Here is a 72,089-nt window from a genome sequence, read left to right as displayed (position 1 = left end):
TTGGAGAAAGGAACACTCGACCAATCAATCTTCCAGGAAACAGAAATTTTCTGTGGTTTTTACCTGTTTCTTGCACCTGCCTGAAGTAGCCAAAAATATTGAAAAAGTATAGAAGAGATTAGGACCGCCCATGTGAATGCTAAACGGAAGCCCCTTGCTGAACATGGAATATTTACATCCATCAAGGGGAGCTGTTCGTCTTTGGGGACACTCACTGGCTGAGGAAGCACCCTCTTTCACCGCGGTGTCTCCGTGCGCTCCGGTCAGGGCAGCAGGCTTGTTTGGGCGTGCCCTCGTGTCTTTGACCTATGTTAATCCAGCATATATGGGTTTTTTTCTTTTTCCATCTTTCCATCAATCAGATCAGTATAATCATGGTGACAATGTGCAAGAACCTCAGTTTACAAAATTACCTTTTTCATACTGTTGATTGGAAAAGATCTAGAAAACTGTGAAAGTTTTCCCAAGGTCCCTTTGATACGAGAGCAAATGAAATGAGGTAATTCATATTTATAACATGCGGTGATTCTAGGAGTCAGATTCTGATGTCTACTTTCTTGGTTAATCTGTATATACTTGCCAAGTGAGCTAACTAATTTTTTCAACTAGAAAAGCTTATAGAACTGGAAGTATGAAAACTGGGGGGAAGCTTGATTTTATTACAAAGAACCTCTAAAATCGGCCCAGTGTCACCAGGTTTAGAAAAGAGTGAGAAGTAAAATAAACTTAACTCATTTATTTCTGGCTGTGGTGTAGGCACAAAGGTAGCTGTGTTACATTGTTACCTTGTTTTACACTCACCACTCTGAGAGCTGCTATTTTTATATCATGTTAGAGGAGGTCACTTTGCTGGTGAGAGGTGAATTCATTCAGATGTCCCTGGCTCCAAAGCTGGTACACTTTTCCATGTACCATGCTCTGCTTTAAAATATACTAGTATATGATTCAGGCGAAAGAGACTAAGAAGTCTTCCTTGATGTCTTCCTTCCTTTCATACCTGACATTCCAACCCGTAGGCTATGTTGAAACATTTATATAGGGAGTCCAATCTCCTTTCCATTTCTATTAGGCTGCTGAAAGCTATCAGCATCTCTTTTCTGGATTACGCAGTATCCTCCTAACTGGTCTTCCTGTGTCTACCCTTGTCCTCATATTGTCTAGCTTGACACAGAGGCTTGAATAGATGTTTTAAAATGTCAGATCAAATCCCTCCCCTGATTAAAATTATCCAGCAGCTCCCACATCACTCAAAACAAAAGGCGATTAGAGTTCACCAAAAGTGGTCAAGTACAGAACTCCAGGTCTCCGTCCTTGCACAAAAGCAACTAATGAGCTGGCAAAACTTATCAGAATCAACTTTTGCAGAACTCTGAAATCTAGTTGTAAACACAAAAACTAAGCGAAGTGGGTGAAGTAAGAAGCTGCTGTAATGCAGTAAGAGAAAGCAATGACATTTTTTAAAACAAACTATTTTTAGAGCAACTTTAGATTTATAGCAAAATTGAGCAGAAAGTACAGAAAGTTCCCATATAACCCCTAACCCCCCACACACAGCTTCCTTCACTATCAATATTCTGCACCAGAGAAGTTGGTACATTTGCTACAATCAGTGAACCTACACTAACACGCCATTATCACCCAAGGCCCTTAATTTACATTAGGGTTCACTCTTGGTGTTGTATTCTATGAGTTTTGACATATATCCATCACTATGGTATCATACAGAGTAGTTTCACTACTGTAAAATCCTATATTTTGTCTACTCATGCCATCCTCCCCTGTAAGCCCTGGCAATCAATGGTCTTTGTAGAGTCTCCTTTGTTTCAAATCTCTTTCAGCATGTCCTATAGTTGGAATCATAGAATATGTAGTCTTTTCAGATTAGCTCCACTTACTTAGTAATTTGCATTTAAGTTTCCTCCATATTTGACATCTGTGTATCTTCTTTGGTGATTCCTCTATTTAAATCTTTTGCCCATTTTTTAATCAGGCCGTTCAATTTCTTACTGAATTTTAAGGGTTCTTTTTACACTTTGCATAACAGTCCTTTATCTCACATGACTTTTGCAAATATTTTCTTCCTGTTGTACCTTCTCTGGATACTGTCTTTTACTCTCTAGAGAGAGTATTTTACAGAGTCGAAAATTTTTAGACAGTGTCTCTTGCGGAGCAGAAAACCTTTTAATTTTAATGAAGTCCAGCTTACCAATTATATCTTTCGTGAATCGTGTCTTTGATGTTGAATCTACATAGTCATCACTAGACTCAAAGTCATCTAGTTTTTCTCTTATTTATCTTCTAGGAGTTTTATAGCTTTGCATTTTACACTTAGGTCTATAATCCATTTTGAGGTAACTTTTGTGAAGAGTATAAGGTCTGTATCTAGACTCTTTTTTTTTTTAATGTAGATGTCCCTTTGTTCTAGTACTATTTGTTAAAAAGACTGTCTTTTCTCTAACATATTGCCTTTGTTCCTTTGTCAAAAGTTAGTTCATTATATGTATCTATTGTTTCATCGATCTGTTTGTCTCTCTTTTCACCAATAACATTCTGCTTTGATTATGATAGCTCTATGGTAAGATAGTGCCAATTCTCTGACTTTGTTCTTCAACACTGAGTTTAATATTCTAGGTCTTTTGCTTCTCCATATAAACTTTAGAATAAATTTGTCAATATACACAAAAGAACTTGTTGGGATTTTTATTGTGATTGCTGAATATATAGATCATGTTGAAAAGAACGGACATCTTTGTAATGCTGAGTTTTCTTATACATAAACATGGCATATATGTGCCCTCAGTTTCTTCTTTGATTTCTATGATCAGTGTTTTATAAATAAATATATATGGAAAATATATATGTGTGTGAATATACATAAATATATGCATATTTTGTTAGATTTATACCTAAATATTTCATTTTGGGGAGTGCTTGTATAAAAGTTATTGTTTTTAATTTCAAATTTCAATTGCTCATTTCTGGCATATAGAAAAGTGATTGTCTTTTATATATAAATGTTGTATCCTGAAGCCTTGCTATCATCATTTCTTACTTGCAGGAGTGTTTTGGTTTTTTGGTTTTGAATATGTGATTCTGTCAACTGTTCTACATAGGGAATTATGTCAATGTATAGGATGCAGCAAAAGCAGTTCTAAGAGGAAAGTTTATAGTGAAAACACTGTCATTAAGAAAAAAGAAAGATCTTCAATAAATAACCTCACTTTACAACTCAAGATACAAGGAGAACAAAGTAAGCTCAAAGTTAGCAAAGGGAAAGAAACAACAGAGATCAAAACAGAAATAATGAAATAGACTTACAGTCAAGATGGAGGCATAAATAAATGCAGCTCACCTCCTTGTACAACCACAGCAAAATTACAGCTGAACTGCAGAACAGCTATCACGCAAAATCATCAGAAAATCAAGCTGTGTGGAAGTGCAACAACTATGGAATGAAAGAAACCACCTTCACCCAGATGGAGAGGAGGGATGGAGGGGCGGGGATGTGGAAAACACTGAACAGGCTGGTCCCAAACCCATGGGTGGTAGATATAAAATGAAGGGATATCATGGGAGTGAGGGATCCCAGCCCCACCTTGACCACCCAGCCCAGGGTTCCAGTGCCAGGAAGATGAGTCCCCAAACTTCTGGACATAAGAACCAATGGGGATTGTGTCCGTGTAAAAAAGTGTGGGAACCTTAGGTGTCTTCTCTTGGAGGGCCCTGCACACAGACTTAGACACACTCCTGGGCTCCAGCACCTGCACAGTACCTTGAAGGACACCAGAGGTATACAGGGAGGAACTGAAGTGTCTGGCATCAGGCCAAGAGCTTGAGGGAAGTTTCCTCCCAGACAGAACTGCAAAGAGCAGCCATTGTCCCTTTTCTGAGCCCTCCCCAACACAGAGCCACAGTGCAGTGGCACCATATCTGAGTCTCTATAACCCTGGCTCACATGGTTAGCCCCACCCTGACAATTACCTAAGGCTCCACCCCACCCACCTCATGGACACACCCAAGCTGGCAACAGTGGCTTTTCCATATGAATGGATGGGCTATGCACAGGTTTCAGACCTTCCTAAATATGCTCAAACAAGCAACAGCTGAGTCCAGCTCCTGTACCTCTTACTGAGTGGTGCCAGTCCCAGCACTAGCAGCAGACATCTGCAGATCGCTATATAACTTATGCCAAGGGGCCCCAGGCAGAACACAGGTGGTAGCTGACCTTGGCCTACACCGCTGGGAAACCCCAGAGCCTGTGCACCCAGCACACAGCTACAGACCACATTGGAGCACCACCACCCAACCACCTCCACAACCCACCAAAGGAGGTGATTGCGGGCCAATGGTCACAGCCAGTCCTACAAGCTGTCTGGCCTGGGTCAGTTTCTTCTATTGACCTGTTGACAGTAATCAATACTCAACTATAAAAGGAGGGAGTGTTCAGCCCACACAGAAGGCGTACCTTGAGTACCCAGCTTGGAGGATAAAGGAGCCTGTGCCACTGGACCTTATAGGACACCTACTAAATTAGTCCATGCTACCAAGACATGGAGTCAAAGTAGCTCTACCAAATACATAGAAACAAACACAGGGAGGCTGCCAAAATGGAGAGAAAAAGAAATATGGCCCATATAAAAGAACAGAAGAAAACTCCAGAAAAAGAACTAAACGAAATGGAAATAAGCAACCTGTCAGATGCCGAGTTCAAAACACTGGTTATAAGGATGCTCAAGAAGCTCAGTAGGTACTTCAACAGCATAAAAATGATCCAAAATACATGCAATCAGTGCAGCAAGAAGAAAAAAAAGAATCTGAAAAATAAAGGATAGTGTAAGGAGCCTCTGGGACAACTTCAGGCATTCCAACATTCACATCATAGGGTTCCAGAAAGAGAAGAGAGAGAAAAAAATTGGAAACCTATTTGAAAAAATAATAAAAGAAAACTTCCCTAATTTGATGAAGTTTACAGATAAAGAGAGAATCTTAAAAGCAGATAATTACCTACAAAGGAGATCCCAGAAGACTGTCAGCTGACTTTTCAAAAGAAACTTTGCAGGCTATAAGGGGTTGGCAACAAGTATTCAAAGTGATGAAAAGCAAGGACCTACAACCTAGATTACTCTATCCAGCAAAGCTATCATTTATAATTGAAGGGCATATAAAGTGCTTCCCATATAAGGTAAAGCTAAAGGAGCTCATCATTACCAAGCCATTATTATATGAAATGTTAAAGGGACTTATTTAAGAAAAAGAAGATCAAATCTATGAACATTAAAATGGCAATAAATACATAACTATCAACAATTGAACTTAAAAAGCAAACTAAGGAAACAATCAGAACAGAAACAGGATCATAGATATGCAGATAATTTGGATGGGGGCCAGTTGGGAGAAGGTTCTGGGGGAATGGGTGAAGAAGTGAGGGGATTAAGAAGTACAAATTGGTATTTACAGAATAGCCGTGGGGATGTTAAGAGAAAGTATATGAATGGAGTTGCCAAAGAACTTACAGGCATGACCCATGGACATGGACAAAGGAAGAGGGAGGAGAGCGTGCTTGGTGGAGGGGAAAAAGAGGGGGGAGAATTGGGACAACTGTAATGACATAATCAATAAAATTAAGAAAAGAATGAAATAGAAATTAGAAAAACAAAAAGAATAATGAAGCTAATAGCTGATTTTTTGAAAAGATAAACAAAGTTGACAAATCAGCTAGAAAGAAAAAGAGATGAGTCAAATAAATAAAATCATAAATGAAAGAAGAGACATTATACTTGATGCAACAGAAATACAAAGAATTATTAGACAACTATGAACAATTATACACCAACAAATTGAATGACATAAAAGAAGTGGATAAACGTCTAGAAGCATATAACCTACCAAGATTAAATCATGAAGAAAATAGAAAATATGAACAGACTGATAAGTAAGGAGATTGACTCAGTAATCAAAAATCTCCTAGCAAAGAAAAACACAGGACCAGGTGACTGCACCGATGAATTCTACCAAACATCTAAAGAATAATGTGACCAGTTCTTCTCAAACTCTTCCGAAAGAGAGGAGGGAACATTTTCTTATTCAGTCTATGATGCTAGCAATACCCTGATAACATCAGTTGATGCAGAAAAAGCATTTGACAAAACTGAACACCCTTGTATGATTTAAAACACACACCAACAAATGGTAAATAGAAAGGAACTTCCCAACGTGATAAGGAGCAGTTGGGAAAAACCCACAGCTGACATTATATTCAATGGTGAAATAAAGCTCTCCCCTTAAGATCAGAAATAAGACAAGGACGACAGCTTTCGCTACTCTATTCAACACTGTACTGGAAGTTATAGTCAACAAATTAGGTAAGAAAAAAAAAATGTAAGGCAAGGACTGGAATGAAGAGGGAATGGGTCGCAACTTCTTTGTGGGTTTTGGGGTGATGAACATGTTTGGAACTTGGTAGAGGTAATAACGGTGATAATAATAACAACATTAATAATAGTTCATTCATATTCAGACGCCAGCCCATGCCTGAAAGGAAGTTGAGGAATGTGAAAGGAATGCTGGTGGGAGGTTGCAATCCAGAAAAAAGAGGTTGCTAAACATGTGTTCTGGGATTCTAGGACACCAAAAAACAACTGAAGGTAAAAACCCTCAAATGACTTCAGCCAACATAGCAAGGGAGTGTAGCACCCGAATGACTCAATGAGATCAATGTCGATGTGACTGCTGGTAACTCCACATCCCCTGTCTGGAGGGTTGGGGTTGCCTACACACTCCCTATCCTTTGCAGACTCAGTTCAGAACTTGGGAAGGTCCCAGACAGCAGGTGGCAGACATGGGTGACTCAGCTGCACGCGGCTGGGAGAGGCACAGGAGCACACTTAATTATAGGCCTGGAATTACAAAGTAAAATGGAGAATTGAGGCAATTATCCAAGGAGTTTGGGATGAACAGAATCTTCACGCTGCCACTACCACCCCCGCCACTTTCTTTCCTCGTCTGCCTACTTTAGGCAATTATTCTACTTTCGCCTGAGCCTAGAGCAGTTTTCTAAAATGTGCTCTGCAGTGTTAATAGGTGTTATAAAGAAAAGGAGTTCGATAGAAATGCTCTATTTAATAAAGTTAAGCAGGCTTTGTTATTGCGGGATTTCTGTGAGTTGTACGTGCACTGACCATTTGAGAAAGAAATGCCCAAACGTATTTGCCTATGCAAGTTTTGTGTGTGTGCACGCACGCATGTGTGTGTGTGAAATGGCTTGCCCTGCCAGACTGATGCTTCAAGGTACTCATTTTGGGAAATGCTAATGTAGATATTTTTCTCCTCTTTGCTTTCTTAGTAGCCAGCATCAGAGGGCCTTGCTGAAAATAGGATGGTGCAAAGGGAAGTGCACCAGGCTTGGAATCCATGCATCTAGAACAAAAGCCTGGAGTTGGATTCTAGGCCTATCAGTGCCACTACATTATCTTGGCCACGTCACTTTATCTTTGTGCCTCCTAGTCTATACAGGGAAGCTTTGGCCTAGCTGCTCTCAAAGGTTCTTTCTTTTAAACAATCTGAAATTCCAAGTATTTTGAAGTGTGGATATGACATTTCCCTATTTCATGTAACATCTGAAAACATTCTATAGAATCATCGTTCTACATAAGTTATCTAAAACCATTTTTAAAAATATTTTCATCTCCTCTTGATTTCAGATGTGTCCTTGATCATGTGTTAAATTCCCTTATAAACTTCAGACTATGGATTTTTCTGATTTCTTCCATTGTTTTGATGTACCAGAACCACACAGTTTAATTATTGAGACATTTTAATTGGTTTTGCATATAATTTGACTACTTTAAAATGTTAACAACATCCAGGGAACTATTGGGAGTAGGAAATATAGTTCATTTGTATTACTTATGGCATAATTTGAATGTTAAAAAAAAATGTGTCTGCTATTGTCTTGTCAATACTCTGGAAGGATGAATCAGTTGGGTGACTGTAGAAAGCCACAGCTGCCCAGAAAGTTACATCTCAGTTACAGTGGGCAAACTAGTCAGAAATCTGTATCTTTACTACCCTTTTAGACTATGTAGCCAACTTTTTATTACTAGCCTGACTACCTGGAACCATGACCTGGCCTGCCCTGACTTTTGAAATTTAGTCTTGGTTCTTTCTTTCATGCTGTTTAACTGTTTGGGTTTCCTCATCATTGCTTTTAAATGCCTATGCCAATTTATAAGTCCTGCTTAATAATCTAGGATAATTATATGAATTGGCTACAAAAGTAAATATGCCCTTTTGCCAATAGATGTACCCATTTTTGAATAACCAGGTTGTGGCTAACCAAATGCAAAATCCAAATTAAAATATGGCAGTGATTATTTCAATAAACTGGAAGCATATTTAATCTTGCTACCCTCAGGAAAAAACAGATCTTAATTTTGTTCTTTGAAAGCTGCAGATACTCTCATGTTACAGATTTTGCATTGAACCTTTATTCCAAGCCTTTAATAAAGGGTATTTTCCTAAACTAAATGACTGATAATAGTAGGTAACATGGGGCTATTATTATTTCTATATATTTATTTATTTTCAAACAAACTGCATCATTTGTACTTAAAAGGTAACATTCCATGTTTGCTAGCTTACAAGATTCTTTGGATAATTGAAAAAAGTTTTGGTATGCATTATGAAAGCCAATCATATTTATTTATCTTACATTCTGTGTCTCAGAAAATGTAGAAACAAGAAATATACTGCACATTAAAGTATGTTTTTATCTCCAGATATTTATTTTAACTTCCACCTGGGAGAGATTCAGCTAGCCCTTTGTGGTGTCTGCATCAAAATATGCAAACTGAAAATTGGCTGTTAAGGTTGGAGGGAAATGGAGCTGAGCCAAAAAATAAAAAAACAAACAAAAATAAGTGCAGGAAGGAAATGCTTGATAAACCTGGCATGGTGTCTTTTAGGAGTGAGTGAAGCATTCACAAAGTATATTAAAAAGAAGAGGGATATGTAAAATAACACACTCAACATCCTACGATACAGACACAAGTCTCAGAAGTAATTAAAATAAAGATATCAAAGGGAAGGGCAAATACCCCTGCAAACTCAGAATGGTAAAATACACACAGCATGACCTCGGTTACCATTGAATCAAATAAGCTGTTAATTACAAAAGGATGAACACCCTCTGGAGATAACAGCAAACTCCAGGCAGTCAATAGGATGTGATAACATCCAATACAATCAAGAAACATTTGAGTTGAGCACAGGATTATACATGAGGATTGGAGGATTAGGAAACATGGCATTTCTGAGTCTAGTAAACAGAAAGCATAAGATGCCAGCTGAGGAAGGTATAGGATAGGAAAGACAGATGTGATAAATTAATCACTAGGACAGCAGGGAGATAATGGTGCAGTTCTGTCTCTGGCTGGCAGGGAATGAATGCACCAAGATGACCTCTCTTGCATCTCTAACCTTCCATTATGAATTGAGCACGTGCGTGACTATAATGTTAAGAAATTCTAAAAGTTCTGTATTTGCTGTTGATTCTTGGTTAGGTAGGGAAGTTGTTGCTTTGTATTTGAGAAAATTAAGGGACAAATTGTGTCCCTAAAATTCCTGGTATTACAATATTATCACTTACTGTTGAGATTATAGCTAAAGGTGTATTTTAAGACAGAGCAATGCATTTTGATGAACATAAGTACCTGAGGCTTATCCTATGTATTTGCTACTTATTGCTGTGTAACAAATTATACCAAAGCTTGGTTTAAACTAACACATATTTACCTCACAGTCTCTGTGGACCAGGAATCCAGATGCAGTTTAGCTGGGTGCCTCTGATTCAGGGCCTCTCACAAAAATCTACCGAGGATATTGGCTGAGGCTGCAGTCATCTTAAGGCTCAAACTGGGAAGGATCCATTTCCCAGCTCATTCCCATGACTGTTGAAGGCCCTGAGATCCATCCCCAAACTTAGTCTTGCGGCTGTTGGCAGGCCTAAGGTCCTCACTGGCTGTTGCAAGTGGCTATTACTTCTTTGCCGTGCAGGCTTATCTGTGGTGCTCTACATAACATGAAAGCTTGCTTCCAAGAGCTGAAAGAGAGAGAGGCCCAAGGTGGAAGGCACAGTTTTCTTGTTACCTAACCTCAGAAGTGACATCCCATCATCTCTGTTGCACTCTGTTCTCTAGAGGCAAGTCACTAATTCTAGCCACACTCAAGAATAGGTGATTACACAAAGGCATGAAGACCAAGAGGTAGGGATCATTAAGAATAATTTTAGAGATGCATTCCTACATTTTATTTATCAAAATCTGAGACTCAATAGGACAATATTGAAATACTCAAAAAGAGTTTTTTGCAGTCCATAACTAGCTCTCTTTTGCATTATAGTTAACTGTTTATGGACACTAAAGTATGTATGTATTGAATATGTATGACAAGTATGTAGGAAAGATCAGGAGCTTGCAAGGATCTACAACTTACTTCCTTTATTCCTCCACCAATATCTAGTAAGTACTCAAGATGACATCTCAACTCATACTTTCAAGATCTTGTTTAACCTTTTGGCAACTTAGGGCATTGCTAAACACTCCCTCCATAAGGAGACTCTCTTGGCTTCTCAGAGTAACACTATATTCTGGTTTTCCTACCTCTCTGACTGCCCCTGAATGTTCATCATACACTCTTCCATCTCTGCTTAGGTACTAAATTTTGCTATTTCCTGTGGTTTTCTTCTTAGCCTTTTTCTCTATTTACTTTATTTTCTGACAGTGGCCTTACCATACCTATGCTTTTTAAGTATATCTGAATATTGATGATTTTCAAAAATACATAGTACAGAACTCTCAACTGTGTATCACATGCATTTAGTAAACTTTATTTCCAGTTTTTTATTTTCATTTCATAAATTTTATTTTTTACCATCTTCAGCTTCTCAGGTAAAGGCATTTTCTTTCCACGTGGGTAAAGATCATAGACTCCTAATTGGTTTCTTCCTCCAGTGACAACTTCCAACTTGTCTTTGTGTTGCCAGAATGATATTTTAAATGATTTAAAAGACCTTCCCTGGCTCCTTATCACTGTGGTGATGAAATCCAAAAACCATATCTTATTTATTTCCTTCACCCAGTCTACCCAACATGTAATGAATGTTCATTATTTGGAAACACTTACAGGTTTCTGGAACTGCTTTCTCACACCACTGAACCTGTGCACATGCAGTTCCTCAGCCTTGTACATCTTTTAGGCCCTGTTCTAATTAGCTAATTCCTATTTATTCCTTCCCACCCACCATACAACTATAGAATTGCAAGGTCTGGAGACTTCTTGACATTGCCCTTCTTCGCACTCCACCCCCATCCCATCCCTAAACACACATACATACACATGTATTGTACAATTATACCGCACAGCCACAGGCCGACCCTAAATGTCCTTCTTTTGTCCCAAAGCATCCAACATACTTGTATCATTGCCATGAGCATTCTGTACTGTACTTATCTGTTTACTTATGCATCTCCTCTATAGACTGAGGGCAACAATCGCCAGGGTAGGATCTTACACATTTCTGTATCTCCAACATCTTATTCAGAGTCTGGTGTAAAATAGTCACATAATAATGTGTTAATGAATGAACAGAAAAATATGTGCACATGAATGAGTGAATGTTGAATTCTCACATTTTGGCCAAATACAATATATATTCAGTTTAATGTATTTAATTTTTATAAGAACCCCAATTGTTTCAAGGGACATGGAGAGTAAAGTTATTAAGAAACTTCGATCCAGCTGCCTCTGAGTCCCACCAGATGAGAAACAGTAGTTGGAGTCCTTGCAAATTCTTAGTTGAAATGGAGAGTCATATTTTTCTGTGCTGATTGCAAATCTATGTCTGCCAAGCACGTTCACCGGTTGACCTTCCGTGTCCCATGTGCTTGCCTGTAATTTTCTTGGTGCTTCCAGCCTCTTGGCTGCTATGTTGTGATTAGTTACATTCAGAAGCTTCCCACTTCTGTGAAGATGGGGAGTTTTCTCTGTCTGTACTCCACTCTTCTCTGCTTTGCGGGACAGTTAGGAAGGTGAGCCAAGACTGGAAAGGTTTGCCTTTGATGAAACAATCACCTTTGCAGACACTCTGTGGAAAAACGGACAAGGGCTATAATGAAAGACTAACTTCAGTCAACCAAATTCAAGTCCAGAGTTTTAATTGTGGTTGAGGTTTCAGAATCTCATCATATTAGGACTGGTTATAATCCTGTTGAGTGATTCACAGGGTGATAATAACACAGCACAGAAGTTGTTTTTGGCCTGTCTTAAGAATTTAAATTCCTTACAGATACCATCTTATTACCTCTCCAAACATGCCTGCATCTTAAAGGAAAGCATTGAACCTATGCTCACAGGTAGGTGCTTGAGTTTGTTTCACTGCCTCGGGGCAGGACCACACCTACATACTAGGAAAGTGACATCTATTCTAGACTAATTGTAGGCCCTCAATGCCTTTTATCCTTCCTGGAGTGGAGTCCCTCAGCTAATTTAAGTTTGTTTATTATTACTAATATCATTAGCCAAGTATGATGATTTAGGGTCCTAAATTCACCTATGCATATGTGTGTGTCTAAGTGATCGGAATAAGATGACCTAAATCTGCCTGGGTAGGCACATGTGTGTAACTAATGTGAACTTTGAAGCCAAAATATTTTTTATTTTTAATTTTCTGAGTTTATTCATAGAGCACGGAGTGTCCACCCTCTCTGAACCTCCCAGCACACAGACCATGTTACCCTTTCCCAGTTATCATCTTGAATGATTCTTTTTCTCTTTGGACAGAAGTGACTTGATAAGACTTCACAGACTAAATGTTTCAGCTCTAGCTTTAGGCAGAACTCCGACAAAGGCGGGTGGTGACTAAATCCTTTCCTTAACCTGGTAGGCCGCTTCTCCCTTCGTTCGTTTCCCCCTTTGTCCAACTTGTTCAGTCATTCTCAGGATATCTTTTTTCTCTCTCTGTTGTGTGACAGACCATCCTTGACATACAATGATAGACATGCTACTTTTTCTAAATGCATCAACATTTTAACAAAAATCACACATATGATGAAGGATCAAATCTTTTATAGTCATGTTTTAAGCATTAACCAGCAGAGAAGGGATGATTTTTTTTTTTCAGCTGAGAATTCTTGCCGCTCCTGTTTAGGATAATTACCCACAATAACAGAAATATGATCTTCCTCCTGCCTTCAACTTAAATTGACATTACATCTCAAACTCCCTGTATAATCTTCCCTTGGGCCCAACTTTCTCACCTTTATCAAAACCATCACCCCACCAAACATCAACCTGATTTCTTCACACCAATCTCTGACTTCTATTACAAGACACTAAACATAGTTTAAGAGTTCTGATCAATAGTATGAGTATGAATATGCTTTGTGATTCAGTGGTAAAACCTGGAATTGGTAAGGATGGAGAAAAACATGAATTTATATACTTTGCTGTCCTTGATGTGTAGTTTGAGATGTGAAAACTAGACCTGCTATCAGTTTTTTCCAACCATGAGAGAAACCATCCAAAGTTAAACTAAAGAGCAATGAAAAGAAATTGAGTCCTTGATGACATTGTTGATTCATGATTCAAACCACCCATGAGGTTACACCACTCATGTTCTTGCCAATGAATGAATGTCTACATCCTCTTTACATTTTCAATCAGGTTATATTTTACTTGCTTCTCATGTTACCCTGAATTATATACATAATAGGGATATGATGCGGGTTGTAAAAAGAATAATGTAAATTAAAGAGTTTCCCTGACATGCAAAAACTAAAGCAGTTCATCATCACCAAACCATTATTATATGAAATGTTAAAAGGACTTATTTAAAAAAGAAGATGAAAACTATGAACAATAAAATGGCAAAAAAAATACATCTCTATGAACAATTGAATCCAAAAAAAGCAAACTGAGAAAACAAGAAGAACAGAGATAGAATCATGGATACAAAGAGCATTTTAATGGTTGCCAGATAGGAGGGGGTTGTGCGGGAATGAGTGAAAGGTGAGGGGATTAAGATGTACAAATAGGTACTTAAAGAATAGCTATGGGGATGTAAAGTACAGTATAGGGAATGGAGTAGCCAAAGAACTTACACACATGACCCATGGACATGAACAATGGAGGAAGGGTTGCCTGGGGGAGTGAGGGGTTCCAGGTAGAATGGGGCAAAGGGGGGAAATCAGGAAAACTGTAATAGCATAATCAATAAAATATAATTTAAAAAAACTTATGTGAATAGAAGGCCTACACCAAAAAGAATAGAGCATTCTTTTCAGCACTTTTTTTTATTACTTTATCTTATGTACTCCAAATTGTTTAATATTAACAGGGTTTAAATTCAATTACAGGTTTACTATAAAAAGAGAAATCTTAATAAGCACAGAAAAGCATAAATGTTTACTAAACACTTATTAAGAGGATGTTATACAACTTACAACAACATTTAAAGAAGTACAGCATCTTGGAATAACAGACAATTTTTTTGGTAACATTCAAGTTGTTTCAATGATTTGTGTTTACAACACATGCCAAAGTCACTTTAAATAATGTTGAGAATAAATAAATACTCACGCTATATTTCTTTAGGTTAGTGCTAAGGATTTTTAAATACCTAGGCAATCTGTTTTTAACTACATTATGAAATCTTACTGCCTCAAAAGGTAATGATCTTCCTTCTTTTTTGAAATCAACAATTACCCATTCAATTGCCCCTTCTACTTAGGTAGAATTACCCATTCTACTACCCTTTAAAATTAAAAACTCAAAGTTCTCTGTTTTCTTCTTTCCCCCTAATTTCCCAGCAATTAAGAAAAGAACTAGAGCTTTTGTCATATGTCTTTCAAAAAATCTTGCAATGAAGAACAAAACAAAACAAAGCAAAAAGAGTGTCATGATCTTTTTTCCATTTGGTGATTTACCTGACCTGCCATCTTCATCCAAATACTTCATCCCACTAAATGTACCAATCCAAATAGAATAAACTTCTTCTTAACAAGCATGTTCACAACTGGACACTACTGTTCTGCTTTAAAATTGAGTAACTTACCCTAGCTGGTGTGGCCTTAGTTGGTTGGGCGTCCACCCACAAACTGAAAGGTTGCCGATTGGATTCCCAGTGAGAGCACATGCCTGGGTTGCAGGTTTGGTTCTCGGTCCGAGTGTATATGGCAGCCAATAGATGTTTCCTTCTCACATTAATGTTTCATTTCCTCTTTTTCTCCCTCCCGTCTTCTCTCTCTAAAATCCAAAAAATTTTAAAATATTTAAAAACATAAAAAAAATTTTTAAATTCTGTAGCTCTTTCCCCCAAATCTAATATTTCAAATTCCACTTAACAAAAACAAAACAAAATTTAAATATAAAAGTATTTACAACTAAATAAAAAGAAAATAATTTACAATCTTGCCTTATTGATACTACATATATTAATACATAAACATAAAACTATATTTATAGTTTACTTATAAAATAATGCTCTTAATATAGTGTTAATTATATATAATAAATGCTTATATTTTTGAAATAATGTCTTAATATGGCATATACATTTTATAAACATAAATTTGCTTATTAAGTATAGAATATTATACATATGTATTTATACTTTTTCCATTAATCTAACATTTACTCTTTTTCTAGAGTAAAGAATTTCAAGAAGCCCAAAATCGAGTAATTTAGGGTAGTAGAAAACATCATTTTCATCTTCATATCGAGACTGTTGAGTTGGAGACTATTTCAAAGAGGGTGAAAGGGTCACTTGGAAGTGCGGTCAAAATGGGTTGAAAAGTTTAGACTTTCTAAGAAAGAAGCCCAGTTAGGAGGCTATAACTGTAATCCAGATAAATGCTGATCGGGCCTCTTATGACATGAGGCAGTTTGGAAGGGGGAATAGAGATGGCGTAAAAGACATTTTCAAAAGAGAAATAACAAGTTTAGGAGACCATTTATCTTCTTTAGTGTATAGAAGAAAGGGATGCCTCAAAGAGGAATGGAAGGTACCATTGACTGTGTCAGTTTGGGGGAAAGAAGCTAAATTTAGGTCTGGAGCTACTGAATTTCATAATCTCTGTGAAATAAATAACATTGGCATTACAATTGTACAGATGAGGAACTTAGGCAGGAGGCAGTAAGTAATTTGTGCAAGTTCAGTCAGCTAGTAAGGGATAGAGCCAGAATTTGAATTCAGGCATCTTTTAAATCACACTTGTGAAATTTTAAGTCCCTTGATTAATACAGATCTGATCTTTTTCATTGGAAGCAACTATAGGTAATAAAAATAATTTTAATTAACATATTCTGTTTGTCGGCCCAGGACCAGTGTTTGAAAAGAAACTTCTACTTACTTAAAGACCCATGGTCGCCATTATCCCCGTTCCTGACTCAAGTAGTCCTCTTGTTACATAGCCAGATACCCAGGATCATTGACTGGTTCAAGGATGACACCAAATCCAGGTTAAATCACTGCATTTCCTCAAAAAACTTTTACCTTAAAACCCAGCCGTTTCTTGGGGTTGCCAAATAGGAATTTTCTAGTTCCAAGGAAGGAACTGTGTGAAATAACTTAGCAGAAATAATGGAAATTGGGGGAGTGGCTCCTGGCAGCATTTGAACTTGATTCCAGTGATCCTTGAGGTGCAGCTATTCTTCTTTCCCATGGTTTGGTTAAGTGAATTGAGTCTTTCTTCCACCTAAAATATTTTAAGTCAAGTTTCTCACTCAGTCAATCAAAAGAGTCATGGTTGATAAAACTGTACAGCTGTGAGAACTAAAACAAGTTACTTAAAATTCCTGAATCAGTTTGTTCTATTGTAAGTGAGGGAAGTAGATGTACACTTTTAGAGGATAAAATGATATATGTAAACTATTTGCCTACTTACTTAAACTCACTTTATTACCTTGAAAAGTACCAGTCACGTTCTTTGAGCTCATGTATGTCAGGGAACTATTATTCTTTTCTTTAGAATGGTTGATCACCTAGCATGAACACCTATCCTAGCAGGAACACTGTGGGTTCCTCATGGCAGGGCTTTCAGATCCCTGATTTACCCTTTTCCTCTTTCTGCTCCTGCACGTCCTACAGCCTTCTATAACTGGTGAGAAAGTCCAGGGCAAATGTCTGGTTGATTTCTGTATCCATGGCACATGACATAATATCTAGCTTGGAGGAATTCCTCAGGGACTCTTTTATAAAGATTAGAAGCAACAGTTGAATTCTTGAGAAATGGTCATAGAATGTGGTGGTCTAATACCCAGCATATTAAAAAACAAAACAAAACAAAACAAAACAAAACTCAGTAAGTACTCATTAGTGCTCCAAAATCTGCAGCAGAGGCTTTTAGTTATTTCTCTTTATTGGTGTATTATATTAACTTTGCAAGTTAATTTCAGCATTTTGATCTTTCTTCCTTCTTTCCCTCCTTCCTTCCTTCCTTCCTTCCTTCCTTCCTTCCTTCCTTCCTTCCTTCCTTCCTTCCTTCCTTCCTTCCTTCCTGTCTTCCTTCCTTCCTTCCTTCCTTTCTTTCTCTTTCCCTCTTTCTTCTTTTTGTTCTTCCTTTCCCTTCCTTTCTTTCTTTTTAAATTTTTTTCCACATCCAAGGACATTTTTTTTTTTTTTATTGCTCTTAGAGAGTAAGGAAGAGAGAAAGAGAGAGAGAGAGAAACATTGATTGGTTCCCTCCCATACATGCCTGGGTGGAAGATCGCAGACATTCAGACCAGGGATAGAACCTGCAACCTATATATGTGCCCTGACTGGATATTGAACCCACAACCTTTTGATTACTGGGTGATGCTCCAACCAACTGAGCCACATGATTTATTTATTTTGCCTTTATTTCCCCTTCTTTCCTTCCTTCCTTCCTTCTTTCCTTCCTTCCTTCCTTCCTTCCTTCCTTCCTTCCTTCCTTCCTTCCTTCCTTCTCCCATAGATTAGGAACACAGTCTGGATTCAGAGTCCCAGAGCTACATATCTCAGTCTTTGCTCTTGTGAGCCATTATTACCTCTTTGGACCCTCTCTGTTATTACTCAAGTCATCCAGGGAGGGTCATTATGACAAGAGGCCAGAATTAAGGTCTCAAATCAACATTATGCTCTGATGCTATTGACATTTAAGCTACTTGTCAGTTTTTGGCATAACAATGGCAAAAGCTATTTATATTTACCTGGTGGTTTGAATAATTTTTTTAAAAACTTCCAATGATAGGAAAATAATAACTCTAATATTTTCCAAGTTTAGACTTAATGACTTTATCTGTAAAGGCATGGAATCTAAGGAAGATCCTATACCATCTTTAGGTACAAGAACCAGTATTTATAATATATATGTGTATTCAGTGCTTACCTATAGTGAAGAATGCAAAGTAATTAGCAAGACAGTTTCTAACATTGGTTTCGTCCCCTTCAGCCAATGCTGCTAAGATCCTCATGGCTAATTTAATATCTTGCCTATGTGGTATCGGTGGATGATATTTTCATTATAGGTAAGCAATAGGATTCTAAGAAATTCATTACCTTTAATGCCTGCTATGGACAGTTGCCACACATCATTGCATTTCATACCACCCAAGGACTAGAAGAGAACAACTTAAATGAGCAGAACTTCGGTTGGACTGGTATCTGAGAATGACTACAAAAAATTTCCCTCTTTTGGAATGGGAGAGTACCTCATTTCTGAATGTCTTCACAGTATATATTATTCTCTTTTTAAATTGAAATATTTGCTGCCAAGTTTAACTTTAGCATAAGCCAGGCAATTAAGCTTTTGCTTTAGAGGAGAGTTTGTCTTATTCATTGGGATAATAGTAATCATCATGAAAAGGTTTTATTAAGTATTCAGGATCTGGAAAATATACAGGGGTTAGCAGGTTTATAGTTATGAGTATGAGAAACACAGAGTTTATTCTTGTATTATTACATATTAATAATTATTGTATTATTTATTATTAATATTGATCTACTTTTGCCCATCTTTATATATGTTACACAAAAAAGTAAGTGCTGTTTTCGGAGAACTCTGTGTGTTCTTTGTATGTTCTGACATCGGTCCTCTAAACATAGAGATTTAATTTGTCTCCTATTTTAAAAATGTGAATATGAGGTTCCAAGTAGTTAAGGGACATGCCCAAGGCCATACCAGTGAGGAAAGTCACTCATCTTTCCACTAAACCTTGTATCATGTTGTGCATTTGAATAGGCTTGGAAAAAGGCAAAGTTGCAAACTTGGTAAAGATAGACTTATTTCACTCCCTATTTTGGCCTTTCATTTATCCTTATACTCTTCTTGAAGCTCTCTTGACCCTTTTCTTCCATTACACCTCAAGGTATTTTTTATTCCCCTTCACAGATAACCTTTCTCTGCCCACACATACCTAATATGCTGATGGTCCTCAGAGTTATGTCCTAACCTTTCTCTTGTTTCACTGTAATCAATATTCCTGAAGGATATCTTCCTATAGCTTCTTCTGCTACCTGTGTGACCTCACCCAAATTTGATATTCCTCATTCAGACTTCTCTCCTGCTTGATATCTCTGCTTCAGTAACCTACAGCTAATACAGGTGTAACATATCCCTTAATTGAACTCATGATCTTTTATACATGCTTCTGTGGTGGAGGAAGAAACTTTACCTTTCAGTTTTCTTTGGCTGGTCCAATCATTAAATACACATGAGACATATTAACAAGAGAAAATAACCAAAATTAATTACATACATACGTATGGGAACTCTCTATGTATGAGAGTCAGAAAAACCACATACACGAGAGGTTAACAGGTAGAAAGGGAAAATGAGGTATATATGGCATTCTGAACTAAGGATGAGGTGAGGTGCTTTGGGGCTTCAGAGAGGGTCATTGCAGGATAAGAAGAAGAGCAGATGTTCAGTAACTAGCAGTTTGCCCTCCCCTGTAGGTAGGTCAACAAAGGTTATCTCTGATGTCTCTTATTATGGGCAAGGCCCCTCCCTTAAATTCTTCTAGGTAATTAAGGGGGTGGGGGCAAATATTTCTCTTGACCTAGCAGAGTCACAGTTGCCTTTGGCTCAAAATAATCCACATACCACAGGAGCATATCTTGAGATGATTCAGTCTAAACCCTTATACTCTTCTTTGAGCTTCCCACACCTTACTCAATGGCACCACCATCTACCCACTTGTCCAAGCCAAGAACCTTAAATACATCTTTTATTTCCTCACCCTGTATATATATAATTGTCCTCCATATCCAAAGATTTTAAGAAACAGAACTTTCTGCCCTTTTCTCTTTCAATTCTCACTGTCATTGCCATTTTGGTTCTGCCTGTCTCTCTCTAGAACTTTTACTATAGCCACCTATATATTTCCTTGCATTTTCCTAATTATCCTTTTTCTTAAGGTATGCTACTCTACTCCTCCCTGGGAAAGCATCTCCTAACTGTATCCAAGAAAATAAGGAGTATCATATTCAAACTGTTTTCCTCAATTCTGTACTTTATCACATCCTATGTCAACTTACAAAGCTTGTCTGATTTTATATCAACCACCTCCCAAAGCCTCATCAGGGTAGGAGGGTCCTGGCCAGAGAGGCCACAAGCCAAGTGCTCAAGCAGCAGTGACAACTTCAGTCCCCTGGGTCCTGGCAGCTGCTGCAGTGACCCAGCCAAGTTGCCCATAAAATGATTACAACATTTTTTAAGGAGCATGTTATCTAGACATTAATGTAATCCAAAAGGAAGACAATGAGAAACAAATACAGCTAAATCAATGGTAGCACAAAAATATCTCCAGGTGAAATAATAAATGAAAACTTTGGCTGTCTGTAAAAATGCGAACACCCATAACACTCTCTTGTGCTTCACTCCCAAAACTTGCCCCTGGGGTAGGGGGTGGGGTGGAATTCCATAGCAAAATAGCAAGGTAAGGTACACATAGAGCCTCAGCGTTTTCTTCTGCCTTTTGTTTTTCTTAGTGGAGCCTCTCCTTATCTTAATGTAGACTGGGTTTATAAACTTATGGGAATTCGAATTCACATATTTTCTTTTTCAGTTTTTGATACCTATATATTATCAGGAGCCTAAGCTAAAATGTTTAGTCAAAATAGCACACTTTCTTGAATTGCTGGCACTAGAAGAAATCTTTTAGATGGTCTTATTCAATTCATTATTGAAAAACATGAGGCTCCAAGTAGGGAAAAATTTGAGCTGTGGTCATATGACTAGTGGATATCAATCATATTAACAATACTTGTGTTGGCTTCACTCTACTTAAGTCAGTGCCCTTTCTGAGGTCTCATATAAATTTGGCATACAAAAAATAATAAATTGGCTTGCACAGGAATAACCATAATGCAGTGGATAAATCATAATGGACATTGAGTCAGACCAACCATATTGCTAGCTGTCTATTTCTTAGTTCAGTCAAGTTAGTTAAATTTGAAACTCAATTTTTCCATATGTAAAATGAGTATAAAATTAACTATCTCATGGAACTGGTATGAGGGGTACATGAAAGTATGTATGTAAAATGTTTACAATGTACATAGCATAGTTTTTCTTACTCAAAAAAGAAAAAAATAACCAATTATATAATATATTAACACATTCACTAGATTTGTCTGAACTCTAAAAGTAAAGAAATTAAACACATAGCTCTTGGATTTAAGGAGTATTCCAAGAAGTGAAGATTCAAGCACATGATTTACTATTTCCATCCTTTAGGTATTCACTGATCTAAAATGGAAAGTAGGGGAGCTAGCCTTCCTACTCCAAGGATGATCCTGAAATCAGAATAAAATGACTTACCCATGTAACCACAGTTAGTCAGAATGAGTTTAAGGTTTTTTAGTTAATAAAATACACACATTCTAAGATATAACTACACTATAAATAATATGACTAACAAAGTTACGTAAAGTGAGTGAGTGCCCAGTAATACAGAGAGACTTATGTTCATTAGGGGAAAGGAATGGTAGAGGTGGAGGAAGATACTAAGTTGGGCCAAGCCTCCTAGACAAGATACAATGAGCTGTGGGCTGAAGTTTATTGGAAAGGAGGGACCAGATTTAACAGTGAAAGGGCATTTACATGTAGGAGAAATTATTTCATAGATCAAGGTTAAGCAATTTGTTTCCTTGACAGTGGTTGAAATATTCTGTTTAAATGCACTAAAAATCTATTGTGTAACCAGAGGTTTGTCTTTTATCTTTCCAATCAGCATACTCAACAATTACACCCTTCGCTTCAAGGCACTCCCACCCTTAAGATTTCACCCGTAAATCAGGGAGTAGCTTTAAATACGTGCGTTGCCACCTTCTGTTGCAATAGGACATACCAACAGGATATAATCTGCACATGGGGTTTTTGTGGGAGCTGTAATCAAATCCAATTTAAATATGTACTTTCCCCCAATCTGCCTTTCATCAAAAGATGCAGCAGAGAAACTTTGATTTTTTGCAAAGTTGCCATGGGAAGAAACTAGTAATAGCAAACACAGAATGGTGCCTCTAGGTTGTAGATAAGGCCTGTTATTAGAACTCTCTATTCTCTCTCCCTGTGTGTGTGTGGTGTGTGTTAAATAAATAAAAATTTAAATGTGAGAAAATTCTTTTCTTAGATTGGCCACTCACGGGCATTTAAGAACTTGAGAACAGCTGACTTTTTCATTGCCTTTCTCACTTTAGAGCTAGAACGATGTGAAAGATTATCTAGTTCACTGGTTTTCCAGCCACATTCCCAAGAGCCCAAATGTTTCACAGAGGAAGTTAGCAGGTTGAACCCCACCACACACACACATATGATTCATATTGTAGGCCGACACGCTAACAGGAGGAATGCATCCTGGAAAGCACTTGTGACTGAAAAATGCAGTTATTTTAAGTCGTGTGACTTAAAAAAAGCACTTGTGACTTGAAAAAGTTTTTGTTTCTAGGCGATCACGATGAAAGGTTCCACTGTGCCCGTTCTAGGTGGTCAACTCCCAGACAGCTCATGTGAGGGACCGCTTATTTCCTGTCAAGAAAAACAGGAATCAGCATCCTTCTTGTCCCCTGACACACAGCTCTAGCTCTCGGTCAGGCTTCCCAAATTCTCACCTATACACCTATGTGCTGCTATGTTTCCCAAGAAGGATTTTTATGAATTCCAGCACCAGAGCTTCTCTCTGAAGCACTGAAAGGCACTTTTCTGATAATCACAAACTGTCAACCTAAAGCAGAAGTGACCCCGGTAACACAAGCAATTTTTCTGTGTAGGTAGGTAAACTTTGTGTTCCAAATGAGAGTGGTGAGTATTTGGGGTGCCTTGTGGGGCCATTCACTGGTGACTGTCCTTTTTACCTACATCATTGTCTAGTAACAGTCCCACTATGTGCTGTCATGACAACTTATAGTATCTTTTGTCTTCATTGATGAAGAAGTTCGTTTAAACAGGGATGCATTAATAAAGCACCTAAGCATACATGAACCAAGAACTGCTTATTTGAGGGCTTTTAATATTTGGTTTAGCAAAAAAGTTCTGCCCTAATGAAAACTCTAAAAACTATTGATTAATACTAATCATTTCTTATTATGGATAAAGAAACCAACGGCCAAGTTGCTAAAGTGAATTTTTCAAAGTCACACAGCTTTTAAATGATGGACTGGAACTAAGATTACTGGTATTTGGCTAGCATTCAGAGTTGCCCACCCCTCAAAGAGAAACTCAGAATTATAGGATATCAGATAAGTGATAAGGGGCACCAGAACCCAGTTAATCACCATTTTTCTAAAACACAGATAAGTGATAGAAGAATGCTGGAATCCCAGCTTGATTCTTGAATTCTGGTACTACGCAGCTATGGAGATGCAGCCTCTTTAGACTTCAGTATTCTCAGAAAGTGAGTTTGCACTTGGTAATTATTCTGTGTATTAGTGAAATTTAACTGCCCAGCCAGTTTAGTTGTTTTTGGTATTAGTAACCCATTAACCCTTGGAGAACCTCCTTTCCCTCATCTCCATCACCAGATGTGGGTAGGACTGACCCCTCTTCTAACGGGGTGGGGGGGGGCATGTGTCCTAGGCTTGGCCAATCAGCATCACCGTGGATGGTCCTCGCAGTCTACCTGACATAATCTCCACCAGAAAGAACTGGGGTGCGGATGTAGTTTCTCTCCATGAGGATGCTTTAGCTGGGAGAATATGGGTCATGGCTGTGAGGGACACATGTAAAGAAAATACACCTGAGAATGGAGCCACGTAAAGGATAAAAGAGTTACAAGACTGAGGGGCAGTCTTTTTGCCATTATCTGAGGCCCTGGATCCAGTATAATGAGCTAAGAGATTTCATCTTTTTATATAAGCTAGTTCAGATCTGATTTTGGCCACTCACAACCTAAAAAATCCTGAGACAAAATCCCTGGAACAGTTCAGCATTAAAATTGCACAGCTTTGTGAAGAAGGTTTGGGCAATAACAAAAGCACTCAGAAATATAGAGGAAATTATGAAATGAAATGCTTTTAACATAGATTTTTAAAAGTTCTCTGAACATTTCTCATTGGTTTTACTCTTTGAAGTTACCTACCAAGCTTCACTGCTTTGGAAATGAGTACCTACTTTTTAAGAGAGTATCCTACATACATCAGCTATATATTCTTTTGCCCTGAATCATTAGGGGAAGAAGAGGAGTGAACGGGGTGGGGGAAGGCCATGGCACCATATTTTTAGCAGCTTTATAAATGTGTGTATTAGATTTATTCAATTAATAGTTGTCTTAATAAGTTGGACACTTTAATCATTAACTTGAGGTTTCATTAATTTACAATACCATTCCCTCATTAAATATTCTTTAAGAAGATTTCAGTTGAGTAGGAATATTTAAAATGAGGTACTGTAAATATTTTCTCTATAATGAATTTATTCCTTTTCATGGAGTTAATTAAAATCTGTTGTGGATGAGAGATATGCAGTAAATGAATCCAGTAGTGTCCAGGCAAAGGGTAAGGAGTAACTGCTGTTAAATGAAATGAAGCCCATTCTGAAGGCAACTTGTTAAATGAGAATTTCTATACTTATACATACCAACAAAAAGTTCATTACACAAAAAAAATTATGCTTACCTGAGATTACTGTTTCCTTCCTTCTTTTCTTCTCTCCCTCCTTCCTTTCTTTCTCCTTTCTTCCTTCCACCCTCCCTTTAAGTAAAGAAAATTAGCTTCATTCCTATTCTGAAATAAACCAATGCTTTTGTTGAGAACCTGGACACTCTGAGATACGAAGTTGGCAGAAATTCTCTTGCTTAAGTTGGTGGCTTCCTTCCTAGAAAGGCTGTGGTGAAAATGATAAAGATAAAAGAAGACAGAGTGGTGAGAGCTAAACTTTGAAACCAGGGGAAACATCTTTTCAACTTTAATTCACAAACTGGGAATGAAAATGTCATTGCCTCACTCAGAGGGTTAATCACTTTCTAATTTGAACTGGCAAATTTTATAATGACACTGTGAAATTAGCAGCATTTTATTGTGTTAATTATCTGCAGGACACTACATCATTACTTCTAATAAATGTAAATGAGATTGTGTCTCCTAGGACAATACACAGACAAGGTGAATTTTTATTGGCGATTTACGGGATTCCAACACTGCCTTTACATTTTTCTTCCCTTATAAAATACTTTCAGTGTTGACTTACCATACCAATTTTCCTGTGTTTTATTTGATATAATATTTTAAAGGTTATTAAAATTCTCTTTAGCTCATTTGAACTTGTTTTCACTCAAAGCAATGGTGATTATTAAAAACTATGTCAAGAGTCAACCCAATCAACCAAGCCCACAGTCCAACTACAAGAATAATAAAAATTCAGTCATTCTTTTTAAAGACACTTAAAAATATGTTGCTTATTCACTTACTTGATTCAGCATGTACCTACAAACCATGGAATGAACTAATAAAATGTTGAAGTCAGTGGTAAAATGGGAATACAGGTATTTTTTTTCCTAAAGAGTTTTATACCTATAGAAGTTAACAAATATACAGTGAATTCCCAGTCAGAGCTCACAGATACTGTTGGAGACCTACTCTGAGTGAGTCACCACATTAGACTGTAGAGGGTGTGATGGAGAATAACAGGCAGTTCTCAGCCTAAAAAAGTACCAAGCTAGGAGAGAGAAGGAACACAAGTACAGAAATAAGTGATAAAGTATTAAAAACATGTGACATACATATAACACAAATAATGAGATATTAAGATTAAGAGGCAAGAGATGTCAGTCACATGCTAATAGGGGGTATCAGAGAAAAGGAGATGTCATTTAAGATGAGCCTTGAACAGAAAAATTAGATTTTAATAGCCTGAGAAAGAGAGGGGGCACAGTGATAATAAGTGATAATTATTTTAACAATAACAGTAGCTACCAATTGAACAACTACCAGATGCCAACACATTCTATACATTAACACTCATTATCCTAATAGCCTTGCAATGCAAATATAATTCCTGTATTATAGATGATGACATTGAAGACAAGGATATTAAATAATATTACTAAGATCATACAGACAACAAATGTAAGAGTCAAAATTTTAAGCCATTTCTGTTTAGTGTAAAATCTTGCACTACTTTCAATACAGGATGCTGCATCTAAAAGTAAAATTTGTCAATAGGTGTTTTCCCAATGAGTAACCAATAAGTGAGGTGCCATAGTTCTGAGAATAAATCAGAAACAAACCTCTCTCTCTTTCTCTCCCCTTCCTCCATCCCTTCCCCTCTCCTCTCCTCAGATTTCTCATGTATACAAAGAGGGAGAACAGTAGCTACCTATAGGTTTAAGGTAAGGATTTTATCAGGTTATTAATGTGAGCACTTAGCATCATATCTGGCATTCATTAAAAGACATAGTTATTATTGTTGTTGCTGCTGATTATAATTACAGTTTGTGGTGTTGTAAGTAAAGTCAATGTTCCTGTCTCTCACAGAATTTGTTTCCTTTCTCATTTCAGTTAGTTGCCTACCTTTCAGCTGTTTCATCTTTTTTGATCGTTTTATACATAAGGTGAGAATCAAAAAATAAGTGATGAATCAGAACTAGGCTGCCATACCCTGGTTAAATTTTAAAAACTTAAATGAAAGAAGCAATTTGAAACTAACAACTGAAATTTACCTTTAATATAATCAAAAATGCAAGAAATATGTAGTCAGGGACCACAATGTTCACTGCCATTCTAGATCACTGGCTATACAGAGAAAACAGAACATGGTCCCGCCACCAAAGAAATTCCTATTTAGTTGGTGAGATAAGGCAAGCATGCAAACAATGAGAGATAATAGAAACTGGATTATGCTTAATGGTTTAATTATAAAACATAAACTGTGAATATTATATGAAGACATGAGAGGGTGGCCTGCAAGGGAGAGGCCCTCCCCTTAATGGAGGTGGGACTTGAATTAATTATACCTTGTACAATGAAAATAAGATCAGATGAATGGCATGGAGTCCCATGTGGATTATGTTTGTCCAAGCTTTGTTATCACGGTAATCTAACTACATATCTCTGTTGCGAATATCAGAACACATTGCTTCTTACTTCAGAATTGAGCAATACTCAGCATTTAAGGAAGGAATTTTGACTCTAGCTAAATATAACTGGGATCATTATAGAAAGAGGAGTGTCGTGGTAATGAGACCCAATTCTATAGCTAGCAAAGTTGCTTTTTATAGGTGAAAGATACGTATAATGAAAATATTACTAATGTTAAATTGGATCTAGTAGAATAGTTTATACAAATCCTATTTCATTAAAATTAAGCAATGGGTAGGAGTGGGGAGGAGAAAACAAAAGAATACAAATTTTCTACTCATATTTAGAGAGGGATAGAGGGGTATAATTTGTTTCTTCATTTATTTCTTTTGTTCATTCATGATTTGAACAAGGACTTTGGAAAACAGAGATGTCAACTAAAGCATCATTTTTTAAAAGGACAACCAGTTGTAAGACTTAAAACAAAATGACTATTTTCCAGTTTACTCAGTGAAAATAACATAGAAAAGCAAATCATAAGATATAATAGTAGAAGTACAAATTAGCATGTTGATTGACAAAATAAGCATAAAACATATTATAAAGTCTGTATGGAAAGGTAATGACTCTCAGAAATCAAAACATAATAACAGACATATAACTGAGTTAATAGAGGTTAACTGACACAGATCAAAAGCGTTAAAAGTCTGTATTTAAGGAAAAGACTCTTAGATTGGGTCAAAATATCTGATTATATACAATCTATAAGAGTCATGCATAAAACAAAGTGATTCAGAAATATTAGGAGGATGGGTAGGCAAATGCAAACAAAAGGGAAGCAGGAGTGATTGTATTTATTTAAAGTAAAATAGAATACAAGGCAAAAGGCATTGATGAGAAGAGTCATATTATGTTGATCAATAGTAAAATCCACAATGAAAATATATGTCAAGGATCTGTATGCAGCTAATTACATATGATCATGAAATGTGAAACAATTGTTTTTAAATATTTTTAAAAGTTGACAGTTCAGCACCACAAATACATTACTACTTGCCTCAATAATTCCACAGGAGTAATATTTTTACATCATCCCAATGAAATATTTTTAAATAAAAATATCAGATTACAAAAGAATGTATTTAAGTTTTGGTAGAGACTGATTAATAACTCAGCACATTCATTTTCTTTCTTCCTGGGCACACAGATAACTGATATTTCCCAGGCCCCTTTGCACTGGAATGAAGCCAGGTGGATTGAGTTCTAGCCAATGGAATATGAATGGAAGTAATCCATGCCACCCCTGGGCCTCCCATAGACTTTTTGTTCTTCTGTGGGAACATAGACACCTAGGAATCTCTTTTATGAAGATTGTGGAGCCCCAAGATAGTAGTCTGGGTCCCTCATCATGCTGATCACAAACACCTGTTTCAGATATTGTGTAAGATAAACCTAAATTTTTATGATGTTTAAGCCATTATAGCTTTGGGGGCTGGGTTTTACAGCAGCCTATGTTACCTTAATTACTATAGAGAATGGCTGTAATGTGTGTGTGTGTGTGTGTGTGTGTGTGTGTGTGTGAGAGAGAGAGAGAGAGAGAGAAACAGAGAGACAGAGAATATTAGCACATGGTGTTTGTGTTTTCATACATACTGTATTTTGTCATGATTATTTGCTCCCTTGACCATCTGAATGTATTTTTAATTACATGCAAATAAAAATTAATTGTGTTTATTATTGGGTGACAGGATTAAAGATAAATTCTGTTTTCATACTTACTCTTATTTTTCAGATTTTTGGTAAAGAACTTGCATAATTTTTTTTATCCTCACTCAAGGACATGCTTATTGATTTTAGAGAGAGAGAAAGGGAAAGAGAGAGGGAGAGAAACATTGATGTGAAAGAGAAACATCTACTGGTGCCTTTTGTATGCATCTGCACCAGGGACCAAACCCATATCCCAGGTAGGTGCCCTAACTGGAAATTGAACACACAACCTTTCAGTTCATGGGACGAAGCTCCAATCAAGTGAGCCATACCGGCCAGGGCAGAACTTGCATGACTTTTATTATCAGAAATATTAAACTTATTAAATTTTTAAACAAGAGAAAAAGCAATCTCCTCCCTCCAAGAACTTGTAAGTGCAGAGACAAGCTTCTTGTACATTAATGACTTGTGAGTAAATGTACATGTCTTAAGAGCTTTTAAGAGCTTACTAATCACGGAAAAGACTAGTCATTCTTTCATTTATTCATCAAACATTTATCAAATACCAATTCTTTGTCCAGCACTAGGCCAGGCACTACAGATATGATAACAAAGTAGATATGCTTTTACCTTCACAAAAAAAAGCAATTTCTACATTCTGCATTCACAGTCTCGTAAGAGAGATGGTTATATAAACTAATTATAGTACAGTGTGATGATTACAACAGTGAAGGCTACTGATAGCCTAGACAACAGAATAATTAACTCGGTTTTAGTAGTCAGGGGAATTCTCATGACAGGAGATTGTTGAGCTGGATTTTAAAGAATAAGTGTGTTTGCCAAGTGGATAAGCAGGGAGAGCATGCTAGAGGAGCTATTAACACAGGCACAGGGCATGGCACCTTTGCAGACACCATGTGAACAGCATAGAATAGGGGAAGTACAGCTCCACGGAGGAAAGGTAAAGGGGAATATGAAACAAAAGGTGGAGGTAAGTGAGGACAGATCATATAGGCTTCATATGACCAGATTACTGTTTCTGAATGGTTTTAGGTAGATGAGAACTGTGATCAGGTTGGCATGGTGGAAAGATGTTTCTGTCAGAGTGAGAAATGATCGAAGTAGGGAGGAGGCTGGAGGCAGGTTAATGCAAAGTGGTTCACAGCTTCAGCCCCACCTCAGACAAGGTCTGGACAGTGGAGGGGAGGAGTTTTCCCTCAGAGGATTTCCCAGAGCATGTACCACAGCATAAGCACCATATGGCTCTGCCTGACTTGATGATATTCTGTCACCAACCCTGTGTCTTGAGCAGCGAAACAGACTTAACCAGCACACAAAATATACTGACATTTATTCCTTCCCCTATTGCTGCCTACATGGAAAACTGTCCTGGTAATTCTTCCTGCAAAGTCAGGAAGACCTGCAAATGACTGAAGCTAATCTTGAGGTCCTTTTCCTGCCACTGAAATTTAAAACGCTTTAAAAGATTTATCTAGCACACGAGGCCCAAATTTTAACACATGTTTGAGGACATTTGAATATTAGCTAATTTTCTTCTGAGTACGGTGAACACCCCAGTGCTGATGTTGAGCGTTACCACCAGGCCTCCTCCAGTCCCACTAATGCCAATGCTGTAAAGACCTGCCATCTTGCTTTCCCACTAACCATTCAACATATTTTGGAGCAAAACCCTCTTCCAACTGCCCAGCCCCCTTAAATCCCTTATATACAAATATGAGGGGAAACAAAGGTGCATTTTGTTATTACAGTACAGTAACTCTTTGCAGATAATCACACATCTTGGCCCTCATTGTGTATTTTAAAGTCAAGTACATGGGAGGCAAGGTTAAACTCATCTAGCTAAGCATCTGTTTTAGTTTCCTAGGTCTGCTGTAATGAATTACCCCCAGTTCAGTGGCTTAAAACAACATAAGTTTATTTCTTCTTAGTTCTGGAAGCCAAAGTCCAAAATCAAGGCATTAGCGGAACAGCACTCCCCACGGAGGCTCTGCCTCCCGGCTTCTGGGGGCTGCCGGCCATGCTTGGTGTTCCTTGGTTTGTGGCAGCGTCAATCCCAGCTCTGCCTCTGTCTTCACATCACCTTCTTCTCTCTGTGGGTCTCTTACAAGGGCACTTGTATTCAGTGTAGGGACTACCCAGGGAATCAAGGATGATCTTATCTCAAGATTATTAACTTAAGTACATTTGCAAAGTCCCTTTTTCCGAATAAAGTCACATTCACAGGTTCAGAGAATAAGATGGAGACATGTTTCTTGAGGGGGCCACCATTCAACCCGCTACAGAGGTCAAAGAGTTAGAGCCTCAGAGCCAGAAACAGGACATCACTCTGAGACTGCTCAGGGCACTTTTAAACTCTTTGAGGGCAACAGCTATGTTTTACAGCTTGATTAGCAACCAGGACCTTGCAGATCAAATAGTGGAGATTCAACAAAATCAAGGCTGAAGCCTCTGTTTTGGGATTCAACATTAGCAGAGATTGGAGTCATTGAAACAGATGATGCAGATAAACATCCCAACTCCTACCCCTTCTGAGAATTTCATTTCAGTGCATTCATCTTCTCTTGAAAAGCAGTTCTCCACATCTTAGCAGGCAGTTTTATGTGGATTTAAAAAAAAAAAAAAAGGCCACAACCTTCAGATTAATTATGTTATGTAGAAAAATACTCTGTTTCACATTGTTCTTTGCCCAGATTTGACTTGTGAAATGTGGCTTCCTCTTCCCAGAGTCACTAGCTTGCTGATGTGAAGGTTTCAAACTTTGCAGGCACCTAAAAAAATAACCTTTTCTCAAAAACCTATTTCAGCAGAATGCACAACTCGAAGCAACGACCCCTCTTCTACACACATACACACACCACTTACTCTCTGTTAATGACACTCCTGCTTGATTTATTGATTGCCTGTAACACCAGTGGCTTTTCTCAAAGCACTTGTGATCTTCCCAGTTGTAAGTGCTGCCCCCAGTGGAAAGTTGCCCCAAACTGGGATGTTTTGATTGCTGTTCGAATTCCCAAACTTGACTGGTCAGGGCGGAACCTTCTCAGCTTCCCTGGAATAAGCTCCTTAAGCTTTTTCCCTCCAAAGAATCTGTAAACAGTTGAAGGTCATGATTGTTCACTCTGCAAGATCGATATGCCATTAAATTGTGACAAAAAGGACTGCCAGACCATTAAGGCCTCCCTCATACCCTCAGTAATCCTGATAAAGTGATGAGCTGTTTTAACCTCTCTAGCTCCCATTGCTAACTACGTAGAAAACTCCTCACCGCTGAGATAACCCTTTCCGCAAAGTCAGAATGACCCACAAATGACTGACACTGATTTTTGAGCTCCTTCTCCTGGACATTTTTTCTGCTATTGTGAAGCTACCTTTTTTTATTTAATTTAATCTTTTTTTTTTTTTGGTCCAGTCTAAATTCTAGTGCTATTCCCAAAACTATTTTGACTCAAAACTATTGTGTTCCAGGGTGAACTAGCTTCCTGGAAGCGGCATCATGAAGATGAATAGGCACATTGCCTAACAGTTAAGAGACAAAAGTAGAACTATCAGGGAGGCTGAAAATGGCACTGGGTTAGTTCACCACAAACACAGAATTTGCCTAAATTGTATCCATCTTAGACATGTGGTGATTTCATAGCATGAAGTCAGTTTCTATTATATTTTTTAGCAGTAAAAGGTAAGGAGAAAGGGAGAGGATTTGATAAAATGAAAGAAGAGGTGACTTTTGTGAACTGAAAATAATTTTAATGGAACTAAGCATTCTGGAAACTATTTTAAAATTAAATCTAGATCAACCAAGTGTTGCTCAGCATTACATGGTGAGTTCATTTATTATCTGAAGAACATTTCATCCAGCTAATGCTAAAATCAATTGCTACTATGAACTGATATCCAGTGTGTTTGAAAAGTCCATGGCTGTTTAGCTAGATAAAGTTGATCTTATCCTCTTTATTAATGCTGAAGATATCTGATATTCAAAACATATTTTTACATTTTTGTTTCCAGTTTAGTTCTTCACCAGCCATGTTGGCATTTGTAAGGTAATATAATCATAGTTCAGTGTTTGGCTTTTATTATAACAAATGTGTACATGCACATACTTGCACACACGCATACACATAAAATGCCAGCATTGTCTCTTCTGAACTATCCTAGCAAATAAATATGTCATCTGGGTTGCAAAATCAAGTTTGAAAGGTTAGATCTTGAGTGCATCACTTTATTGTTATTCTTTGTCTTAAACTCTTTGGATTACTAAATATAAAAAAGATCTAAAGGCTGTTACCCCAAATATAGTTAGTAAAAATGCACCTCCATATCAGTTCCCAAGGCTTTGTTGCAGGCCCATCAGCTAATTGCACACAGGACTTTCTGGACACAGATATCTACTCATTTACTTCATTTTTTGTTTTGCTGATTTGCAAGCTTGAATTTGCAGGGAAACCTTCAACTCAGTTCATGTCTGGCCCTAAAATAGCTTATTATGTCAACAAAACTTACCTTCAAATGAAAAACCAAACATTTGAAATCAGCAGGAGTTGCAGGTAGTAAACAGAAAGAAAACAGGCTTAAGATCTGCTGAGCCCATTAGTTCTCACCCATATGTCTGTCTTTAGAATATCAATGGAATAATCTAGGAGGGCACAGGAACAAGAACAAAGCTTCAGGTCAACTCAAATCATTCACTGATCCACCAGCAAAGCACAGTAAGTGGTGTATTAGCTTAAAATCTTACATGCTGTTCAGACACCATTGCACAGGTTCTGAAATGAGGCAAACAGACCCTACGAAATGGTAGCAAAAACTAGAGGATTTTTTTTTCTGTTTTGTCTTATTTAAACCCCCACATTAATCCTGAACTTGGATTATATGGCTTTGAATTGGCTGCACAGATCCTGCCACATGAGGTAAGTGAAATGGGCAATGATAACTTAATGAAGCAGATCTTATCTCTCCTTTTACACTCAACCACGTCTAGGCCCATATTAGTCATATCTTATTAAATGTGTATTGTGTGCCTACTGGGCGTCCTACAGTTTGCTAAATTTCTGGTGATGCAATAATGAGCAATATCAAGCAGCTTCTAAGCTTCTTGATTAAGTGTTTCTGTCTTTAACAGCTTCTATTATATTATAGCAGGGGACTTGGGGCAGTAAGGTGTGCAACAGTATTTCCTCTTCCGACACCTTTCATCCTTTGTATTGGATGTTTGGATTCTGATGAGTTGCCACTGATAACAAAGTAAGGGTGAATCACTATTACAAAACAGAACAAACATGTCCCTGAAGCCATCCCACAGAATGCTTCCGTAACTTGCTGATGATAAACTTTGGCTCTTTCTTCCAATTACCTTGGTCTGATCTCTCCATCAGCAAGTGAGTTTCCTACCTTTTGGTGTAAACCCCAGCTGATGTAGATCCATGTTGCTCTTGGTACAGAAAGCAGGTTGCCAAGTGCATGTTAGAAATCAAATTTATCTATCATCCTCACTCACACAGGGCATTACGGCATCCTGGCCCATTCCTTCAGAGGTGTTTCCGATATCAGAAATCCTTTAGCAGGAAAATACTTACTCTTTGAATGAATCACCCCACATTTAGTTATATTATCTGAAGATAAAATTTACTACACACTAGAAGGAAAGACGGGAGAAATGAAGGAAGGAAAATGTGAATGGAACAGAGAAAACATCTTGGCACAGATAGAGCAAACCTAGCCACTAAGCCATCCCCAGGATAGTGGTGCAGCTTGTTTATCTTACCAGTTCTCCCCTCCATTGTTTGGAATAGGAAAACTTGAAAATTTAAAACTCTGTATTTACATTCTCCTTGGGAGGTATGGAGGATTCTAATAAATGTGTTTGGCTGACTCCAGGAAATCTGCCTCTTTAGGTTGCATCACACCCAGCTGTTTGCATTAAAGTCCATCCAATTTGATTTTCATTTGTCAAACTGATCCCTTTGATGTCAAAATTACTCTCTCCTTTGCATTTAGTCTTTAAGAGTTTCCAGCTGCTGTTGGCTCTGTAGTTATGTTGAGGTCTTGAGCCAGTCTTGGGTCATATTGTTCTGCTTTGCAGTTGTCTAAACTATAACGAGGTGACCTCATTCATCTTGATGACCTAACGTGAGATTCTTATCCAAGATGTCTTGGGAGCTGCTGATCTTGAAGGTTCTCTTGCATTATGCTCACCCTCTGGTAACCAGCTTCAGCTCAATGTACTTCTCTCTGAGAGCGCACATCTCATACCAACATCTTCTGTTCATTTGGACAAAGAATATGTTCCATTCCCCTTGGGACCACTCATTGCCACCTGATTTACAATGTCTCTTTTTCTCCTTCAGAACAGATAACCTCTTAGTATTGAATGTCACAAATTGGTTTAGGGATCCTAAGTAGACCGCAGAGTATTGAATCAACATTTAAAGAGCTCTTCAGTGTCACAGTATTCAGACTATTTCTTGGGATTCTTTATCAGAGAGATGTCTATTGTTATCTTTCTTTTATAGAGGAGGAAACCAGGAGGTTAGGTGGAGTGTCCAGAAGATTTTTTTTTTCCTAATAACTATCAAAGCCAGACTTTGCTCTGCAAACTTTTGGTCACACTAAGTTAGATTTGTAACCCTGTATGATTTTATCCAATACTCTTTTACAGCTCTCTCTCTCTCCATCTATCTCTTGTCTATTTGCTTTATAAAGGGAATATGAATTACTTACATTCTAATCTCCACCCCATTATTGAATTTTCTCAGTTCTATCACCAACTTAAAATGCGTTGAGTTGTTTATTTTCTCTGAGAATCAGATACTCCATTTGTAAATAGGAGCTGATGCTTTCATTTTAGAGTTGTTATAAGAATTAAATGAAATAACAAGGGAAAAAAAATCATCATTCTGACTGTACCTAGTAGAGGTACAAGAAAGGACAGCTCTTTTCCCTTAGTATAAAAGCAGCACTGGACTAAAAACTTACAAAAAAAATAAAATTACTGGTTCACCTGGCATAACCCTTTATGAGTTGAGAAATCATCTGTTTGGAGAGCAATTGATTTTTATTGTGTATGAATTTTCTTTTAAGGCTAACCTTTCCCCCCAAATCTAATGTAACAAATTGCCACATAGTCAATGTCTTAAAACAACACAGATTTATCCTCTACAGTTTTGGAGGTCAGAAGTCCAAAATGGGTCGGCAGTCTGCACTTCTAAGGGCTCCAGAGGAGAATCTGTTTCCTTGTCTTTACTAGTTTCTAGAGGCTGCCTACACTCCTTGCCTCATGGCCTTGTCACTCCCACCTCAGTTTTAGCTGTCACATTTCCTTCTCTGACTCCGCTGCCTCCCCCGACTTTATTTTGCCTCACAGAGACCCTTGTGATTACACGGGACCGACCCAGGTAACACAGTATAATTTCCCATGTCAAGATCGTTAAATTTAATTTATAGCAAAGTCCCCTTTGCCATGTAAAGTAACACACACGCAGGTTCTGGGGATTAGGACGTGGACATCCTTGGGAAGCCACTATTCTGTTTACCAGGGCTAATAAAACCTTACAAAATGCTTTGAGTTTGAAGCTCTACTCTTGACCACTTTTTTGAGTTGCACCCCATTTTTTGTTCATAATTTCTATATCCTTTACTTATATTATTATTGATATTTTCAGTTACTGAAATCTAAGAGGCAGATATTCTTTCTGATATTTGAGATAAAAATGCAATAAAAATGATTTTTTGATACTACATTCTTCCATGTAATTTCTACATTCTCCTATTTCCTTGTCTGATTATAGATAATGTTTAACTCTTGTCTTAGTTGCTCTCAAAATGTAAGCTTCTAAAAAGCAAACATTGATTATCATGTCATTTTAGAAAAGGGTTTGCCCAATCCTAAACATATTTACAAAACAAATGATCTTTAACAATTATATTGTTTACCTTCTTTCCCTAAATTTTTTTTTGATGGGCATAATTAGGAAAACAGCAAATTTCAAGTGGGTTTTTTTTTTTAGTATTTATCTGTTATTTTTGTATTTCGATATTACTGAAAAATATTTCACCACATAAAATGGAGGAGTAAGAGATGAGCAATCCTTCCAGCATCTATCATTTTAATTATTACATGTGTAGAATTTATTATATAACAATCCAATCACTGTTGTAAGGATTTTATAGACTGTGGCTTAATTTCAGAAACATGTAATATATTCAGATGGAAACAGAAAAGCAATTTTGTTTCTGAACTGTGTGTTTGTGTACATAATTTTAAAAATACATTCATTCAAATGTTAACAAAATTAAATTTATTAAAAGCTGCAACAGGATTTTCCAGATCTGAAAAAAAAAATGCTGTAATTCTAGACAGTGTTTTATCCTTCAAGGTGGTAGATTTTAATGGGCACATGCTGCACAATGGTACACTTTGAGAGGACAAGCAGGATAAAGAGTCAATAAAGGCACTAACATTCCATTTCTGGTCAGGGTGTTTTGTCTGTAAGGACCTTGGATTTGGAAAACTTTGTTCAACTAGCTTTACCTGGTATTAACAAGCATCCCTTCCTTTGCAGTCCTGGGTATACAAGCCACCTGTACTAACGGGCTTCCTCAGCCTAAAACTGACCTTCAAAAGTTGTTTTCTGGAACTGATATGATTGTGAATATGTGTCTCTGTGTATCTGCCATCATTTCCAATTTACTCTCAGATTCTACTGTAACTAGAATTCCAACATACTGGAAAGATGACAGAAGGGTCCCATTATCCTAAAATTTTTGAAAACCCATTGCTCTACAATGGTTTAAGACTGGCTTTAAGAATGTGTCTTTAGGTATTAATAAAACTACTATGGATAAACTACTCCACAGGAATACTGGGTTAACAATTTGCCTTCCTACCTTTCTTTCTTCCTTCAATTTCTCTTCTTTCTTTGATTTCTCTTCCTCCTTCCCCTTTTCATTTCCTTTCCTTTCTTCCTCGTCATCCTTTCCTCTTTCCTTTTCTTTCTTCATTTCTCTCCTTTTGCTGTCTTTTCTGTCTGTCTGCCTTCTTACCTTCTTTGTTCTTTTTTACTTTGTATTAGAACAGGATACAGGAAATGAAAAAACTCTAGCTTTCTCCTGTACACACATGATGCTAAATTCTGATTCCTTGTTCACCCCACTTATGTGATGGTGTGCACAAATGTCTGGAAATATCTATGAATCAGGGGGCTACTTCTTTGGACAGGCACACTGGATTTTAAGCATTGAAGTGAATGTTTTTTTTGAAAGTAGCCATCATAAGAGGATACATATTTAATCAGTCAGTGCTTCCCTTATTCAAAGTTTTTTGAAACTCTTCTTTTGAATCTTCCTTTTGTGACGGTTTCAGTGTCTCACTACATATTAACCATCATCTGTTTGACTCAAAATGCATTCCTTGGATTAATCATTTACCTTATTTACCAGATTTGGATCCAATATCTTTTGCTTATTTTCAAATGACAACTCTGAGAATGAACGTATACCAACACAAAAGACAGTCAAAAGAATGTACCCACTTAAAGATCAAAAGCCTTTAAACTTTTACCCAATAACTTTCAACAGCTAGCACATTGAACAAAAAATCTGTGTTTGCTGTCCAACTGAATGTGATAGCTAAAATTAAGAAATTAATTGTATAGGCAAATATACAAGATAAGATTTAAATTCAAAACCATTGTTATAGTATTATGAAAGATATACATAAAAACACACTCCACATATTTACTTATAAAGAATTACTTTACAATGTTTAGAATGCTTACCTCTGAGTGATCAAATTATGCATGGTTTTAATTTTCTTTCTCTAATTTCCAAAGTATATACAATTAACTTTGTCATCAAAGGAGAAAAAACAATTTGGACTCTAAAGATAATTCTAAGTAAAAATAGAAAAATGCTGAGTAATGACACCATCACTATATAAATACACAACCTTTAAGGTTTCACAAGTATTTGAATGTATTTGGGTTATGCTTGTTTGGAAACTGTCACATTAAGATAGAATTGTACACATACATGATATACATCTGTACATGCACTACCAATCTCTTCTTGTTACACTGAAACACATCAGAAGCATGGATGTTGTCCATGGAAGTTCTTTAAAATCACTTTTGCTGAGCCATGGTCTGAGTGTCATAGAGCACTGTACCCAGTAAGTGCCTACCAAATAAGGTCAGAAGCCCTAGTTTCTGGGGTGAGTTTAGCCAGTGCAAACTTTGTCACACTCTGAAAGGCAAGTACTTACAGTATCTGAGCCCACTATAAAATAAGCTTTGTCTCTAAAAGTCAGGGAGTCCTTTTACTCACTGATTTGATAATAAATAATTACTAGATAGATTGTTGTTCTATTAGTCATGCTGCCCACAGCAAACAGAATTCATCAGAGGCAACAAAGAAAGGATTTGATGGATTGTCTCTTAAATCATACTAGAATTTCCCCAGATTAGTTTGGCAGTGGGTGCAGGGTCTCAGAAACGATGAGGTTTAATCATGCCATCTCTAAAAGCTAAGAGAGTGCATTTTCACCTTTTCCAAAGACAACGGTGGCCCTTGTTTTTACTCTACAATAAAATCTCTTCACAGTCTCCTACTTGAGTGTTTCTAGGCCTAACCCTACTCCATGTAACCTGAGGAATCTGGAAAATACACACTGCAAAAAAAAAACCCCAAAAAACAAAAAAACAACAATGTGACAGTGCATCTTCAGTCATCACAACTTCTTTTTACTTAAAAAAATTTTTTTTCTGACTACCAGTTTTTCAGATTTCATTTCTATTATTATTCAGAGTAATGACAGGTGCTGTTACAAATAAATTGCAACTTTTACATGGATACACACTCAAGGCTTATTTTCTTATTCTCATCACAGGCTGACAGGTAACTTTTTTCTTCATTATGACTCAGGGATCTAGGATTCTTCTTTCTGTGACTATGCCTGAGCCCTAACAACTTGAAGTTCTCAATGTCCAGCTGGCAGAAAGAGCCCATGGAGAAGTCCCACCTACTTCTTAAAAGCAGGGGCAGGAAGTGACACTCCCACATTGACTGGCAAGGATTAATCAGTCACATGGCCACATGGATGTGAGGAGCACTAGGAAATACAGTTCCTGCTTGGGCAGCTGCTTCCCAACTCCATGCTATGGAAGGGTAGTCATAAATTTTGATGTAGAGCCACATATCTCTGCCCCATTTCTTTGGCCTTCTTGCTATAAATTATCTTTAAAAATGTATGAATATGTAACATCTACCAAGATATAATATTTATTCATACATGCATTAATTTTCTCATTTAACAAATGTATCTTTGATAGTCTACCATCCACGTGGCTCCATGTATTCTCACATTGGGATTACAATAGTGAAAAAGACAGTCCTAGTATTTTTACCCTCAAGAACATACAGACTAGTTACAGCTATAGATAATAAATAAGTAGCCATGCAAAAACAAATAAATAAAAAATACCACATCTTAAGGAAACAAACAGGGCACTGTGATACTAAAGAGCTAGTGGTGGGTGAGAGGCCTGCTTTGGATTGGATAGTTAGAGAAAGCCCCTCCAGAGGCACGCATTTGATCCTATCCTGAGGCCTGAACAGAAGATAACTATGCAATGAACACAGAGGTGAGAACAAAATATATGAAGCCCTTTAGGTAGAAGATAGTTCAAAGGACTTTAACTATATAATTTTTCCTAAAAATTGAATATATAGTTTTGAAATAATTAGGTTCATCACCCTGCATATTACATATAACCTACAAATGGAAAAGGAACTTTTACAATAATTAGATTCATCACCCTGCATATTCCATATAACCTACAAATGGGAACAGGAACTTTTACAATGAAAAAATCTAGTGGCTAATACCTTGACCAAATAGTCAAATTTTATGTCCCCTATAATGGAATAAATCCACAGTTTATCTCTCTACTATGATGGATGCACCATGAATTTACATAGTGTTCTTACAAAAAATAAATAAAAATTTTAACTTGAAAGTAATCATGAGAAAACAATCAGAAAAATTCTAACTGTAATATTCTGCAACACCATGGACCTAAATTCTTTAAATTGAGAGTAAAGAGACAAAACAGCTAAATGCAATGCAACGCATGATCCTAGATTAAATCATGGATAAAACATACACACAGACAACAGCAAAAAATAATATTTATAAAGGACCTTATTAAGACAATTGTGAAAATTTGACTGTGGCCATATATTACATAATGGTATTGTATTGATGTTACATTTCCCAAGTGTGATAAAGGTTTTACGGTTATGTAGAATGCCCTTATATTAGCAAATATATGATGAAGGGCTAAGCAATAAAATGTGAACATAGGTAATGAATACTTGGATATTCACTGTATTATTCTTGCAATTTCTTTGTTTTTTTTTCCCCAAAATAAGAAGTTTGAGGAAATAATTAGATTTTTTTTTAATTTATTGATTTTGAGAGAGAGTTAGAGAGACATCTATTTGTTGTTCCACTCATTTATGTATTCATTGGTTGTTTCTTGTATGTGTCCTGATTGGAAATCAAACCCACAACCTTCACATACCAACTCTAACCAACTGAACTACTTGGCAAGCGTGAAATAATTAGATTCTGTTTTTTATAAGTAACTCAGAGCATTATGTAGGGAAGAACCTGGGGTTAGGGGGCCAAGTGGGCATGCCAAAGAGCAGTCAGTAGCTATCAAGGGGGTCCAAGATAGAAATGCTGGAGGCTACCTCGGTCATTGCAATGGACATTATAAGTAAATTTGGAGGTGGAATCGGTGGATTCAAATGTGTTTTGGAAATAGAACCAACAACATTTTCATGGATTTGGATATGAGAAAATAAAATAATGATGTATGTGATATAGTATACCAAACTCCTGTTAGGGGTGAATCTCAAATTTCACTGTGATATTAAACTGCTGAAGCCATGAGAAAAGCATAATTCCCTCACACCCGATTCTGCATGTCCAGAGGATAAAAATACACCAGCTGTGTCAGAAGAAGCATGGCAGTTCTTAGTACTGAGATCCGCCAAGTTTTCCTCTGGGTTCTCTGAACAAGGGTGGCTAGATGTAAACATCATTCCTTCTTACACTGATGCCCTTCCATGACCACAAGACCAATTGTTTCCATGACTCAACTGAGCTGTGGCAAGTAGACATATCACCAAGGGGCATCTTCAAAATTCCTATGGAAAGAAAACCCGCCAGTCCTGAAACTATAAGCTTAATGCAATGTGGAGCAAATAAGCAGTTTTTTGTTCAGTTGAGGCCAACATGTTGCTTGGTGTTTTATGCAAAGGCTGTTATTGCAGTCACATTGAGGAGAAGATTCAATGTGACTGGTAAATTATAACAAATGCCCAAACTTCCTATTTCCTATATCTATTTTAGTCGGTGGCAGTTAGGATTTACTGCGCAACACTCAAAATACAAATGGTGCTATGTTAAGGGATATATATAAGTGACAGATTTGCAACCTCCAAGCGTGACTTCAAAATATTGGTGCCGGAAAGATTTCCAGTTCCGGAAGACAGTTGAGACACACCACACTCAGCCCCCGCAGGTGAGGGCGACGCTTGAAGGAAGCGCTGCGGGCCCCCTGGATGTTGAAGTGAAGCTGTGCAGGAGCTCGACGGAGGTGCCAGAGCAGATGGTGGAGGCCTCTGGGTGCCAACCGCACGAAGGGATGGCACAGACAGTGAGCAGAGAGTGAGGAAACACTGCTAAGCGGGAAAACTGAGAGCATACGGACTGAGGAGAAAATCAAGAAGGAAAGCCAAGAACTTCAGGAAAATGTAGAAGCAGGGTTATGTGAGGAGAATGTGCGGACATCTTCTCTTCACCCCTCCAGCTCTGCTTCAGGCTCTTCTGCCCAGGTCTTTGGCCAGGAGGTTGGGTTCAGAGGAAGGCGCTCCAGGGGCTTCTGTGCCCTCTACAGCCAGTCGGAGTCATCCAAAGGAAGCCACTTGGAGAAAATCAGAGGACAAACATAGGGAGAGGTTTGTTTCTTCCCTATCCTCTCCCTGCCTGGTCTCAGTACATTCTGGGCCCCCACTCATGGCCACAGCCCTCTGCTCTTGCCCTCCAGCCCTGGGTTTGCTGGTAGCTTCCCATTTTTACCAGCCCAAGGGGAGGCACTATCTTGTACTTGTTTCCCTCAGCTGTGGTTCACACCTTGTACGTAGTCACTTCATTAAATACTCTGGAAAACTTCATTAAATGCCCTCCAGTTCTGTCTGGGATTCTGACTCACCCAAGGAGTTGTGAGTACAGTACCCATATTCAACTTCAAAGGACATTGATTAAGGACATAACAGGAACCACACTGAGTTATGTAGCAAATAACCCAACTTGGAAGTGGGGAGATGGAAATGATGGCTTCGTATTCCAAACACAGAAAAATGACAGAGTCCATTTTCTTCCTGCACTTGCATTATTCTTCAGTCTTTATGATACTCGTATTCTTTCTAAGCAATGTCTCTGGTGTGTTCTGCCTTGAATCTCATCTCTGCCCACAATCCAGTCTTTGCTTTCAGAGGAGTAGGAAACTAGAGACCTAGACAACTTAGAACAATGAGAAAATTAACTAGAGATGACTTCATTTCAGGCAGTTAGATTTGTCCGGGTGAGTATTACAACTTAGGAGGTACATGTGCTCCAGAATTAAACTTCAAAGCTTCCTAATTTACACACCCATTGTGACTCCTCTTCAGCTCATCTGCCCTGGCTTTTGCATTAATAGCAAAGATTTAAAAATCTGTGGAGAGTAATGTGCACCTTTAAAATATCTAAGAGGATGCCATGTGTGTTATATGTATCACAAGTACAGTAAAAATACAAACTAAATTCATACAGAAATTATGCCTTACTCTAAATCATCACAATAGCTTCAGACTGTATTCTAGTCTCTAGGATTACAATCATTAAAATAGGTTTTGAAAAGTCACTTATTTGTTAAAACGGTCATGGAAAATTAAACACATGGACACAAACAGACGGAGATATCTTCCTCCCCCTTTGTATTCCCTCACCTCCACCCACACACGCTTTCTGCTTCATCTATGGAGTGCCTATGATCGCTGCCTTTAGAAGGACGCTAATGCACCGAGAACATCAATGGAGTGCAGAGAATGGGAAGCATCTCAACTACAATACCTAAAATTAGAAGTTGCTCTTGAAAATCTGTCCCAGAAATAAAAGTAATCAGAGGACTGTACTTGATTGAATACAAGTGACACTGTTTTAAGCACAAACTGCAGAAGTGAGGGACATTGGTACCTCTTAGACACAATAGCAATGGCCTAGAATGGTTTGTTATTAAAACTACTCAAAGTTCCTTTTAAAGAAAAGAGTGCTTTTCTTCACTACCCCTCTACTAGGAGCAATCTTTTTCCATCTGATATCAATTATGGTTCGAGTTTCATGAAACAAGTCTCTAGAAGGATATCTTTAACTGCCTGCACCGACATTACAAGTTTGCATCAAACTATGGTGAGGATGGTTGTTACAGAATATTAGAGTTATATTTTATAAAGGGAGGTCTGGAAGAAATTTCTAACTGGCAGAGCAGAACTATGGAATAATATGAGCCTAATTTATGTCACCCATTCATGTGGAAATATTGTTGGTATAATAATAACAAGAACACAGAGAATAGGTCCAGGACATGAAAAGGGCCCTAAAGGTTAGGGAGAACAGGTATGTCACATGAATGGCGATATTACAGAAAAGATGAGGTTTCATCATATCATCCCTAAAAGCTAAGCGTCTCAAGTTTAACCATAGCCAAAGTCAAGGGCAGCTCCTCTTTTTACTATGCAAAATTCTCTTCCATGTCTCCCATTGAGTGTTTCTATGTCTAGCTTTGGGAGGTTAAAAAAACAGCAACAAATGATGTACATAAAATTAAAATAGATAATTTCTAAGACAAATATACCAAGAACTTGAAATGAAGGCAACCTCCATGGAAAAGAAGAAATTCTCTTATGACAAGATATTATGGAATCTTATTTTAGTCATTCTTAGAAATCATGGCTGCACTTGGATAGAACATAATCTGGGAATAATAACATTAGAAGGTAAGAAACTCAAAACTTTCAGGCAGAAACATGGGCCAACCGATGGTGGACAAACGTAGTCTAATTAAAGTAGTCCATTCCACTGGGGGGTGAGTTGGGGAATGAGGAGAGTCAGGGAAACACAGACTTTCAGAGCTACTTTTATGGGAAAACATGCCAGAAGAATTCATCCTGAAAAAAATTATGAAATTCTAAGAAATGTTCATCTTACCCAGCATAGGAAGGTCTAATTCACAAAAATAATCATGTTCTGTCACCCTTGAAAAGGCAATTTGATTAAGTATCTAAATGAATTGACTCTAGAAATACCATGGGCATATTTTACCTGGACTTTATAAGAAAGCTTTTGATACCATGCTATACACAGGGGTAATCTGTCAAATAATTATTACACTTGGGAGGCAAGCACAGGTCTTGGCCAGGTAAGCACTGCCCTGTAAGCTACGCAAGATGAGGGAGCCAGCAAAGTGCCACAGGGCGATCAATGTATGAATGAAGCAGGGTGGGAGAAAAGAGAAGAAAGGAAAAGGATAGGCAGTCAATGCATCCCACTTGCAGATGATGAAATATGGGGAGACAATATCAGGGAGGGAAAGCCATATCATTTCTTAGCAAGAAGAGCTCCATCTTGGGCAACATTTTTCAGTTATGTTGCACTAGGCTTGGGGCTTTTCCGTTCTTTCTGACAGATTTGCTTTTTCTATAATAATACATTGGGTTTGTATAATGCTTTTCTTCCTCAGAGCACAAAGTACTTCCCATGGATTTTTATTTCATTTATCCTCATCAAAACCTGTGAGTTTAAAGAAGCCAGGTAAAGTTGTTTATTTTACAGGCAAGAAAGAGAAGTTCATATAGGCCAACTGATACTCCCATGGCCATGGGGACATGCTGTACCTAGTTAACCACTTCTCATCAGTGGATACACTGTGTGGAGGGGGCTGGAGACCCGATGGTTAAGTATTCTAGCAGAGCTGTGGTGTACAGTGCTCCTCCTGGTCTTTAGGCTTCTTGCTCTAGGCCAGGAATTGGCAAACTCCAGTCCATGGACCAAATCTGGACTGTGCCTCATGAGTTAAAATGATTTTTATGTTTTTAAGTGGGTGGAAAAGAAGAGTAGTATTTCATGACATGTGAAAACTATATGAAATTCAAATTTCAGTGTTGCAAAAGTAAAGTTTTATTGGAATACAGCCATGCCCATTCGTTTACTTGCTGTCTCTGGCTGCCTTTGTGCTACAAAGCAGACCGGGTGGTTGTGACAGAGACCATATGGCCCACAAAGCCTAAAATATTTATTATTTGGCCCTTGACAGAAAATGATTGTTGGCCCAATGGGTTTCCCTTTTTCCTTTCTCTCTCCTCTCCTTCCTTCCTTCTTTTCTCTCTCTCTTTTTTCTTTTTCTTTTTCTTTTTGCAACCAAAACTTTTCTTTCAAAGAAGTCTTTCATAGGGAACTAGAGCTCCCCCTTCCACACCCCCTGCCACATACTGCTCCCCAAAGTGGAGCCAGAAGCTTGCCCTAGAATTCAGTTTCAAAATGATGAAGCCAGTGAGTCGTTGAGTCTCCCTCCCTCTTAAACCAAACCAACTATAGATGAAGTGAGAACATGTAACAGCCGGTGCCATCTCTCTAATCGGTGAAGGACAGTGACTTCCCCAGATATCTCTGTCCCTACTGGATTATGAGCCCCTGCTGCCATAAGCATATCTTATTAGTCTTTGCACCCCTAGGCCTAGCACTTAAATGGACTTAATAAATACTGACTTAATCTATGTTAATGAATTGAAAAAATGAATGACTTACAACCTTAGTCCAATCAACGTGTAGGTCAGACATAGAAGCTCTATCTCTGCCTCTTGTCCTACTTCCTATTTTTGAAACATCTCTGTCTTTCTGCAGGGCTCCCTGAACTCACAGAGATTAATGGAAAAGAACGAACACACAGCATCATGTTCCTAAAGCAAAATAAAACAAAAAAAAAGGTATATAACTTATTCCACTGGCGTAAATAATACTCACAGCTTTAAAGAGCAGTTGATGATATTTAGAAGCATTAATAAATGAAATCTCATGAATCAACACTGAATAGTTCCACAATGACTGAGAAAAGAGAAAAAAATTATAAACAAGCCAATAATAATTTCATTTTGGAGGAAAATTTGGGCCAGTTTTAAGCCTACTCAATAACCATGCCCTTTTATAAATAAAGTTGATGATATTTTTTTCCATGTATATTTGCTTATCCTATAATAATGCAACAAAACCAGGCATATTTTTACCTACACAATATTACCAGGTTCTATATAGAAAGGCAGTTTTTACATCAGTTTCCATAATTCAGGAGAAAGCGTTAGAATACATAGGCTTAACCAAATACAACTTTTGCTCCTGTACCCTGCTGTCTGCTGATGATCTTTTTCACATGTCGACCAAACCCGAAAGGCAAAAATGCAAGTGGAGAGGGAAGTCAGTCCTCCACTCAGCTTAGCTGCATTTCTCATGGATTAGCAGATCTGTGTGAGATATAAAATGAACAAGAATTGATCCTATCCTTTTTAATGATGGCTTTGCTGCTGCAGCAAAGAAGATAAATGGTGACTTCAGACTATGATTAACCCCAAATGAACTGTTTCAGTCAGTGCCCAGACAAGCAAAGAAAGCCTGCTCAGAGGGAAGTATGAGACAATTTACAAAATGTGAAGGGGCTCTTTATAGAGCAGCATTAAGAGAATGTCCAGGGGACACTGAGCACCCAGAGACTAGCCACAAGTGGAAGCTATTACCATCCTGGACCTGAAGAGGCAGGGGAGGGAATAGTTCTAGAGAATTCTTGTGAGAGCTGGAGGGATAGGGAAGAGCCACCTCTCAGAACCTGTAGTTGAGGGATGGAGCCATTGCCAGAACACAGTATAAAGGAGGGAGCAAATAGGGAGAAGAATGCCCAGTTTTCTCTCTTCTCCTGCTCTTTAATCTCATGCCAGGGCTTCCCATTGGCTTATTCCAACCAGAAGCTAGCAGTTAAGGAAGCCTGGCTAATGCAGGGGTAGAGGTCATAAAGGTCTTCTGTCTCTCCCTAGCCCAAGCAAATGTCAATGCAGAGGAGGTGAAGAGTAGGTGAACAGGGCAGGCTAAGGGAAAATGACTGGCAGATGAACCAAATGTGAAACAATCATCCAAATCCTCCTTGTCTTCCATTTCCAACCAAGCATATACCTCTCTCTAACTCTCTTGGGCGTGTTTCTCTATTCTCCAAGTAAAGGAGGGCAAATTAATAAGGAATTGGATTTTCTAAACCATTAGACATGTGCAAGAGAATTATTGGCCAGCTGCAAGAAAACTGTTGGTCTAAAAGGATATCTCTTGGGTGACAGTAAGAGTATTTTAAATCTTATATAATTTTACTGGCATTTAGAAATCTTAAACAATTGAATTTCCTCTAATATATAACATTCTGTTCTGGAGTTTCCCCTTTAATATGTCTCTTTGTTAGAGCCAAGCCCATAGGGTGATGGGTTTACTTTATTAATAAGCCTTAGAGTTCTAGGAGATGAACACTGTACAAGGTAGTAAAGTACATGGCTGGATTTGCAAACAGAATCCGTGGGTTTGGGTTCTTGGTCCTTCAGTCTTAGTACTGGATTAATTTTTATCACATGCAGGTCTCTTGACCTCTGTAAGGCTTCAGTTTCATCATTTGTAAAATGATAGAGTTGAACTGAATTAATGGTAAGGTTCCTTTTAACTCTGAGATTCAGTGACTCTATGCTTCTTCTACTTAAACTCGGGCAACCGAAAGTGTTGCATTGCAGAAGGAATATATTACAGACTTAATAGTGCCTGGTATGGGCCATGGAGGGAGAGTCCAATACTGAGAATCAATACTCACTAACGTAGACCAGGAGATGGAAAGTGCTGAAAGCAGTCAATCAAGGGCTAATGCACCGCAGACTTCTTGGCCAAGGCTACAGACTGAAGGAAAAATGAAGAATGTGGAGGGAGAGCTAGGGGATAGTACCAAGATAAGTCTCCCTTTAGGAATAGCTGCTCGTAGAGGCAAGAAATAACTTATAAATCATGGCAACTTTTAGTTTTTCTTGTTTGGAATGTTGCAGGTTTGCCTGTTACTGTTAGCTGTTAACTAGAATTTGGCATATTGCTCCCTAGGCTCTGAGTACAGTTCTGATATTCGTATCTAAGTGAAATAGGCTTGGTTGGTCATGTGGCTCCGCCATGGCCACGAATGCTGAACTGTAGTGTAAACTTAGTATGTGGCTTGTTTGGATCTGGTTTCTCCCACCTTCCCCTGCAGCAGTCATTGGGGCTGTTAATGAGAATTATGTATTAGGAGATGCCTAGTAAACTTACTAATAGGGAAAGCACCTATCTATGTGTGGCGATAAAAATGATACTCTCTACTGTTGATACTATTGTGTATTGCATACATAGCACAACAGTATTGGGCACTATATTAGAAAAAAGTCATTATCCTGATTATTCAAATAATTTATTCTGTCTCCTTCAATGGCGAGGGACCATATAAATTTTCAAATTAAATGACGAGGAGCATCTCTGTTTAAAATAGAACAAAAATAAGGAAAAATATCAATTGTTCATACCATTTGTTATCAGTCTGTCCCTGTGCATACAGTTAATTTTTTCTTTTCTTTATTGGTTGGCACAACTCAAGTAGATATCCTGGAAACCAGGCCAGGCCACTAAGTTCTCTAATCTGACATGTTGGGAGCAGTGAGCAGCTGGGGACCATGGACAGCAGACCTTTGCCAGTCTCTCCTCCTGGCCACTGTTTCCCTAATAAACCTCTGCACTAGGAATAAGAATACTGTATATTCTGTTCTTCACCCACATTGCAAATGATAACACTATCCAATGAAGAATCCAATGGTAATGTGGAAAGAGGGAAAAATAAATAGCTAGTATTTTTAAAGGATGAAGGGAAAACCAGAGAGAACATTTCCCAGATCACAGAAATCACTGCTGGAGAACACAATTAACCCGGAGCACTTGGCCTTCTGCAGGCCCTCTCCCAAGAGAGCGGCCTTGAGTTATCAGTGCAGATACATCAACCCCTAACTCTTTTCTGAGGCTGCCCCATGCTTTAGGAAGGGCCATTCAAATTCCTTTGAAGGTGAGTAAATTGCTTAATTCCAGTCTTTTTTCCTCAGTGATTATTTTTTCTTCCTTTTGAGTTGGTTCACTGAGAAACCAGGTCAGAAATAGCACACAAGCCTCATGATACTCCTTGTTATAAGATGTACGTGACATTGTTTTATTTAATTCTGAAATATTTGCCCAGGGCTGAAAGTACTTTCTTGATAATTTAGTCTTCCAGATGACTCAGATTCATTATAACACTCTCTGGGCTCTAAGCATGAGCTGGTTCTGATTTGAACTTCAAATTGTGGCTTTTCAATTTATGACCTCATGAACAGACATTACTTACAAAAGCCCACTGTAAGGTTTTGTTTTCTTTTGTTTTGTTTTGTTTCAGAAGCTAAGCATCAGCTTTTACCTACCAGATTTTCAAGTTTTTCCGGAGATCCCAAATAATAACACAATTTCTATAGCTGAATGAGTTCAGGGAAGTTTCATTTTTTAAAAAAATGGAATGAACTATCTCGTCTCCCTTTTGGGACTATATGAGAAGTCTACTGATAGTGACTATTTTTAATGATAAGTTGTGTAGCTATATTAAAAGTATTTGTAAGCTGATAATGAAAGCCAGCCTTACTCATATATATTTATATTTTATACATATTCCTCTGGAGTTTTTGTTCTGTATCTATGGAAGTCCTTTACATATTTTAGCTAATCCTAACACTATCCATATGAGATATGTGGATAAAGATTAAGATGAGGGGGGAAAGGGGCTTTCTACTTGTAATCATATAACCATAGTGAAAACCAGGACGAAGGCATGAGAGAGAAACACAGAGAGGCAGAGACAGAGATAGGTATTTCCCACCAGTCTAAACCCTTCCTGAAATTTCCCAGATAAGACTATATCTTTTTTTTTCTCTTCTGTCACTTACAACAATTTTATTTATTTTTTTCAAGACTTTATTTATTTTTAGAGAGAGAGGAAGGGAGGGAGAAAGAGAGGGAAAGAAACATCTATGTGTGCGAGAAACATTGATTAGCTGTCTCTTGCATGCCCCCCAACCGGGGACTCTGCCTGCAAACCCAGGCACATGCCCTGATGGGGAATTGAACTGGTAATGTTTTGCTTTGCAGGACTATGTTCAACCAACAGAACCACACCAGTCACGGCAATCACTCATGACAGTTTTAGTCTGTCAAAATTGTTTTCTTCTTCCTCGGCACTGTCCAAAGCCCCTTCCTTCCCAAATATTTTCTCAGTACTGCTCTCCCACTAAAGAAATTATCCCTTTCCTCCATAAAGCCCTATAGAACTGGATGTTTGCCTTTGTAACAAAACCCATCCTATTCTATTTTGTACAATGCTTATATGTATCTTACTTTATCTTGACTGTCGGCTCTACGTTCCTTGAGTGCAGATCTGTATAATTTTACCCACAGAGCACTTAGCATGGTCTGTAGTAGATGCTAAATATCTATTTTTAAGTGAATCAAAAGAAATTTTGATTTCCAAATATGTTTTCCTGTAGGACAATCTGCAAACTGAACCTTTTCCTAATCTTCTCCTTCCTTACCCAATCAGTTGTCTATTTTCAGTCTCCTGTTCTTGTTTTTCTTGAGTCCATTGTCCTTCTACTGCCATTGCCCTAGTTTAAACTCAACTCTCATTTGTCTCACCTGGGATGGCTTTCTGGTTCTTGTCCTTCTTACCCCCACTCTTTCCTCTATTACTTCCTTTCTACTCACTGCTTCAGCTCTTGTTCATATACAATCTTTCGTGTAAAATAGAATACAAACAAGCAAATGCAGTTGGCTCTTGAACAATATGGGGTAAAATTGCATAGATACCCTTACATGTGAATTTTTTTCAATAAATACATAGTTGGCCCTCCATTATCCCCAGGTTTCATATTTATGAATTCAACAAACTTTGGTACAAAAACAGTATTTTCAACCCACAGTTGGGAATCTGGGAAGGCAGAGGGCCATCTGTATGAATTGTTCTTTGCCATTTTTTTTTCATGGGGTACTTGAGCATATTGGTATCTGTGGGATCCTGGAACCAGTGCCCTGGAGATACTGAAGGATGGTTGGAGTCAAAAGTCACAAACAAATTTTCCACTTCAAGGGAGGGTGGGTGACCCTAACCCTCATGTTGTTCACAATCTGTACATCCACAGTCAATACCCAGTGTTCTTCGTCACCTACCATAGTATAAACTCTTTCAACATATGGCAGCCTTATTTCCCAGTACTGCTTGACATAAAATCTGTATACTAGCCTAACAGGATTTAGGTTGGTTCTGGAAGATTCCTAATCCGTCTATCAATGTTCTTTTGCTTATGCTATTCAGTCTAGCTAGGAGGGCCACACATGTAGCTGCCACCTGCAAACATTGTGGCCTCACTTGTCCTTTAGCTCTAGCCCAAAGACACAATCTTCCATTAAATTCTTCCTTATTTTTCTCTCTACCCCTAAATGACATGAACTCTCTTTGTTGGAGATTTCTCTCTATATATATCCTTTGAATGCTTTTCTATTGAGGAATCATGTTTGATTCATCTTGGTATAATACAGCATCTGGTAGAATGCCTTGCACATAATAGGTTTCAGTAAATATTTGTTTGCATTGAGCCTCTTAAAATTCATTCATACTTATCCATAAAGGGCAAAAGACTCTATTTGGTACTTCTCTAATTCTCAATATCATCTTTCAATTCCACTTTATCTCTCACTCTCAGAATTTAAATGTCACTTCACAATTCCCCAAATAAAATGAACTTCTTCCATTTTTTTTTGTTCCATTGCTTTGTGTCTTCACCTCCTTTCTCTGCCATTTAAATTTTCCTTTCACGACTCTTCTGCTCTTTTTAGTTTACCCCCAACTCTGAGCAACCAAGTGCATCGTTCTAGAAATTGAATGTCTGTTCAGATGATCTCAAAGATTTCTTTTTGTTCCATTAGCCAATGGTTTAACAAGTTTAATATTTGAGAATCCAAGTTCTTGCAAACTTAATACTTGTGTTCCCATGAGTCTTTCATATTTTTAACTTCATTGTAATAATAAAGCTATGTAGAGACCTTCGGGGCCCTGGATGGGAGAGAGAAGTAATTCACTAGCTGGTGAGGCGTCCAATTTAGGAAGGGATTCTGGGAAGTGTGGAGATCAGGGTGTGTTTCTAGCTGCACAGCCGAATTGCAGACTGGGAAACTCCATTGTCTGGATGCTCAAAGAAAGGCATGCTGCCTGGTCCCATTTTTGTTTCCAACATGCCTTTAGGGAATGTTTCATATTTTTATCAAATCGTTCAATAACGATGTTGCCAGTTCCCAAAGTACCTTAAGGGATTGTAAAGAAGTGTGATGCCCAAGAAATATAACTTAAATAAGAGAATTTTAAAAGATCTATGTATTGCAAAACTTAACTGTTGCCTACTCTTCTGTTCTAGAACATGACAGAAAGAATAGGGAGTGTGTAGGGAGCAAAAAAATTAATGCTGATAGCCAAGGAGATGTTTTTGAAGCACTTTGCAGCTATAATTAGAAACAAAAAGGAAATAAAAAGCGAACACTGATTGGAGCCACATTATTCCCAGAATATACAGGATGGGCAAAAGTAGGTAAACAGTTGTTTGTATGAAAAATAATACAATAATTAATGAATAATAGTACAAGAATAAACTCTGTGTTTCACGTACTTACAGCTGTAAATCTACTTTCCTCCACCCTGAATTTGGCAGCAACGAGGGTAAAAAATGAACATAAAAATAACCAAATAAGAATAGATTACACGTGGTATGTTTACCAAATGATGAAAATAAATTCTTCAAGAAATAATAGAAGACATCTCCATTGCTATCAATCATTATTATGTGTCATATAATTGTAAATATTTATTTGTTATACAATAAAATGCATATTTATATTATATCACTATTATGAGTCAAATTAATCTATTCTCAGGAATCTATTATGAGTCATAGGTAGTGGCATTGGTAAATAAATCTCTTAGCAATAATTAGGTAACAAGCAGTATCTCCTTTCTTCATAGCTCTGCCCCATTATTAATCTGGGGGATAGGCAATTAGTGTTCATGAGAATGGCACAGCCAGCAGACTGGAAACTAGGTTTTCTCTAATATACAGTCACGTCTCCGGTGCTTTGTTGCTCTACAAAAGAAACTTTATTTTCTTTTTTCCAAGAAGCACATCATACTATATTTGTTTCATAAATCCTCTTACCATCCTTAACAAAGCAAATAGAGGACACATTTTTATTTCCCATACCTGGGAGGTTAGGCTACAGAGACATAGCAGATGAGGTAGAAAGCCATTCGTGGTGCCAAACAGACCTGCCTTAGAGTCTTTTGTCATCACTGACTTGCCATGAGACCTTGAGCAACTTAAATTTCTTCATTATGGACATGAAAATATACTTAGCATCTATCTAAAAAGATTGTTGTGAGGAACCGATGAGAATATATATCTACACGTATAAGTGCGGGCACCCCCCACCACACACACACACTCCAATGTCCATTGCACATGTATGCTCGGTGCAATCGTTGGCACATTGTAAGCATCCATTGAGACATGGCTGGTATTTTTATCATTATGAAGCACCTAATTGTTTTTACTTTTTTCAATGAGGCAACCACATTGTTCCATACATCCCTTTAGATGTCTGGAGCCAAGTACTGAGGTCCAGCATCCTCTAGTCTCTCTCAGAAAACTGGGCCATGACTTATCTCTCACGACCTCTAGGTGTTTGTGCTGTGATCAGGTATCATAAAGAAAGTTATGGGGCAGCCTTGTTCTTGCCATTATCTTAAATATAAAGTGTTTTTCAACTAGTCCATTTTCTTACCTTTTGTTTTGAAGGGAAAAATAATCAAAACACTTAACAATGTCTGGAATGTAATGAGCTCTCAATAAATATCATCATTATCTCCTTTGATGGCCTGGGCTCTGAATACTTCCTCCTGAGACCAGAGCAAACACAATAGGTAGGGTTTATTTTTTTCCATTTTTTAACGCATATTACCACAGCTGCACCAATACCATATTTTTTAAACTTTTTCCCCAAAATAACTTAAAATTTACAGAAGAGTTGCAAGAATAAAACAAAGAATAGCCTAGTATGCTCTTCACCCATATACTGATATATGTGTATGTGTATACACACAATCAAATATACATACACATACACAATGAAGAATAAATCACACATGGTATATTTGCCAAATGAGGAAACTAAATGGCTAAAGAAATAATAGAAGATATTTCCATTGTTATCAATCATTATTATGTGTCATATAATTACATATATAATATACGAGGTCAGTCCGGAAAGTATCCAGCAGCCATACTATAAAAAATAGACATTTATTGAAGAAGATTCAAGAAACATTGTACATAGCACAATGATGCCTCAGTCTCCTTCAAAGTAGGCACCTTGGGACCTCACACAGTTCTCCCAATTGCCATCAGCTGCCCCATTGTATTTTCCTGAATCTGACTGACAGTCTGAAATCTCCTCCATTTCAAAGGTGATTTGACCTTTGGGTAAAGCCAGAAGTCGCAGGGAGCCAAATCTGGGCTGTAGCAGGGCTGAGTCACCTGGGTGATTTGATGTTTTGCCAAAAGCTCTGCATGAGACGTGATGGATGAGTGGGTGTGTTCTCATGATGAAGCTGCCATTCACCAGTGGCCCATAGCTGCAGCCTTCTGAATCATCCAAATAGTTTCTGCAGAGGAATGTTCAAACTTAACACAAAATTTGATGCAGATTTGTTGCTCTGCTTGCTCAGTTATTTTGAATGTGACAGCCACACAGTACACATGCTTATTCAATGGCATCTACTGCCCCCACTGACTAGTACAGTGAAGTCATCATTTTTCACACATTCCAACCCATTCTCCTTGGCTGCCAGGTTACATCGATGTCATGCAAACCATTCTCATTGTATTAACAGTGGCTGGACTTTTTCCAGACAGACTATACATATACATATATATATGTGTGTGTGTGTATATATATATTACATATATATTTTATATATTTTTATGTATACATATTTTTTGGGACATTATACCCTTTTGCCCCAAATGCTTTGGGCACATTTTTCTTAAGAACAAAGACATTTTCAGTGTAATGATCCAATCCAAGATCTATATCATATTATTTCCTATAATACTATGTCTGTATTAAAATTTCACAAATTATCCCTAATTATATCATTACAGTATTTTATTTTCCCTGATTCAGTACGCAAGCTAGGCCCATGTGTTGCATTTTGGCTCCTGTCTCTTTTGCCTTTTTCCTGCAAATTATCTCCTTTTTTTAGGAGGTGTTCAAGAGTGTGGTGCAAAAGTCAGTGAAGACAAAGCTTTACTTCTAATGAGAAGCAAAGCATTTTTATAAAATATAATATATTTTTTACAGGAACTAATAATTTTCTTTAATTCTACCAAAAATCCTCCCCCTGCCAAAAAAAACAAAACACAAAAAAATGAGGAACTTGAATCCCACCCCTCTAGTAACTCTTACCACGACTACTTAAGAAGGCATTTTCCCGAAGATCCTGCTTTGATCTGACCTGTTTTCCAGCATGGTTTAAATATAAATCAACAGAGACAAGAGGGAAGGGCGGGGCAGGGAAAGGGAAGGGAAGGGGAAAGTCAAGGAACATATAGCAAGGACTCATGGACAAAACCAAAGGGGAAGAGCTGAGGGAGGGAAGGTGGGAGGGGGCAAGGGAAAGAGGTGGGGGGAAGGCAGAGACAAATGTATTTAAAAAGTAAATAAATTAATTAAAAATAAATAAATAAATAAATAAATATAAATCAAGTCCCCACAGAGTTCGAGTGGGAGACCTGTGTCTAGCTCTGAAATGGTTAAGAGATCTGGGCAGAACTACATACTGTATGATTCCATTTATATGAAGTAAAGCAGATTAGAGGTTGCCTGAGGCTTCAGGGTAGAAACTGGTATTGCTTGCAAACAGCCACTGGGGATCTTTTTGAGGTGATAAAAATGTTCAGAAAATAGACTGTGATGAGGACTGTGCAACTCTTGTAAATTTGCTAAAAGCACTAAATCATATGCTTAAAACAGGTACATTTTATGCTATGTAAATTATACCTAAGACAGCTAGAGAAAGGAAGGATGGGATAAAAGGAAGGAAGGGAGGGAGCTAGGGAAGGAAGAGGGACAGAGGTTCTCGCAAAAAATTCTGGACCAAGAAATCTTCTCCACAGAGCAATTCAGGCAAATTTCAGGGATCAGGGCCTCCCAGATTAAGGCTACAGAGGACATCAGTTTCTTGTGGCTGTTTTCTTACCTGTGCCTTGTTTTGAGTGATGAGCAATGCTTGTAAGTTATCTAATCATTGTCAGCACCTAGAAAATGTTTCTTCCCTTCCTAGGGGAAGCCAGATCCTGTACTATTCATTACGCTCTATAAAAATCCTACCAAAATTCATCAGCATAGGCTCATAAAACCATGCTAAAAATTAAAGAGACGTAGTCTCCACGAACATTTTTGAAACTTTTGAAGACAAAAGAAGAACCAGTAGAAGTTGCCAAGTCTGTGTTTCTGACCAGTGTCTGTTTGTATGAAAATGGTTACAGTACACAGGTCCACACGCTTGTCAGTGTAATGTCTTAATGGTAGTCTTCTGGAATAAAGAGCATTATGCAAGTTTCATTGCAGAAAAGCTATAAATGTGGAGAATTTTTATGCATCAACGACCTCAAAATGATTTTGGTGATTTAAATTTGGTAAGCTCTCCAAGCATCCCTTCTGTGGCCTGAATCTCCACCTTCTGTAAAAAGCATGAAGAAAACTTCAGTGAAGCAACAAGGCTGTAACAGTGAGGGAAGTGATTGATTTCACTTGAATACCGCCAACAACAAAAAATGTTTAAAAACAGTTTCACGGCTCAACTTTCTCCTTGCTTTTTTTTTTCTCTTATAGTTGGAATGTATTTTATCGTCTGTCAGTTTTGCCCTATGATATGTCCTCTTAAATTGGATCTGTAAGCCCTTCATAAAGTTTAATAAATCTTCAGCATTTCACCCTAAGGAAATTATATTAAAAACCTTCAAATGTGAAGTTGGGCCCGCAGACACACAGCGCTGGGAATTTTATCACCATAATCAGCGTGTAATGAAAGCCTCTGTCGCTGTTCCTTCCCAATCATAATCTGCCTGTCTTTATGAAAAAAGGGGGGTTTGTCTGGGTTCATCTGCAAGCTTTAATTGGAAGATGTCTTCATTTCATTCCAGCCTACTGGGATAATAACTCAGCACCGTGTTTAAACACAGGCCCTTGCCTCTGATATTTTTTCATTTAGTAAAGCATGTCTCTTTAAATGATTTAGCAAATCATCTTGAATGCCAAGCCAGGGTGATTGGCAGCTCATTGCTGGTGCACCATTTGCATGACATTTGTTCTTCAGCTAAGAAAGCTGCCACAGGTAAACAAGCAGGCCCTATACTGACTCCCTTTGAGTCCCTTCCTGTTTATTTTCTCATAATCAAATGACATTTATGGAGAGGCAAATGCAGCTGCACATATATGAGGGAAATGCAATCAGGCTAAACATGATGACTTCATTCAGGTGATGTTTTGATTAGGGAAAGGATATTTTTATGACATGGGGGCTTTTTTATTGAGAAATCCGGCAAATTCTGTTTGTGTAACTAACACTTTTTATCTTATCTGTATTTTAATGTAAAGCCTCGACTCAAATTATTGGTTGACCAGACATTCTCTGATGAGGCTTTCATTAAATCATGGGAAAGCATCAAGCAGGATACACATGACAATCTTCTTTGTCCCATTCGAAGGAAAATAGCTGTTTTTCCCTCCAAAGGAAAAAAAGAAAGAAAGCAAGGCAATATAATATAAAGTTATTTTATGGCATCAATGAATGTAGCTGTTCCTAAAGGAGATTTCAGAGAGGAAGTTATTTTACAGTTAAACATTTTATATGTATTTTCTGGCTCATCGTCCTTCCAAGGAATATGGATAATAACAAATCTGTTTTTTTAACATTTCCTTTTAAAAATTTTTAATAGCAACATAAAATCTCTCTAGTTGATGTGGTTGAGGAGAGCAACAAAGAGTGAACTGCATGTTAACAGGATTGCTAGAAATGCAGGCGTACATAGGACTTACAGAAAGGTGTATTTCATTTCTGGAAAATGTTTCCCCTGCAGTACAAGCAGATACAATCTTTCCAAACTTCCTCAGCTTCTCTTAGAGTTGGATGCTAAGGACAGGAGCCAGCTGTCATTTCAGCTCCACGATAAGGATATATTTTCACAATCAGCTGCCAGTCCTCATGGGGTACCAAAGACAACCAGAGACCACCCAATTTTTATGAGCTAAAACAATACTCTAGGAAAAGTATTGTCTGTTTTCATCATTTCTACATGAGAGGGAAATGTGAAATATTATTTTATGTATGAAAAAGTAATTCTAAGCATCCCAAATTATTATTATTATTATTATTACTCCTCCTCCTCCTCCTCATCATGATTTCGGGTTTCTATTCTGGATAAGCTCCCGCCTGCCCTTTTTTCCCCTCTCTGTTTATCATCTATGACTCTTAAATGGCTGGGAATGATTCTTTCAACCCAAAGGCCCTAGATCGCTCTTCAGTTCATCATGGCCGAAAGACAAACACTGCCCCAACACAATGCTTAGAGATGGACACCCCGGTTATTCTGGGGACGGCTGAGAGAGCAAGCTTTAAGATCCTGTGAAGTAAAAACGGAAAAGCTAGCTATAGGTTGAGAAGGAGGTACAATTGGAATGAAAGGAAAGGTCTCATAAGGCTGTAGTCTGTACTGGTCTTTATACTTGACCAAACAAAAAATGCTCCTCTCAGTAACATCTTCCAGTCTGAAGGTCAATGATCTTAATAACAACAGTGACATTTATATGGCTCTTTATAACATCTAGACTGTTTTGTCACTTGATATAATCATGTCTAGTATAAGCTCTATATTAAGAGGGTGCTGAGTGTTCACTGGCTGAAGAAGCTTTAGCAAGGACCTGGTTCTTTTTACACAGATGAAAGAAATTACTTTTCCATTGTATGCTCAGTGCGGGGCACTGTCCCATGGAATTATTCATGTTCTTCTTGTACTGGCTTGTGTGTTTGGGGGTGAGGGAGGTCCCCAGCCCTCTCCTTACTGAACATGTTTGTTTTACTCTAAAACTCAAGAAATCTAAATACCTTGCAAGAAATCTGATTCTGATCACAAGATGAAAATAATATAAGGATGCAAGATGTGAACCACATTCAGTGAAAGAAGAAGTGAAGTTTTATTAAGGGCTTTCTGAGGAATTTGTAGACAGTGCTCTTGGAGGACAATTCTAACTCCATTTACCTAAGTTAAGGAGGCATGTGTTACACACACACAGGCACACACACACACGTATACATGTATATATAGAGTATGTGTGTACATATAGTCTCTCATATAGAGAGAGTATATATACTATACATGTACTATACATATAGTCTCTCATATAGAGAGAGAGACATGTACTATACTATACATAGAGAGATATATACACATATGTATACGTACAAGGTCTGTCTGGAAAAAGTCCAGCCACTGTTAATACAATGAGAATGGTTTGCATGACATCGATGTAACCTGGCAGCCAAGGAGAATGGGTTGGAATGTGTGAAAAATGATGACTTCACTGTACTAGTCAGTGGGGGCAGTAGATGCCATTGAATAAGCATGTGCACTGTGTGGCTGTCACATTCAAAATAACTGAGCAAGCAGAGCAACAAATCTGCATCAAATTTTGTGTTAAGTTTGAACATTCCTCTGCAGAAACTATTTGGATGATTCAGAAGGCTGCAGCTATGGGCCACTGGTGAATGGCAGCTTCATCATGAGAACACACCCGCTCATCCATCACGTCTCATGCAGAGCTTTTGGCAAAACATCAAATCACCCAGGTGACTCAGCCCCGCTACAGCCCAGATGTGGCTCCCTGCGACTTCTGGCTTTACCCAAAGGTCAAATCACCTTTGAAATGGAGGAGATTTCAGACTGTCAGTCAGATTCAGGAAACTACAATGGGGCAGCTGATGGCAATTGGGAGAACTGTGTGAGGTCCCAAGGTGCCTACTTTGAAGGAGACTGAGGCATCATTGTCCTATGTACAATGCTTCTTGTATCTTGTGTCTTCTTCAATAAATGTCTCTATTTTTCATATTACATGGCTGGATACCTTCTGGGGAAAGGGAGAGAGAGAGAGAGAGAGTGGTGGGAGAGAAATTTAGTATAAGGGATTGGCTCCTGTGATTATGGGGACTTAGAAAGCCATAAATCTGCAGAGTGGGCTTGCAGGCTGGAGACCCAGAAAAGCCAATGCCACAGATGAAGTCTAAGACATTCTGCTAGAGAAGTCTCTTTTGCTTTTGGGAAGCTAATTTTTTTTTCCAGAAGGCCTTCAACTGATTGGTCAAGGCCCATCCACATTATAGAGGGCAATCTGCTTTACCCATATCTACCAGTTTCAATGTTAATTTCATCCAAAAACACCATCATGGGAACACTCAGAATAATGTTTGTCTAAATATCTGGGCATACTGTAGTCTGGTCAAGTTGACGCATAAAATTAACCATCAAACCTCTTTAAACTTATCTCTGCTAGGAAGGAGGGAGAGAAACAGAGAGAGATGTATAGAGAGATGACAGAGATAGAGATAGAAATAGATGAGATAGAGATAGATAGATAGATAGATAGATAGATAGATAGATAGATAGATATAGAGATAGAGCTAGCAGTACAATCATTATCATTTGGGATTTGAGCTGAGCTGAGCTGCCATCATGTGAAAGACTGAACTACAAGAAAGATGTAGCCAGGACCCAGTCTCCTGATGTTCTCATCCAGAAAATTCATGTCAACTCCCTGAAAGAAATCTTTCTCTGGTCCCCACAGGGTAGGTAATTATCAGAAGAACATGGTGTTCTTTCCTATTGCTGCTTCAAACAGAAATTGGCATTTAGGAAATGCCTGTAACTTATCCCAGTGGAACTGGAAATATTTTCAGATTTCTGAGGCCTTGTATCAGGGCAACAAATAGTAATTTAACATTCCCATTTTGAAGAGAAATTCATATAAACACTGAGAGTCTAGTAGAATTAACTACATTTTGTTACATGTGTGAAGGAGGTAAGCACTGACAACTAGAGATGAAGCTTTTTTCCAACTGATTTTTTAAGGCCACATTCCAAGAATTTTAGACAGGTTAATCTTCTTTCCCCATCAATGTTAAGGTATTCAGTTATATTTAACATTCTAGATTAGGCAAAATTCAACCTGTAATGAACCTTGAGGATTTCTTTTGCACGAAGTATGTTCAGACCATTAAAAATTTGCGAGTTGAATAAAAGAAAAAGGGCCGTGTGATGTTTATTATTTCCTCACGCTAGAAACAAAACTTTTCTCATCAGTATCCTCATGCTAAAAGTAAAAGTTTTTACTTAGTTGAGTTCATTTTTTTATTTTCATATCTTTTACATAGAAGACCATTTAGTTCTAGTATCAAATATAATCATATTTATTTTCTGTATCTTGCCCACTGCTTTTTGTATTTATAACTGTGCAGCAAAACTCAAAATGGAGCAAAAGTTGTGGCATGATATAAAAACCAATTTCAATTCCAAGCTCCTTTTTACTTTGTGAGTCTAGGTGTAGCAACCAGAGAAGATGCAATCTCTGAAAGTCTATGATGCTTGCGAATTTAAAGACTAAATTTTTGAAACTTCTGAGAGTGAAAACTTGACATTGGCTACCACAAAAATCAGCATCTGCACATGGGCAACATGCTGCTCATCGCAATGAGCATGGGAACGGGAGGCTGGAAAGAGATGGGTGCACATCTTGTTACCTGTTCCTATCAATTTCTAAATACATAAGTACTTGATTTTACCCTGCTTTTATAGATGCATATTTTAATACAATTGAGGAATTTTGCCTTTTTTTCTTTCTCTGTTCTTCTTGAAGCTAGAGAGAATTTTCTTCCATAAATATCTCTAAGTTTAGCCAAGGGAACAAATTTTTTATTAGGAAAGACCAGAAAGCAGTGTAGAACATAGAGTAAAAATCTCAAGACCTCATCCACTTGTCTTTCTCCCAGGAAGATTCTGAGATTCTTCTGATAAAGGAAAAGTAAGATTTCTTCCTGCCTCCCAAGTAAAAGAATTAAGGATCAGTTTTGGAACCTTCTAACAATTGTTTTCTGGAAAGTGGATTTAAGGAGTTTATCCTCTAGTGATTTAATCCTAAGAGATAATTGTAAAAGGGAGATTGTCATGTCAGATGTGAAAGGGGTATTTGCAGGTTTAGTGAAGAAGCATTCTATCTTATTTTGATGCTTGTACTTCTAGTCCGGGTTCCTTTGCAACTTGAGTGAATATTAAAAGTAAAAATTATATCATCTTTTTGTTTTACATGTCAGATCCCTTTTGAAATAAAATATATAGCGATCCATGAAATGTGCATTTGTTTCTGGTCTTCAGAGCTTCTGCAGTTTGATTAATAACCAATATCAGGTAAATTAAAATTTAAAAAAGTTTCCTTGCGATCCATAAATAAAGAAAAAAAATTAACTTCTGGTTAAAATGAGTGCATGAAATAAGGCAATAATGAGCCAATCTCAACAATCAATTAGAAAGTCAAACTCTCATTTTCTGAGAGTATGGGAACAAATGACCATACATGGAATAACACCAAGAACCTTTTCTCTTCCCTTTCCCCTTGAAAAAGACACACGTCTCCTGAAAGGGGAAGAAAATAGGAAGCCAAACTGGCAACTGCAGGATGAAAACTCGTCTGCCTGGCATGTTCAGTGTTGTTGCTCTTCATGCTTTTTTTTTTTTTTTTCCTGTCCAGAAGCAAACCTAAGCCAAGAATTTCATCTTGCCTTTTCTTTTAGTAAATCTGGCATGAGTTTCCTGGCTTGTAGGTGCCTTCCTAAATGTGAGAATCAGGTACCAGTTGGATTTTCATGATTTATCACGTCAGCACTGACTACATCCCCGAAAGAATCCAGGAGGATATGATGGGGAAAAGGTGTTAAACTGTACTGATGGTTTTCAAATTGTGCTCCAACACACCTTGGGAATTCCATGGAAAGTTCTCAAAAGCCACTATAAAAGGCAAAGAGGCAGTCAGTGGAAAAAGGGCCAAACTCTGCCTCACTGTTGACCACATTCATTTCCAGCAGAAAAGTGCCAGTATTATTGAGTGTTACAAATCTGGAGTCCACATAAGATTTCATTTAAAGAAAAAGATTCTGTGGGAACACACATATGCATCAACTTAGTAAAAAAAAAAGCCCTCTAAACAATTTGTATTTTTCTTCAAACTCAACAGGATTCTAATTGGCTCTTGATGGTCCAGAGCCTATGAAAGACCCATGATATACGTGTCAGGTAGCATTGCTTATTCCTTTGTGTGAGTGTCTTTTATTCCTTTGATGGATCTCTACTGGTTCAGGGTATTGGGAGTAAGGAGAGGATTTGGTTCTCGAACTTTGACTAGTTATCAGAATCACCTGGGAATTTGGTAAACTACAAAGATCAGACCCACCTCTACCTCCAGCCTATTCTCCTGTGTTCTTCTTTTTTAATCCTCACCTGAGAACATTTTTTTTTTCATTGGTTTTAGAGAGAGAGGGAGGGGAAGAGAGAGAAGCATCAATTAGTTGTCTTCTCATACACACCCCAACTGAGGATTGAACCCACAACCTGGGCATGTGCCCTGACTAGGAATTGAACCCAGGACCTTTTGGTCTATGGGAGGATTCTGCAACTAAGCCGCACTGGCCAGGGCCTTCTGTGGTTTTATCTTCCCTCCAGCTGATGCCAGTATATGCTGAAGTTTGAGAACAATTGGTCTAGAGGAAGAGAGTTGTTATTACTCATCCTTTGCTTATTACTGTTATAAAATGCAATCTCCACCCTTTGGTTTGGTCTGGAGAAAGAATATCATCATTGCTAACACTTAAGAAGGGGAAGAAATGTAGAAAACAGTATTTATGAAAAACCATGAGACACATTTATAATATAGACAATCTGACGCAGCATGGCTTAATCAAATATTAAATCAAAGTTCTCTAAGAAAGCAACATATTCAGATACATCATTGTGTTGTACTTATTCATTGATTCATTTATTACACATTTAATGATGGAAGACAGACAAATAAACCAATAATTACAGGACATTAAGATAAGTGATTAAAGGAAATACAGAGTGCACGTGGCTGATAAACCATCTAAATTTGCCTTTGTAATTCAGGAAATCCTCACAGTGGAGGAATGTTTTCATTGAGGCTCAATGCTTAAATTTAATTTGTAACTTTGTTAGTATCAGAAAATTCAAATTACATGGTTTTTGTCTATTTTATCTAAGAACTATCATGATAAGGTTTTTTGAAATAAAACTTAGCATTTCCCTTTTTTTTTTTTTATTTTTATTTTATTTTTTATTAATTTATTTACTTTTTAATACATTTGTCTCTGCCTTCCCCCCCTTTCCCGCCCCTCACCTCCTAGTTTCCCTTGGTTTTTCCGGTCCGCTATATGTTTTTTCCTTTTAATTGAGTTTTTCTATACTTTTTCCTAATAACTGGAAAATATTTTGTATCTTGAATTAGGAGCACATAGATAACCATATTCCAAAATCACTGTTACTCCTCTACTTTCTGTCTCAGAGTTGCTCTATTCCCAATTATGGGTCACATTCTTTTCTGAATGTAATCAGGAGCCAAGCTAAGTAGATACTTGCTGCAGCATAGAAACTGAGCTTCAAACTTTTATGATCATAAAAGAATGCTTAATGTCCATCTGTCATTATTATGAACAGGTTTGCTTCCAAGTAGCGTTAGATCTGAGCTGTGCTTTGACAAGTAGCCACCCTTGTTGGTAAAATGCCCACGTCAACCTCCCTTCACCCCATCCCACTCTATAGCCACCCAGGCCCTTACATCGTAGGGACTGCAGGTCTGAACTGGAATCACTGCAGTATGAAAATGCATTTCAATTGAATGGAAGGAGGGTTAGGTAGAAAAGTTTAGAGCCAAGACTGAAAGTATCCTTTGTGTCTCCTCTTCTCTGATATTAAGAGTTCCTCTTACTTCAATGCAGGAAATGAATTTGGAATATATAATGTAATGAAGCATGTCACAGAACAAAATAAATTAGTTTCTACATAAAAATTAAAACATTTCAGTAGAGTGAATAAACCATTGGACTTGAAGTCAAAAGACCAATAATTTGATCCCTATTTTGCTATTTATTATACATTACCTTAAACAAGTATCTAATCTCTTCAGCATTGTTTCCTTATTGGTAAAAACACCCATAACTATACTTCCATTGCAGTTATTGGGAAAATAAAATTAAATAATTTATGGGAAAGCACCTAGGATAGTAACTAGCAGCTACATAAATTAGAAGCCTCATAAATTATTAGCAAAATTAAATTTTTGTCAAAATGTCTTTCGTTGTTAATATAGAATAAATTAGATTTTTTTCAAGACACACATGGTAACTGGGCAGTATTATTTTCAGTTGTCTATAACGCAGAATGAAACATAAAGGTTTATTCCTTCAGTAAATACTTATTGAGGGTCTGTTTTGTGTCAGGAATAAGTCTAAGTGCTTAAGATTAATTGGTGAATACAAAAGATAAAACTCTTCCATCATGGAGCTTATAGTCTAGTGAGCAATCGGAAGTTTTCCTTTTTGGTCTTCCTCAAAACCCATCTCCAGTGAATACCACACACACACCATATACTTTGCAACTATTTTTTTCTCTTGCTCTTGCAAAATAAATAAATAAAAAGCACATGAACGATGTGCAAGGCTGCCACATTAGACCATGAGGCACATGCCCTATGATGGGAATGGTGGCCTTGGAGTTGTTCCATCTAGTGGTATATGCAAATACTCACAAAAGGAAGACTCTTCTTTCTACCTAACTTCTAGTCTTAATGTCAGCCTCTGTCAGGGTTGTCAGGGTTGTCAGGGCTGACATGCTCTGATAATCAATGAAAAATGAAGGTTTAAAATCATTTTGTTAATGCTGTAAGCTACATAAAAAGTTGCTCCTGTACTCAGAGAAATCACTTTAGATCTTACAGAGTGCCTCTTTGAAATATAACCTAGTCCTAGACTGAGAAAATTCTTACGGTGTTAGATCATTGAGGGGTGCTTTATTTAGAAAGGAGTTATAGTACAGATAGGTCCTTCCAGAGATTGATGCTCGGATAAAAGAATCACAAAGAATCACTCTTCTCTTTCTGGGAAGTAGAAGGCTGCAGAATAAAGGAATTAAAAACTGTTTAGTTCGCCCTCACCAAAGCTCAGGTTTCCATGTACTTTATCCTTGCAAACTCCTCCATTTATAACACATGGGAAGAGAGGTCATATAATTGGCAGCTCATGGGATTCATTTGAGGACTATAGTATTCCTAGCCTCATAGATTCAACAGTTGGCTATTTGGTGAATTAAGTGGGATAGAAGTAGATGAAGTATTAAAATGTGATAGGTGAGCATTGCAGAGGTTTGAATCATAGTGTCAGTACCTGAAATTGAGCAAAGGAGTAGGACAACTATGGATAATTCACACTTCTAGAGTTTCTTAGGGCATGAAGCAAGCAAATGTTTTCATTGTACCAGATATGGCCATGCACGAGTGAGGGCTGTTAGATTTGGAAAAAACTGGGCACATTTTTCTCTTCCCAAAGCTGATGCAGATCTGGTGAGTAGCAAATGAATCAAAACATTATCTGTAACCTTGATCTTGAGTAAGGTGTAACTGTGTGATGTCATTTTCAAACAACTTTTATTTTTACTACCACTGTCTTCCTAACTCCACTTTGTTAGACTACTTCTTCTTGGTCCTGGAGAAAAACTCAGTCCCCAACTGGTCAGCTTTGTCTGCAAAGTTCTGGAAAGACTTTTAACATGGGCAAAATTTCCCAAGAAGTCTTTGAGAACTTTAGATAAGGGTAAAGAAGTGGAATGAATGAAGCACAGTAGCTAGCCAATAAGGCTCAAAGTTTCCATGAGTCATTGGCCATGTGCCTAAACGCCCTCTGGGGTGCTGTCTTGGTTTTATGTATGTACTTCCTTTCATTCAGAGCCAAGGGTTCAGGTTAAAGCATATTACTGATAAATGCAGAATGCTTCCTAAGCTGAGCCAAGCTACGTAAGAGTTTGACACAGACACAACCATAATGGGACTATTGTTTCTTTAGCATTAGGAACTTTTTCATGCCATCTACACATTGTGATTACAAGGGCCAAAGACAGAATTCGTTTTCCCTGACAGGTTATTTCTTCATCTCAGAGCTGACGCTTGAAATTTCTATAACAAGAAATAGCCATTTATTCAATAGTTAGAGATAAGGCTTACTTAATACATCAACATGTTGACTCAAACACACTCTAAATTTTAAATAGCAGATCATTTCCTAAGAATGGATTTGAGAGTAAATGTGAGACAACTAAAGGTGTAGTAGAGAGTGCAGTAGGTGACATAAAAGAAATATTGGCCTCAGGGAGCTGAGCAAAACTTCTTCTACCTCACACTTGCACTTAGAAGTACATCTATTTCTAAGGAAAATTGCGAGGGTGAAGCTTTCTGAAACATTTTTCGGTCACTGAATTACAAAATACACACCTTGGCAACTAAAGATATCATGTTGTGAAGTTTAAACTCATTGGCATCATAAAGACGGTAGACTGCTTTATTCAGTCTAACACCCTTTGAAATATTTCCTGAGCATATAACTTTTAAACTGCTAGACTCTGCTATCACTGTCTTCTCACACTTTAGAGAGTTAGTCTTGTCAAAACTGGACTTCAGGGGTTCCAAGTCAGTGAAATGATTTCTGGAATACAAGGCGAGATATGAATGACTGGTAGAAGTTTTATTTCAGTCAGTCACCGTGAAATCCAAAGCATTCACTTTCCTCTGACCAGTTGTTTTGATTGCAACGCGGTATTATGTCCCTTGAATAGCTCTGAATTCTTTTTCTTATAACGAAAAGGAATTGTTATCTTTAATTACTATATATTATAATTAGTTACTATTACTACATAGTGAAATAACTAGAATTCTTAATTACTGTATTCCTAGTAGAACAGACACACTCAGCATGCTTTTCATCTAAAAAGCAGGGGTGGCGGGGGGAATATCATCTTAGGGACTACTTTTCTCTTGCTCTGTTTTTCATAAGTGTGTTATTATTCATAAAAGAGCTTTTTAATTAAAAATATTATTTTTGGAGAATTGATTCAGAGACTTTTTTGACAGTGTGCAATAAAAGAGAGAAAAAGAAATCTTAGTACAAAGGAGTTAAATGTTTCAAAAGTGTGAGTTTTATATAGATGTTTATTTCTAGTAGATTGTGCATCTAATCTCTCAAGTAGCTAACACAGTTAATGGTGCGTACAGTTGATGGACGAGTCTTCGTTCCGAGTCCAGTGAGCTCACCGAGAGCCAGGGCATGGTGGGGGTGCTGCCTGACCATGCCATGGTGAAGCTGCCCGCAATTTGCTGCAGGTATAGGGCCTGAACAGCCCGGAGAGAATCAAGGGGACTAGGCAGAGTTCGTGAAAGACACATGTATCAGTCAAAAAACATTACTTCATTCCTTTTCTGGGTAACGCCTCCCCATAATTTCAAACTGCTTTGCATACTTTCGATATTCTACACACTCACAGTCCTTCTGGCCAGTACTCGGAAATGACCTATCCCAGGTGCTCGCTTTCATGAAAATTTGAATTCCTATGTTGGAGGTGGTCCAGCTCAAAAGTTACTGAAAACCCTCAACTGGCTCATCCTCATTACAGTCATATGCGAGAAATAATGTAGGAAAGACATTTATATACTAGTATTTTAAAATTCTGCTTTGAGATTTAAAAATATCTAGAATTCTGGCGTCTGTTGAAAAGCTTTCAAGTTGGCAATAATGGGCCAGTATTCCCACCTTGCAACAATCAGCTGGAGAGGAATGGAGCTTGTGTACTTTAAACTGAGCTCTTTGGGTTTCTGTAGTCAAAGGGTCTTCAAGTAGGGTGATTTTGCCCTCGGGGCACATCTGCCAAAGTCTGGAGACAAGTTGATTGTCACAGCTAGGGGTGGGCTGTGCGACTGGCACTTGTGAGTTGAGGCCAGGGATACCATTAAGCATCCTAAATGCATAGGATAGATAGCCTCCAACGAGATGGAATCAGCCAGCCCCAAATGTCAAAGGTGCCAGGATTGAGAAGCCCTGCCACAGTCCGTACTTTGTTCACTGCACATTTAGGTTAACTGCCCACTCCTGTGGAAATTTGGCTTTGGAAATCCCAGATAACCATATACGTATAACATGTTTATATACATAACATATACAACCAGAAAGGACCTTGAGGATCTTCCAGTCAAAACCCTCATTTTGTGTATGATATGTGACATGTAGAGAAGTGAATTTCAGCCAGACTTGAGGAAGAATGAAGTCTGATCAAAATAATTTATCTAATTTGTAATTGAGAATCCTGTTGCTAATCAGATTACTAATTATTAAGCCATAATAGGCAGGGCAGAGAGGAATCTTTCTCTCTGGTCATCATCTTGCACATCACTTCCACATTATGAACAGTGAAGAATGTGCAGCTCACAAGTTGCCAGATTTCTGATCTGGGCTCTTCCTAGAAGGGATTACTAATCCAAGCTCAGGCTAATATAACATCCCAAGGTTTTTGTCAGGAGATAATTTTCCATAAATGTATCATGTTTTTACATGCCCTGTATGTCTTTTTGTTCTGGGCTATCTTTCTAAGGATGTCTGTATAGCTATTACCTTGGCAGGCAGAGATACAGTCTCCTTTGGAGCAGAGGGTAGGTTTGTATACTGCCCCATATAATAATACAATGTGCCCTGAAGGAGCAAAGGCCAGTCCGGTGTGCTTACCGCATAATTAAAGGTTTTCTAAGCTTAGGATCCCTCAGCTGTAACATAAAAGCACATAGCGTCCATGTGGAACCATCCGTATAATTGTGTCAGGACCTGGGAGACAAGGGGAACCTATGCTTGCTAGGCAGTGAGTCAACAAGTCCCTAATCTCTGACCCAGGACTCTCCTATCTTCTGCCATCAGGTGGACAACAGTCTGGTAGTTGGATAACTATTCTTAAGGCCCACAGAGTACTTTCTTTTTGCCAGTACTAAGTGCTCTAGCTTTCCTGAAGTTCACGTAGATATAGTCTTAGGTTATATATGTATTTTGCTGATGCCAGTGAGCCAAAATCCTTTCTTCCTCTTTCCTTACTCCCTTTCTTCCTCCCCCCTCCTTTCTTTTCTCTTCCTCCTTCCTCTTCTATGAAATTTGCAGTCTAATACTTTTTCTTATCTTTAAATCCATATATTTTTGTTCCCTTTTATTAATGGAGGAAAATAATTGAGTCAGAAATGCAGACATACACTATGCACACACAAACAAAGCTTCAACAAACTAGGTTCTCATGATTAAGTTTAAAATTTTTCTAAACGAGAATATTCTCTTGA

The sequence above is a fragment of the Pteronotus mesoamericanus genome, unplaced genomic scaffold (assembly GCF_021234165.1).
Source record: "Pteronotus mesoamericanus isolate MK-2021 breed Mesoamerican mustached bat unplaced genomic scaffold, CSHL_Meso_final contig_73, whole genome shotgun sequence".
NCBI lineage: Eukaryota > Metazoa > Chordata > Mammalia > Chiroptera > Mormoopidae > Pteronotus > Pteronotus mesoamericanus.
This window is presented reverse-complemented; position numbering follows the sequence as displayed.